General features: G+C 38.0%; 6 protein-coding genes across 8 annotated transcripts in view; 1 reads left to right on the top strand and 5 right to left on the bottom strand.

Annotated features, from left to right (window-relative positions):
- The first annotated feature begins 12,577 nt into the window (after positions 1–12,577).
- On the top strand, positions 12,578–27,792 carry LOC125788929 (zinc transporter Slc39a7-like). Its single transcript, XM_049472876.1, has 8 exons — positions 12,578–12,712; positions 15,530–16,005; positions 18,241–18,409; positions 18,750–18,824; positions 19,054–19,176; positions 21,440–21,550; positions 22,680–22,876; positions 25,429–27,792. Exons 2-8 carry the CDS (start codon positions 15,535–15,537, stop codon positions 25,681–25,683), a joined length of 1,401 nt encoding a protein of 466 aa, XP_049328833.1. The 5' UTR covers positions 12,578–12,712; positions 15,530–15,534; the 3' UTR covers positions 25,684–27,792.
- Positions 27,793–27,799: 7 nt separating this feature from the next.
- Positions 27,800–40,628, bottom strand: LOC103031887 (NACHT, LRR and PYD domains-containing protein 12). The gene is made up of 10 exons (XM_049472875.1): positions 40,328–40,628; positions 36,593–36,862; positions 33,513–35,576; positions 32,530–32,703; positions 32,096–32,269; positions 31,701–31,874; positions 31,348–31,521; positions 30,559–30,732; positions 29,931–29,977; positions 27,800–29,436 (listed from the first exon to the last, which is right to left on the bottom strand). Exons 1-10 carry the CDS (start codon positions 40,381–40,383, stop codon positions 28,889–28,891), a joined length of 3,855 nt encoding a protein of 1,284 aa, XP_049328832.1. The 5' UTR covers positions 40,384–40,628; the 3' UTR covers positions 27,800–28,888.
- A 2,483-nt stretch (positions 40,629–43,111) lies between these two features.
- LOC111188257 (zinc finger protein OZF-like) lies at positions 43,112–63,791 on the bottom strand. Of its 3 annotated transcripts, none has more exons than XM_049472865.1 (2): positions 63,754–63,791; positions 43,112–45,103 (listed from the first exon to the last, which is right to left on the bottom strand). In XM_049472865.1, exon 2 carries the CDS (start codon positions 45,061–45,063, stop codon positions 43,786–43,788), a length of 1,278 nt encoding a protein of 425 aa, XP_049328822.1. In that variant the 5' UTR covers positions 45,064–45,103; positions 63,754–63,791; the 3' UTR covers positions 43,112–43,785. The 3 variants fall into 3 exon arrangements, with proteins under 3 accessions (XP_049328822.1, XP_049328820.1, XP_049328821.1); XM_049472863.1 differs by lacking the exon at positions 63,754–63,791 and adding an exon at positions 54,202–54,249; XM_049472864.1 differs by lacking the exon at positions 63,754–63,791 and adding an exon at positions 46,534–46,591.
- Positions 49,306–52,552, bottom strand: LOC125780451 (zinc finger protein 501-like). Its single transcript, XM_049472868.1, has one exon. The coding sequence runs from the start codon at positions 51,836–51,838 to the stop codon at positions 50,645–50,647; it is 1,194 nt and encodes a 397-aa protein (XP_049328825.1). The 5' UTR covers positions 51,839–52,552; the 3' UTR covers positions 49,306–50,644.
- On the bottom strand, positions 56,312–58,219 carry LOC103032208 (zinc finger protein 501-like). Its single transcript, XM_049472855.1, has one exon. It carries the CDS (start codon positions 58,161–58,163, stop codon positions 56,808–56,810), a length of 1,356 nt encoding a protein of 451 aa, XP_049328812.1. The 5' UTR covers positions 58,164–58,219; the 3' UTR covers positions 56,312–56,807.
- A 4,023-nt stretch (positions 63,792–67,814) lies between the features above and the next one.
- LOC111197530 (NLR family CARD domain-containing protein 3-like) overlaps positions 67,815–71,754 on the bottom strand; it is a 141,681-nt gene continuing 137,741 nt past the window's right edge. Inside the window, exons 23-28 of the mRNA XM_049472838.1 lie at positions 71,687–71,754; positions 71,223–71,396; positions 70,771–70,944; positions 69,387–69,560; positions 69,064–69,237; positions 67,815–68,511 (exon numbers count right to left, since the gene is read on the bottom strand). The exon at positions 71,687–71,754 is cut by the window's right edge and continues 106 nt beyond it. Coding sequence (XP_049328795.1) covers positions 68,505–68,511; positions 69,064–69,237; positions 69,387–69,560; positions 70,771–70,944; positions 71,223–71,396; positions 71,687–71,754 — 771 coding nt within the window. The 3' untranslated portion in view covers positions 67,815–68,504. The remainder of the gene's footprint in view (positions 68,512–69,063; positions 69,238–69,386; positions 69,561–70,770; positions 70,945–71,222; positions 71,397–71,686) is intronic.

Genomic DNA, 71,754 nt, shown 5'->3' with positions numbered 1-71,754 from the left:
TTAGAGTAGTAAAGTAGAGTAATTGGGAGTAGAGCAATGAAGTAGAGTAGAAGTACAGGTGTAAATCATGTGAAGAGCAGGGTTGTTGAGAATGTGATGGAGTGAAGTGGACGGTGTTAAACACTCTCTCCTCCCAGAGTGCACTGCACTGGGCTGAATGGGGAGAGTGTGTGTTTACTGGTTGATTCACTGTAAGGGTCAGAGGTCAGGGTGTGTGTTTGGACAGTGTGAGTGGTCCTACATCAACAGTCGTAAACCCTACAGTTTAACACTCCACCACCCGCACCTACACACCACCCCCCAACACACCACCTACCACCACCCGTACCCACACACCACCCCAACACACCACCTACCACCACCCGTACCCACACACCACCCCAACACACCACCTACCACCACCCATACCCACCAACCACCCCCCAACACACCGCCTACCACCACTGTACCCATACACCACCACCCATACCCACCAACTACCACCCCAACACACAACCAACCACCACCTGCACCTACACACCACCCCCCAACACACCACCTACCACCACCCGCACCTACACACCACCCCCATACCCACCAACTACCACCCCAACACACAACCAACCACCACCTGCACCTACACACCACCCCCCAACACACCACCTACCACCACCCGTACCCACACACCCCCACCCACCACTACCCATACCCACCAACCACCACCTACCACCACCCATACCTACACACCACCAAGAGCTCCTCAGTCAGTGTAAAAACACTAAATTTTAGACAATTGATAAACCCAACTGATAAATGGTAGAGTGATTTTCCTCTTTTGGTCAGACCAAATTTCTATGGTTTGGTCGAGACTGTGGTTTGGGGCACTTGTTATTTTGGTTTGCATCAAAAGTTCATAAGCTTGAATCTAGGCTTGATTTGCACCAGAATGTGCTATATGGGAATTAGCCTGAATAAGCCAGCACCCCGGCTGCTGAGTATAAACCACATTCAGCCCAGACAAGTCTAACCAAAACATCAGATACCAAATACAGTCCAATAGGGATTAAAGGGGAGACCAAAAATAAGGGTCAAAACCAGAAAAAAACACCAAGAGAAACAAGCAAAGAGACAAACAAACACTCAGTCTGTAATTGAAACAAACAGACCGGTGTTATACCTGGGAAAACAGCTGAATAGAATCAAAACTCAGGTGATGCTGATCTACTAATCAGGTGCTAATTGTCCGGCCAAGTCTTTAGAGGAATTGGAAGGTGTGATAAACATCCTTAGTTTTTATTAGTCTTTCAAAGGTTTCACAGTCACATGTCGATAAAATGTATATTACAAACGTGAGTTTTAATATTAATCAGAAGATTCGATCAGTAATATTAATAATAATATTAATTATTGGTTTAGAATCGATGGTTCTGGAGTGCAGGTTTATGTGTCAAGGTGAATCAGAGAGAGTGGTGGTAATGACTTTATCGCCGGGGGTGACCACAGCCCTGCACTGGAATGACTGCCCGGGTGTGTGTGTATAAGTGTGTGTGTGTATAAGTGTGTGTGTTAAAGGGGGGGGGGTCTTGGGGGCAGATTGTCCGCACTTCGGTTGAATGAAGTTATTTCCAGGGCCCTGTCCATCTGTTACCGTGGCAGCGGTGGCCGAGCCGTTGCCATGGCGAGGTCCACACAAAAGGGCGTGGCGTGGGAACGAGTGCGGGGGTCAGGAGTGAGGGTCGAAAGGTCAGGGGTCACAACCAGCTGGACAGCACAAGAGGAGACGAGGGTGAGAAAAGGGGGCGGGGCTTGAGCCAGGCTGGACGCCGCTGGACGGAGTGTGGGGATGAAAGAGGCTCTATGGGAGGCAGGCGGATCGGTCAGCGCTGCATTTGACAGGCAATTGACTTCGGTCAATGTCCTCCCCGACGCTCCTATTGAACCATCAGGAAAACCGTGTGTGTGTGTGAGCGCCGGCGATATGGACGGACCAGTGATACTCGCCCAGGACAATAACCAGCAAACGCTCCAGTTTAAGAAGGAAAAATCCCCCCCAGTTCAGACAAAAGACCCTGGAGCTTCCCGCCTTTTTCTCTGAGATACTAAAAGACTGTGTGTTTTAATCCCAGCAATAAAAACATCTCATAACTTAGATAAGAACTAATGATCCAATAAATATGTTTGAAACAGTTAATGCTCAAAACAAATAACATTCCAAACAGCTAATGCTAGAAACTGTTCATGCTCAAACTAACTAAAGCTCCAAAAAGTTAATGCTCAAATTAACCAATGCAACAAACCGTTCATTCTACAAACTGCTAACTTTAAAAACAGCTAAGACTTCAAATAGCTAATGCTCTTACGTGCTAATGCTCTAAACAGCTAACGTTCCAAATGGCTAATGCTCTAAACTGTTAGCAATCCAAACAGTTAGTACTCCAATTAACTCTATTAATATTTAAACCAACTTAAAATAGCTTAAAAAAGCATTTAGAAGAACCGCCAAAGGACAAAGGAAACACAGGGCTATAAATACAGACACAAGGCAGGAAAGGAAACAGGGAACACCTGGGGGAAAGTAACGAGGGGTGGAGCTACAGATAAAACCTGGGTGAAGGTACTAGATGTGGACGGTTGTTCTTTGCAGGGAGAAATAGTTATTTTTTGTTTTATTTAGAAACTATATTCAGTTTAAATATGAACATAAGCTCATAAAACCCTGGTGGTCAAACTGTGTCCAGAAAGATCCAGATTTTCAGACACTAATAAATGTGTTTAATCCAGTTCCTGGTGTCTTGCTTGTCTGCCTGTCTGAACGCAGAATGAATCAGATGTGATGAGTCTATTTCTCTATTCATATGAACTGGATTCACAGCAGAAATCCCAGCAGGCCGAGCTGTGAGAACAACGGATCAGGGCGGCGAGAGGGGGTGGGCAATAACAGGATTAAAGTGGGCAGCAGGATGGTCTGAACTTCTGGACAGGTGGGCGATCAATAACTCTTAAGTCAACATGGTAGAGAGATGGAATTAGTTCTGATTGGGTTTATAGAGAAGAGAGAATGTGATTAGATTATCAGAGTGTGATTATCTAATGACTCCGGCAGATCTGAATACTGTATAACAGCCTAACTAAAGAAAGAGAGCCAGAAGGTAACATAGACACACGGGCACCCCTTGAGAGAAAGTAGGAATGTATTTTTTGTACTTTGTACTTAATTACTACTTGTTTGTAATTAAAATGATATAAATCTGCACAACATATTTGCTGAGTATAATTTATACTATGTTATTTCCGCCACTAATTAATATAATTTAAGTATATTTTGTGTAAGCTGTCCAACTGAACATTAAAAACATATTAAAGGTGTGAACTGCTTGATTTTTTGAACCAGGAGTAAAGCAGCAAGTTATCCAAAAGCAGTGTGTAAGACTGGTGGAGGAGAACATGATGCATTTCAAGATGCATGAAATTAAAACTGTGATTAAAATCCAGGGTTATTCCACCAAATATTGATTATTTCTGAACTCTTAAAACTTTATGAATATGAACTTGTTTTCTTTGCATTATTTGAGGTCTGAAAGCTCTGCATCTTTTTTGTTATTTCAGTCATTTCTCATTTTCTGTAAATAAATGCTCTAAATGAGAATATTTTTATTTGTAATTTGGGAGAAATGTTGTCTGTAGTTTATAGAATAAAACAACAATGTTCATTTTACTCAAACATAAACCTAAAAATAGCAAAATCAGAGAAACTGATTCAGAAACTGGAGTGATTTCTTCATTTTTTACAGAGCTGTATATGATATTTACCTTTATAAGGCTTATAAATAGGGCTCAGTATAGTAATGAAGAGTTTTAGAATCCTTGTAGGATCTTGAAAAAATCCTTTGCATCAGTATTTTGTTTTTTTTATATATTTAAAATCAGTTTTTATTTAAAATTATATTTAAAATTAATAATCAGTTATAACACATACATAGAAAGTGTAACAATGACCTGTTGTTTGCCAAATAGTGAACCCACAGCCATCTATATTGTTGCCCTTTCTATGTATGTTATGATGTAAGGCATTTACAACCTACTTAGCAACCCTTAATAAACTAGTTGTAAATCATTTATAAACCCTTTATAAAGGTAGTCTTATTTTAAAGTGGTAGCGACACTTTTTACCAGGCAAATAATCATTTAAGCATTTTCACTATTTGGATTGTCTTGGTTCTGCTGTGTTTAGAACCACTGGCTTTACTGAAGAACCTCTGAGGAACCATAATCCATTTTTTGACTTTCCTTGGTGACTTTGTGGTGAGGAACCTTCCACTTCACTCCTGATCTTCAGCCACTCTGAGTTTCTTTAACCTCTAACCCTGAGGGAATCCAACAATCAGGACTGCGATGGGAAGCGGGAAAACGTTTAGAGAACCAAAAGACAAAAGTGAGGAACCCTCAACGCCATTTCCAGCCTCGCCCTTTATATTTGTGTGTGTGTATATATATATGTGTGTGTGTGTGTGTGTGTGAGTATGAGTGAGTGTGTATGGGGGGCCCGGTGGACAGCGGTTCTGAAAGCGAGTGTAGGAGTTGTGAATGTTGTGAATGTGATTAGGGCGGGTCAGGCGGAAAGAGAAAGGGAGGGACCTTTACCTTGAACTCTGTCCACTGCGTCTCCAGCACAGGGTCAGGGGGGCGTGGCCCACCGAGTGAAGGGGTCTGGGGGGGAAAGGGGGGAGCATTTGTATTTAATGGCCCTGGATAGTATTTATACTTTACTTTAATACTATATCTGCACAGGGTTATATTCAGTATATTGAGTATTGTCGTATCTGCTGATACCTGCTTTCTCATTTATCTTATTTATTCTGTATAACTGCACTCCTACCTCCTGTCTACAGTTAGTGAGAATAATAATTTTGTATTGTTCTGTATTTATATATTATTTTATATATTCTTGGAACATTGTAGAAGGTGAGATACTTATCTTATATCTTATAACATATATAGTACATATAATATAGTATGTAACAAATAGTAAGGCAGTGATTTTCAACCTTTTTTGAGCCACAGCACATTTTTTACATTGCAAAAATCCAACAGCACACAACCAACCAAAAATGTGCTCTGTATATCTGTCTTACATGAGAACTGTTTTCAGATTGAAGAACATGAACAAAGTAGGGAGGAGAGAGATTTTGCCATTAGAGTGCTAAGCAATGGCATTGTTTATTTGAATCATTAACACCCCTAACTTAATTTCATCCAGCACAAAATTACTTCCTGCCTCATGTACTTTCATATAAGTCACTGTCTAATACTTTTGCTCATTTTTCGTAGTAAAATGATAGATTTTTCCTTTCTTCTTGTGTCTTGCATCTCAGGGAGTGACCTCTGGTCTACGCGACAATTGAGTCACTTTTTTATCATTGTTTATTTAACAGTCATTATCATTATCAGCCCCTAAATTAATTTTATCCAGCACAGTTACTGTTAAATGGTGTTTTTTTAAGTGGCATCTTTTTTTGCAGATGCTCTTATCCAGAGCGACTTACACGGTTATTCCTATTACAGAGTTGGACCAATGTAACTCCTGCATCCGGACTGCAATTCAAAAAACAGGAGGACCAGTGAGTTTTTAGGCTTTTTTCTCAGGCACATGACATCATCACGGCGTTCAGTAGCTCCTCCATTTCCACTTGCTGTTGTGTTTTTTTAACGTGGATCTCCGTGGAAACACCCGTCCAACGAAACTCAAAGATGTGCGTCCGGACGACACTAAAATTACCGTTTCAGAGAAAAACAGTAGATAATTCAGCCTGTAATTTTCTCAGAGGACGTCTAAGAAAAACACCTACATGATCGTTCTGGACAGGAATAAAATCACAGAGGATAAAAACTACCCTTAAAAGAGAAAATTACCCCAGAACCCATCTTACAGTTTTTCCGGACTGGTCATTGATTGCAATGTGTGCATTGTCTGATTTTGCTTAAAACATATATAAAATGTATTTTAAATAAAATAAATTAATAAACTGGAACTAAGATAAAACTTGTGAAGTTTTCCAAGTTCTGAAATTAACAGCTTTCCTTTTTTTCTAAAAGCACAAACTCTGAAATCTGAAAAATAAAATATGTGATGCCCGGCGGCGCAGAGGGCCACGGTCGTTGGGGGGGGGGGGTGGGGGGGTTGGCGATGGTGGTCCCGGGTCGAGGGCGGTCCCGGGGTCACCGGGGGCCGTCTGAGGAGGGTGTTGGGGGGCAGACGGCTGTGTTGGATAGATTTGGGAGCAGATGCCCAATATGCAGCTGTCTGTAATGGAATCGAGTGATATTGAATCGGCCGGGCGATTAGCATCGGGACAAAGGCCCGGTTTCCCGCCCGCGGCGCCGGGGTCATGGGAGGTGGGCTGAACTTGAAGAAGGGAGTCTGAGAGAGAGAGAGCGAGGGAGACGGGGGGGTCAGCAACAGCCACAGTGGACACTGCAGATGGGATTATGTCAGATTACAGCCGCGATGGGGTCGGGTTTATTAGGGTTTTAATACGGCGTACACAGAAAGCCTGTGATCAGAGAGACTCAGTGTGTACAAATTGGATTACTGTCAATATCTGTATGTAAACGACTGGATTGGACTAAATTCAGTGTGCAGGTGTAACATCTATAACTGGGAAAATTAAAGTGATTGGTAGCTTGGTAGAAGTTTACTTTTATTAGTATTTTACCTTTCTTTCTGTCGGCTTCTGGCATTGTTTATTCGAACCATTAAACGTCTCAATGTCAAGAACCTGGATTCGTTGCTAAAGACGATACTGTTTCAGTTCAAAGCATTCAAAGTTTCTCATGTTCACAGAAACACTCTCAAACTCTTAATGTCTTTCAATATGTAGTAGTAGAGGCGTATCTAGCAATTAACGATCTCTCACCAGGAGGTACACTATCCAAACTATTCTATCAATGAACAAAATACTGAGTAACTTCTTTTCTTAATTTAATTTGCAGTAAAAAAAAGTAACTACACACACAGATAGAGCAGATACCTACCTTTACTATCTCTCTTTCTCTACCTCTTTTCTCTCTTCTTTCTCTATCTATTCCCACATAGAATCAAACCAAAAAGGGGAAAAAACGACTTGCTTACTTTTTTCTGCATTCTTTTTCTGTAAATGTTCAGATTTATTTGTTGTGGTTTCCTAATATTTGTCTCATTTTGGCTATAAACTGTTTTTTCTCTTCCCCTCCCCTTTTTCTCTCATTGTTTACAAATTAGTTTGTTTGCTTCAATTATTATTATTTATTTCTTTCTTTATTTTTTCTTTCCCCTTTTTTCCCCACAGTCCCCCACTTTTTCCTTCCTGTTATACTTTGTTTTTTTTTTTTGTTTTTTTTTTTTTAATATGTTTTTTGTCACAATGCCCACAGTACCTAAAACTCTGTATGAACACTAACAAATAAAGCTAAATTGGTCCTCCGAAGAGGAGGGGTGGTGGCGGGCAAAAAAAAGAAAAGTAACTAGCTCTTACAGCCTACAACGCTGTGACCAGGCTGTCAACCATTACAACAATATAACTGAGTTCCAAAGGGAAGGTAGCCTTTGTGGGAAAAACTACACACTGACAGTAAGTGAGGGCTAAGTTGGGCACGCCCATTATGCAAATAAATAATGCTAGGAGCATTCTGAATGGTTGCAATGTTTTAGGAAAAATAGCTTTTTTTTAAATATATGTAAAATCTTCAAGGCTATCTCTTCATAAACAAAAATAACAGAAAGTGCAAAAAGTAAAGTTTGTATGGTCACAAAAAACCTGGAAAAGACATGAAATATGAAAATAGCAATTTCCAGGTCTGAATAAGTTTTGGAAAAATTAAAATACTCAAATATTTTGGGAAAATCATGGAAATTTGTTCTACAGATCTTTGAGTTTCAGTTTATCGACGGAGAAAACCCTAAACAATGAGGCTCTCAGCATCTGACACACATTTTATTCTTAAAAATGATGCCAACACTTCTATCTGATTTATTTTAAGCAATTTTTAGTTTAGTTTTTTAGACGTTTTAGTTGATTTTTGGTTTTATTGTCCTTGTCTGCCCTGATGTTTTAAAAATCGTATGGTCATGAAAATGTGTCTTAAAGGCATGGAAAAAGTCATTAAAAAAATCATAGAAATTTATCGGTTAAAAAGTGTATGAACCCTGTAAACAGCTGATCTCCCAGCATTTATTGATATTTTCAGTTAGTTACGGTAATTAAAAGTGATCACATGGCGGTGTTGTATTTACAAGAATGTTCTGTATTTGATTGAAATAGTCCTTTTAATATAGAAAAAAGGCATTTTTTATTAAAATTTAACAAAACTAGATACATTAAGATTATCATCTTGTAAAAAGTCCTATATAGGGTGCTATATCAGGGAGCCTCCATGTCTATGTTACCTTCTGGCTCTCTCCCTTCAGTTAGGCTGTTTTATTCAGTTCTGCCGGAGTCATTAGATAATCACACTCTGATAATGTTTTAATATTCTCAGTTTTGCATAAATCCAGTCAAAACTAATTCCATCTCTCTGCCTTCCTCCGAGTTACTGACTGCCCACCTGTCTGACCCCCGATACTGATGGATGTTGGACCCTCAGGCTCTCACGTCTCCTGTCCGGCCAGACTGATGGAGTTTCTGAAGTCAGCTCTTCTCCATCCACCACCACAGATCAGCTGCTCATCATCCATCTTACTCTCCACTACAGATTACATCCAAGCCATTAGTGGCGCTATTACACTCCTGAATATATAAAACCTATATGGATGTATAAAAGACTTTTTAAAATTAATTTAAAAGCCATTTGACCAGTGGTAGGATGGTCCCCCCTTTAATGTGAGTCTTGGTCCTCCCAAGGTTTCTTCCTCCTCCTGCAGCTCTGAGGGAGTTTTTCACTGGGGGTTCTGTATTCTGTATTTTCTATGTTTAATGTTTTGCCTGATTCTTTGTCCTGTAATCATGTTTCTGTAAAGCTGCTTTGTGCCAACACCAGTTGTAAAAAGCGCTATACAAATAAATTAGATTTGATTTGATGTTTATTGTGTCTTGTTGTATTGTACATATAGTGTCTCCCACTCTTTTATATTATATATCTATTTCTTTTTACTATATTTATATATCTATTCCTCCCCCACACTACTGCACCTTGTTTTTGTCTCATGTATGTCTATTTGTGTCCCTGCTGTATTGTACACATAGTGTCTCCCATTCTCCTTTATTATATCTATTATCTGTACCTGCTGTAAAATTGGGAAGGAGAGTAATGTAATTTCAATTCTCTGTATGTCCTGTACATATGCAGTACTGACAATAAAACTACTTGACTTGACTTGACTAACATTTTAATAGTTCCAAAAATAGTCTCAATCTTTAAAGATCTCATTTCATTGTTTTTTCAATTATTTTAAAATGTCTAGTTGTGTCTCTAATATGAATAAATGCCATGTGAGCTGTTTTTTGTGTAAAAAAAAAGTAGTCAGGTGTTTCTATTTAGCCCTGCTTTAGATCACTGTATTAGAGGTCTCTGAAGAAAGACAGGTTTAGGCTCTTGCTTATGAATAATCTTACATGCAAATATATCGCCTCTGATTGGCTAACAGCACTGCAGCAAAGAACGCCTACCTGCTGCCTTCCCCCACAGTCAATTTTACAGCTCTAAAACTCAAAGGAGATCAATTCACCGGAGATCCTATTTAAACCTATAGTTACTTACACAAGATAGCTAATGCTAACTACCTGTGTAAACAGAGCTCCTAATGCTGTAGCCCTGGTTTAGCTCTGCCTGTGGGCGGTCCTGAGCCGAGGTGGGCGGGCCATGAATATTAATTGACGGGTTGATGTAGACACGGTGCTTTTCCTGATTGACTCGTTTTTCTGAATATTTTCTTTTACTAGCTGCTGCAGAGAATGAGGAAGAGTTTCATTATGTGCAGCATCATAAACAACTCAGAGAGACCTGCTGTATTTCACAAACAACAAGAACAAGAGGATTTTAGCGGAAGGAGACCCTTTAAGTCTAGAATAAAATCTTACTTGTTTAGTTTAGCTTTTGGTAATTAATGTTATTTCCTTTAGATAAGGCTGCAGATTCAGGGGTTCATGGACACATTAGATAATCACACTTTGATAATGTTTTATATTCTCTGTTCCCAATAAATCCAGTCTTTTTTTTATAAATTTATTTCAAATTTTTCCCATTTTCTCCCCAATACACGGCCAATTACCCAACCCACTCATTAGGACTCCTCCCCCTATCATTAGTGATGCCCCAACACACCAGGAGGGTGAAGACCAGCACACGCCTCCTCCGATACATGTGAAGTCAGACTCCGCCTCTTTTTGAGCTGCTGCTGATGCAGCATTACCGAGTAGCATCACAACGCTAACGCTCGCAGGAAAGCACAGCAACTCGGTTCTAATACATCAGCTCACAGACGCTCTGTGCTGCAGACATCACCCTAGGATTCAGTTCATTTTAAATTCATTTTAAAATATAGTTTTTTAATACATTGACAAATTAACACAAAGCTTTAACAGCGTGTAAAATGGAAACAAATTAAAATGAAAGCAAAATGCAATGGTTTGCAAATCTCATATATATAACTGGGTATATAAAAAGACTATTTTTGGGAGGCAAAAATTGTGCGGAGCTTCAGCAATCTGCAAAATACTGCATCAAAAATTTGTGAAACAAATTCAAAAAATGCTCCTCAATGTAAATTGTGAAGACCTTAGATATCCTTTTATCTACAGCCCTTGATATCTTATAAAATATAAAGAAAATCTGTAGAAATCTCTGAATCTATTGGCAAATTGGGCTATAGAAGGGTCTAAACCCCCAGTATTGAGCTATAGAGCAGTGAAACTGTGTTCTCTGGAATGATGGAGCTCCATCCAATACTTTAGGATGATCAACATGTTGCTGCAGGCAATTAAATCCCCACAGCAATGTAAGTCCAGAATCAAAGGCGTGAAGTAATAAAGTACAAATACTTTAATACGTTACATAAATAAAACATGTAGCTTCATCTATACTTCACTGCGGTAATTATTTTACATTTTCACACAATTATCTGAACTTTCTCCTTCTTATATAATTTCATTTCAGCTGGTTTTCATTCCGGCTTCTCATCGTTCAATAAAACCCCTTTCCAGATAAATCTCTCCATCCAGATAAATCTTACAGTCAGCATATATGCAACTGAAACACTAGAGAACAGTCTAGTGCAAAATAGCTAATTATATTATCAACATTTTAATATTTTAATATTATAGTCATTATGGCTTTTATAAAATGTGTTTTGGGGAGGGGGTAATGCACTATAGGACTCTGTGGGCGTGGCCTAAGCTTTTGTTCCTAATGGCTTTATCTTTTCCCCTTATATTACTTTCACTTTTATACTTTAAGTAGTTTTGAATCCAGTACTTTTTAAAAGCACTTTTACTTAAAGAGTAAAAAGCTTGAGTTGCTTCTTCAACTTCTACAGAAGTAATTTAAACTCTAGTATCTAAACTTCTACCTTTTTGATATACTTGAATCTTACTTCAAGGTTTTAAAATTTGAGATTGAGTTTATTTTAAGAAATCTTACTATAAAAATGGCAGATTAATTGTTTTCAGTGCATCTTTTTTTTTATTGTGTCCTCTGGCGCCCCCTCCCTGAGAGAAGAATTAAGATCCTGCAAAGAAGAATAAACAGAGTCAAAGTGGTAAAATAAATGCTCTGAATTACAATATTTTCATTCATAATTTGGGAGAAATTTTGGTATATATTTACAGCTCTGGGAAAAATAAGAGAGCACTTAAAAATTATGAGTTTCTTTGATTTTACCAAATTGAAAACCTCAGGAATATAATCAAGAGGAAGATGGATGATCACAAACCATCAAACCACCAAACTGAACTGCTTGAATTTTTGCACCAGGAGTAAAGCAGCATAAAGTTATCCAAAAGCAGTGTGTAAGACTGGTGGAGGAGAACATGATGCCAAGATGCATGAAAAAAAAACTGTGATTAAAAACAAACCAGGGTTATTCCACCAAATATTGATTATTTCTGAACTCTTAAAACTTTATGAATATGAAGCATTATTGAGCATTATTTGAGGTCTGAAAGTTCTGCATCTTTTTTATTATTTCAGTCATTTCTCATTTTCTGTAAATAAATGCTCTAAATGAGAATATTTTTATTTGGACTTTGGGAGAAATGTTGTCTGTAGTTTATAGTTATATTTTATAGTTAATTTCACTCAAGCCTATACCTATAAATAGTAAAATCAGAGAAACTGATTCAGAAACTGATATATTTTATCATATTAATTTGCATTATTATAATTCGAGCGTTACAACACGTGCGTTATGATTATGTCCACGTGATGACAAAATAAAAAAAACAAGGGAAAATGTTTAAAAAGAGGCAAAAAAAGAGAAAAAAAAAAAAAAACGAACAAGAAATCCGAACGTTTAAATTCAGTAACACGTGACCACGGCGCCAATAAACACTGAACACTAAGATATCGCGAGATTTGAACAGAAAGCGGCGCTTTACGTGTTCGCAGGATATCTCGCGAGATTTCCCCAGCTTGACTAAACGCCACGTCGGTTTTCAGGGAGAGGAGCATCAGATCTGCAGCGCTTTCTGAGCGAAAACTGCAGATTTTACCCCATTTATTCCTTAAATACAGCGCTACAGCCCGGAGCCCGACCTGCACACAGGTGAGTTCATACCTGTACAGCTCAGAAACAGCAGATTAACCAATGAAATCAGCTCAGATCTCCTGCTGCAGCTCTTTAATCAGGAGGCCATTGTGATCAGATCTGTTATTATCTCTATAAAACACTTTATTCTGCTCTACATCCACTTATACACACAACTCTCACTGTATATATACATTTACTATACACTCTGACCTGCCTGGAGATACAGGAAATGAGAAATGGCTGAAATAACAAAAATATGCAGAACTTTCAGACCTCAAATAATGCAAAGAAAACAAGTTCATATTCATAAAGTTTTAAGAGTTCAGAAATCAATATTTGGTGGAATAACCCTGGTTTTTAATCACAGTTTTTTTTCATGCATCTTGGCATCATGTTCTCCTCCACCAGTCTTACACACTGCTTTTGGATAACTTTATGCTGCTTTACTCCTGGTGTAAAAATTCAAGCAGTTCAGTTTGGTGGTTTGATGGTTTGTGATCATCCATCTTCCTCTTGATTATATTCCAGAGGTTTTTAATTTGGTAAAATCAAAGAAACTCATAATTTTAGGTGTTTTCTAAGCTTATTATCTGCGCTGTTTGAATGGAACCAGTGGAGACTTTGATTTTAATGAGCTGCAGCTGAATTAAACTGGACTAAATCTGTACAATTATCAAAGTTTAAACCTGGATTTACCTCTGTAAAGCCTGTGTAGCTTAGCCTAAAGACGCATTTACTTTTCAAAGGAGAAATAACGCTGGATTACAGCATGTTTTTTTTTTTTTAGTTAAATAGTTCAGCTGGTCACCAAACTTGCTCAGTATATCCAAGCTAGTTTAGATATCCAATCTGAGAAAATTTAATCATGCTGGTAGACCAATAAGACCAAGTTGGTGCACCAGCATGACTTGCATTACCTAGAACTGAGCCTATTCTTTCCATTTCAATGTAAAATCTCCTCTATATCTAATGCTGTGTAGATCATCACTATTATAAAAACAAAGAAGGATTAAGGCGGTTGATCAGTGTAGATTTTGGCCAATTAGCTGGTCATCAATCATGGTAAACCTTACCAACAAGATAGCAAACCAATCTGAGAAAGTTGGATCATTCTGGTAGACCTACAAGACCAAGGTGGTCAACCAGCATGACTTGCATTACCTAGAACTGAGAACTAGTCCTATTGTTGTGTAGCTCATCACTGTTGGGGAAATAAACAAAGCTGGTTAAGATGGTTGACTAGTTTAACATTTTTTCCAATTTACAGTATGTTTTCTTTTTAAGTTTGAGAGTTCTGGATACCAAGCTTAATCAATATATCCAAAGGTTAGGTATCCAATCTGAGAAAGTTTGATCATTGGTAGACCAATAAGACCAAGTTGGTCAACCAGCATTACTGGCATTACCTAGATCTAAGCCTAGTCCTTTTCATTTTAATGGAAAATCTCCTCCATCCAGTGCTGTGTAGATTATAACTATTATAAAAATCAAAGATGGATTAAGGTGGTTAACTGGTTTAAAATTTTACCAATTTACAGTGTGTTTTCTTTTTGAGTTTGAGAGTTTATCTGGTCATCAAGCTAGGTTAATTAACCAATCTGAGAAAGTTTGACTGTGCTGGTAGACCAGCTTGGTCTTATTGGTCTACTTGCATGTTCAAATTTTTCAGATTGGTTAACTATCTCTCTTGGATTTCCTAGAACCAAGCCTAGTCCTTTCCATTCATCTGTCCTTATTTCTACTGAATAATCAAGCTGGTTTAAGGTGGTTGACTAGTTTGGATTTTGGCCAGTTTACAGTATGAAGGGTTTATCTGCTCATCGGTCATGTTCAACCCATCCAGTGAAGGTTGAATATCCAATCAGAGAAAGTTTGACCATGCTGAAAGACCATCAATACCAAGTTGGTCAACCTGCATGACTTGCCTTACCATAACCATCATAACACCACTGTTATTAAAAAAAACAACAACGCTGGTTTAGGTGGTAGAGTTTGGCCAGTTTACAGTATGTGGGGTTTAGCTAGTCACCAAGTTAGATAAATCTATCCAGTTAAATCTATGTTTCTATAGGAAATATATTGTAATAGAAAGCACAACATTTTTTTGTTACTCTAATGTTAAATAAAACATGTATAAGCAAATAAGAAAAAGAATTGATTAAACTAAATTGTTGAGAAAAAAGATAACAGTATAAAGATGCACAATTGTGTAACACCAGAGCTGGACAATATGTATTTTCAAATATATTTTCACGATGCACAGTATTTATTGCAATGTTTGGCAATAAATGCATGTAATATCCCCAATGTTTATTAACAATGTACTTTAACAAGCATACTGTTTACATGTTATGGTGCTAGGTTGCCAGGTATACCCTATAAACCACCCAGTGGTTCTTAGTTTTCGTTACAGGTGTCAGGTGTTGTTTTTTGTTTAGTAACTTGTGATAATGTTTGAAAATATATGTTTTTCTGAGCGTATGGTGGATCGAGTCAGTGTTTAAGGAACATTACAGTGTGCAGTGTTATTTACAGTGTAATCATTTGTCTTTTCAAAATAAAAGTCCCTGTGCTCAGTGTGGTTGAGTGTTTGGGTGGCAGTGTTTAAGGTCTGGGTGTAATTTGCTGTAACAGAGTTTTATTTTTGTATAGTTTTGTTCCTGTAGTCTGTACTCGCTGCAGCTGGGTGGTCTGTTTGCAGACCCTGGCGTCCCCGGTTGGGCGTGGCAGTGTTTGCCCGCTGTGTGTTGGCGCAGGGCGTCCGCTGGGATGTTCCTGGCACAGTTTCAGCTGTAAAAAATTACAGACCTGGTTCTTCTTCTTCCTCTGCAGGTGAGATGAGGGCTTTTCCCCTGGCTGCGCTGCTGCTGGTGGTTGGTTTAGTGGTGCTGGCAACCCATCTGAGCCACGCCCACTCTCACTCCCATGACCATGGCCACGCCCACTCCCATGGACACCACGGGCACTCTCACGGTGAGGGTGGTTGCCATGGACACTCCCACGGTGGCGTAAAGATGCACCACGGGGCGAGCAAGTGGAGCCCCGAGGCAAACCTGCAGCATCCGGAGGAGGAGGAGCTTCATCATGGCCACACCCATGAACACGACGATGGCCACGCCCATGACCACGGGCACGACCACGGGCACGACCACGGGCACCACCACAACCACGGGCACCACCACGATCATGGCCACTCTCACGACCACGCCCATGATCATGGACACGCCCACAGCCACGGTACAGGTGAAGAGAGGGTGAAGCGAGACCTGGAGGCCGAGGGGAGGACCACCCTGGAGCTCTGGATGCAGGTAAAGAGATCATTCATACTGGATACTGAATAGTATTTACTGAATAGTTTACTGAAAACTCTTAGTGAATACTCTATAATTATTTACTTAAATTCAGTAGAGACTGAACCGTTCATAGTGAGTACTCATTTGTAAAGTTTATACTGGATGCTGAACAATTCATAGTAGGTACACAATAGTAATTTATAGAGTATATGCTGAAAAATACATAGTAAATACTGAATTTAAACAGTTAATTTTAGAGTAGATGCTAAAAACATTCATAGTGAATACTGATTCTGATTAGTAATTTATAGAATAGACGCTGAATGATTCATAGTGGGCACTGAATAGTAATTTATAGAGTAGATGCTGAAAAAATCATATTGAGTACTCAGTACTAATTCATAGAGTAGATGCTTAAAAATTCATAGTGAATACTGATTCTGAATAGATAATTATAGAGCAGCTACTAAACAATTTATAGTGGGAACTCATTAGTAAAATTTTGTACTTGATGCAAAACAATTCATAGTGGACACTGAATTTTAATAGTTAATTATAGAGTAGATGCTGAAAAATTCATAGTGGGGACTTTAGTAATTTATAGAGTAGATGCTAAAAAATGAATAGTGAATACTGAATTTAAATAGTTAATTATAGAGTAGATGTTGAACAATTCATAGTGGATCTTCTCTAGTAATTTATGGAATACATGCTGAACAATTCATAGTGGGTACTCAATAGTAAAAAGTTAATTATAGAGTAGAAACTTCACAATTTTTAGTGGTAACTCAAAAGTAAAAGTCATACTGGATGCTGGGTACACAATAGTACTTTTTAGAGTAGATGCTGAAAAAATCATAATGGGTACTCAAAAGTAATTTATAAAGTAGATGTTGAAAAATAGAGAATGATTATGAGAATATCACTATTATAGAATATGGATTTTCTGTCTGAAACCTTCCTCACCCTGTTCTTCAGAATGCTGAATTCAGCTACTTTAATATTGCACCCTCTGCTGCTGACACAGACGTGTAAATAATGCACACTCACGTTCACAGCTTCATTTAGTCCCTGTAGAGAATTACTGCCAATAGAATAGGACCCTCCTGAGCAGAAATGACCTTTTTTAAACTTTTGATTTATGAATTATAATAGTTTCTGAAGAAACGGTGAATGAGAAGGGGTCCCGATCAGGGGCGTTGCTTGAGTATGTATAGATCTTGTGCTCAGCCCAGTTAATTTTATATATATATATATATATATATATATATATATATATATATATATATATATATATATATATATATATATATATATATATATATATATTAACAATAAGTATTCAGATATATAATGTTTAACACTATAATTTGTAGTTATATATAATTTTTTTTATTTATTGGATTTAAAATTGAACAAAGGGTGCACAAATTTTGCAAAATGACTGTGACCAAAAAACAGTATTATGGGTTAAGAAACTGCTTTAAACTAGCAACACAAAGTATTCAAGTATTAAATTCTGGCTATCCACAACATCCAGGTTCTAGATAACTAGTTAGCTAAATTAATTTTCCTTCATTATATCTTACACTAAGTCATGTAATCCTAAATTAATAAACACAACTTAAAGAAGTAATAGTGATCAGCTGATCAGGTACATCAGGGCAAGTTAAACTTTTACATTTATATATTTGTTTTTCTCAAACCTTCATTACCCATTTAGCTAATTCCAAGTTACGCTAACTGACTAGACACAAACTGCATTTTATTAATCACAATTGAGTCTTTTTAACCATCAGAAAGAGTCATCACAATTTACATGGTTAGCTACATTACCTTTCTCTTAGAAAAATCACAGTATATCCATATTTGTTTTAATATCAGCTAGTTGCATCTCAATAATGCAAAAAAAATATATATATATATATATATTTTAGTTTTTTTTAATGAATGCAGCACATGTGCACTTCTCCACAGCATACCGCAAAACCAGCAAGCTGATTGGCTTTTTATCTTTCTCCTGAAAGTCGAAACTTTATCCTTGAAACGGCACCATGATTGATCATTATTAATAATACAGCTGAGCTGAGTGAAACAGTTTGGGGCTACTGGATAATCATTCGGGACTGTAGCCCTGGAAGCCGAGGCCAGGCGACTCTTGTCCATACAGTATATTGAGTATATATTAGCTCTGTAGTTTACGTGTTTATGTCCATATGTTTATTAACTGGGGTGTTGTGTCTGGTTCAGGCGATCGGAGCCACTCTGCTGATCAGCGCCGCGCCCTTCCTCATCCTCTTCCTCATCCCCGTCCAATCAAACACGGATCAGCACCAGAACCTGCTGAAGGTTCTGCTCAGCTTCGCCTCCGGAGGCCTGCTGGGGGACGCCTTCCTGCACCTCATCCCACACGCCCTGGGTATGTATATACACACACTATACACTAATGAGGGACTGCTCATCACCCTGAACACACCATCCCCACTGTGAAACATGGTGGCGGCAGCATCATGCTGTGCGGATGCAGGGAAGCTGGTCCACTTCACAATTATACGCTAGTTTGTATTGATCCATCACTCAAAATCTCAATAAACCACATTTAAGTATGTTTTTAAAAGGTGACAGAATGTGAAAAGGTTGAAGGGGTATGAATACTTTTGCAAGCCACTGTAAATACAAACAAAGATGCTGCAGGAATCTGAACAAATGTAATCATAAAATAAGATCAAATTAAAATAAAAGTCTTTTTCTCTTTACAGAACCGCACTCTCACCATGGAAACGAGGACCACGGCCACTCACATGCCAGCGAGGAGTCACATGGTCACTCTCATGGTATGGCATTGGTTAGGAGGTGCAGTATTGGTGTAAATGATTGTTGGTCCATCAGCAGCCAGAGAGAGAGAGAGAGAGAGAGAGACACACACACACACACACACTCCGGCTGCTGATGGAGCATTTAACTTGCAAAATTAGAAAGATAAATGGGTAAAAAATGGATAAATGTATCTTTTTATTAGTTGAATATTTATTCACATTAACTTTATTTTTTCTGTCTCTACAGGAGCGGCTCATGGTCACATGATGTCGGTGGGTCTTTGGGTTCTGGGGGGAATTGTTGCGTTTCTGGTGGTTGAGAAGTTTGTTCGTCTGCTGAAGGGAGGGCACTCTCATTCACACTCTCACGGTAAAACCTCTTATCGTCCATCACACACCTTTTTATATCTCTCTTTTTTATTTTTATGGGGATAAATTATGGCGTCAAAATGGGGTCAAAAGTTTTGCGAACCAAAAGTATAATCCATAATCAAGAAATTTAAATTTGAAAATGAGAGGACTATTATTGATATTAAGATTTTTTTAAATGATGTTAATAACAGTTATATAATAGTTATATTAATTGTTACCGTTCCGCCTTAAATGCTGCAGCCGCTGCTGTCTGTTAGACCACTTAAGGTACAACAGGAAAGTTAGCCAGCTAGCTACTGAGACAAACTACTAGCAGTTTTTTTTATGCTTGTTTTGAAGAATTCAGCCACAAAACATTGAAAATACACATTAAACTATGGTAATATAGGGACCAACAATTTGTCCTGTTTTGAACTCTGGTATGTCACCCATAATGTTTCCGTTTCATTGTCCAACCCTTGTAACATGTGGCTGGCTGTGTGTTTCGGGTCATTGTCATGCTGGAAGACCCAGCCGCGACCCATTTTCAATGCTCTTATTTGCAGGAAAGTCCCCCTAAAGTTTGTATGTTTGTATGTTTCCACCCCTATGCTTCACAGTTGGGATGCAATCTCATATGGTGCTCCATTAATATTTTTTTTAATAATTGGGCCAACAATTGTTGTTTTTTTCCGAGCTGCTTCCTGTTTTCCTGTAGCTCATCCCAGTCTTCTGCAGGTCTACAGTTTAGTTCCTGGTGTTTTTAGAGGTTTCAGATCTTTGGTCTTGGTCATGGTGGAGAGGTTGAAGTGTGATTGGTTAATTGATTGATTGTGAGGACAGGTGTGTTTTATACAGGTAACGAGTTCAAACAGGTGTAATTATTACAGGTAATGAATGCAAAATAAATATTTACTTCATGCAGTTAAATGCAAATTAATTTGCTAGTTATTTTTTGGATATTGTTTTTAGATTGTCTCACCAGTTTAAGTGTATCTGCGATAAAAAAATGACAGAACTCAACATTCTTTGTTGTAGTGCTGGGCGGTATGGCCAAAATCATATCAATGCATATCACGGTATTTTTCAAGATTCTGGCGGTTTTACAGTATATCACAGTATTTTTATTAGGTTTTTTTTTTTTTGCAAAACTGAGCTTTTATAAAGGTTTGTGACTTACTGTACTGTTAGAAGTACATATAATATAAAACACAAAGGCTTTAAATTAAGGCTTTGGTTAGTATAGGGTTTACTTTGTCCCACAAAATATATACACAATATATGAAGAAATCAGACTTTATTAGCTGAAAAAAAAAAAACAGCTAAATAATAAATAAGACACTTTACCAAAACAACTGGTAAACCACAGTAATATAAAATAAACTGGATTAGAAAAAAAACATTATTTTAACTCTTCTTTAGTCCCTCCAGGTTTGAGTGAGTCACAATAACCATTCAAAACCAGGAGGGAGGAGCAGATATATGTATTATAAATGTCTGTTTAATTAAGTCAGATGACATTATATCTGCACAAATAAATATATACAACAATATATACAATTTTTTTACTTTTTATTTTTTGCATGACTGGGCTTTAATATAGATTTGTGAGTTACTGTACTGTTAGTACATATAATATAAAAAAAACAATACTTTAATTTAAGGCTTTGCTTAGTATAGGGTTTACTTTGTCCCACAAAATATGAAGAAATCAGTCTTTATTATCAGAAAAACGGATAAAGAATGTAAATGTAAACGTATTCCGGTTCTAGTTTCGCCTTTGATATACCGTATGAACCGTTATACCGCCCAGCACTACTTTGTAGTTATGGAAACTCGTAAAATCAGCAGAATTAAATCCTTATTTTTCCTGCTGTATGCGGAAGTTGTAAAAGACAAAATCTGTATAAAGGAAGCGGAGGACAGTAGCTGCTCATCCACAGCTTCACACAGGATTTGTGCTTCAGCCATTGCAGCACCAAGAGAGTGAGAGTAGAGTGAAAACCGAAGAGGACCGAGTGCAGAGCCTTGTGGGACACCAGTGCAGACTCTGCCTGGGGAAAATGGTAATTTAATGAGGTCATTCTGCATGAGAGTGCAGGGACTCATAAGGTCGTACAGTAACACTGCTGTTAATGATGGTTATCGTTTCAGAATTAAATCAGATTTAGAGCTAAATAACCAGGGAAGCATCACTTACTGAATATTTTATACAATTATGATAATTACGATAATCTCATTGTTTTATATTTTTAAACATTGTATTATTTTTACGTTTTCAGCTCCAACAAAAGCGAAAGATAGTGATGGAGAGGAGAAAAAAGAAGACGTGAAAAAAGGAGAGAAAGACAAAAAAGAGAAGAAATCGAAGAAAGCAAAGGAGGAGAACTCTGGTAGGAGATTGACTAATTTTATCATAAATTGTTAAACCAGCTGTTTTAGTTTCCAGAGTTTGCTGTGTTTTTAATGTAAGAGAAGGTTTGTTCCTTCAGTACTGCTGTCAGTCTCTGCGATTAGTTAATCAAATTTAATCATATATCACTTTTTAGTATGAAAGAATTTAAAATGGTTTAAATTAAAATTCGAATTCAAAGGAATTATTATAAATAAAAGGTATAATCTTATAATTCCACGTCTTTTTTGTTCAGATGCATAACAGACAAGACATCATTAGGTCACTAATATAACCTACTGTATATGAAACAATTCATTAACAGTCCCTTACAATTGCAACTAAAATTTCTTCATGTACTTCTGAGTTGTACTGTAATTGAACGATGAAATTAATTCAGAAAAAAAGCTTGTCTACATTATGAGTTTAGCACCGCCTTTTCTTTCTCTTCTTCTCTTCGTTTTTGCACGATAAGGCACACCAGATTATAAAGTGCATTTTGTGTGATAATAGTAGCTAGTAGTAGGAACAGGGGTGTCGAGACCTATAAAGCTAAGCTAAGTCAACAAAACTATAATTCTTCAAAAGAGGGCTGGATGTAAATCTACACAGATTTCTCTGTTTATTTGGGTGGTATTTGTTCTGGTAAGCCAGGGCGATATTAGCTAGCTAGACGTAGACTACAGTCTGATATACTCACCTCTGAACGGAAAAAGTGTTAGCGCTGTGGTTAGCGGCTAATGCTAATGCTCCTCCAGCAGTGCTATCTGGGTTTAGCAGCAGGCTACAGGCAAATAAAACTCCCCTCTGGACGGCCAAAGAGCTAGCCTTTAGCACGGTTAGCATCTAATGCTAATGCTAGTGCTGGAGAAACTTCACTGAAACTCCTGTATAACTCTGTACTTCAGCAGAGTGTCTTTACTGCTCCTTAATACCTGACTGATAGAATTCATACATAAGGAGCACCGGATTATAAGGAGCTGTGATGATTTCGGGGAAAATTTAAAGGATTTTAGTGAACCTTATAATGCAAAAAATACAGTATGTTACCTGCATGTGGGAAAACACGACATTAGGTATAATCTCTCAGTAATCTGGTCTCTGATTGGTTCCCTCTCTCTCTGGATCAGATATTAAGGTGTCTGGCTACCTGAACCTGGCGGCTGATTTCACTCATAACTTCACGGACGGTCTGGCTATCGGAGCTTCCTTCCTGGTCGGGCCGACGGTCGGCGTGGTAACCACCATCACCATCCTGCTGCACGAGGTTCCTCACGAGATCGGAGACTTCGCCATTCTCGTCCAATCAGGATGCACCAAGAGGAAGGTGAGTGTGATGACCTGCGTTTTTACTGGTCAGTTTTTATTAGCCGTAATCTAATAAATAGTTTAATAAAAAATGGGTACCACTTTTAAAATAAGGCTCTTTTATAAAGGGTCTTTCAATATTTTTTTATCTAATAAAGTAATATAAACACTGGGCAGTTAAATAGTAGACATGAAATAGTCTGTAGTAGTTTTTAAATATTTCATAATGTTCACTTAATTTACTACATCATTTAAACACACAAACTGTCCCTTACACCGTGTCAAAATTTCCTGAAGAATTGACTAATAGAAATTCTCAAAATTTACCTGAAAAAAAACTCTTCATATATTAATTTAATATGCACATACCTAGTTTTTAAAGTAGTTCATAGTAACTCAAATAGGCACATATTTCATTTGTTTGAAATAGTTTATTGTAACTTAAATATGCGCATAATTATTTTTTTATAATTAGTTTATTGTAATTCAAATTTACACTTACTTATTTTGTTAAATTTAGTTTATTGTAAGTTAAATATACACATACTTAGTTTGTTTAAAATAGTTTATTGTAACTCAATTATGCACATATTTTGTTTATTTGAATTAGTTTCTTAAAACTTAAATATGCACATACTTGTTTTAAATATACACATACAGATATACACATACTTAGTTTTTAAGTAGTTTATTGCGTACCACTTTAAAATAAGAGTACCTTTATAAAGGGTTTATAAATGGTTTACAATTAGTTTATTAATGGTTACTAATTAGGTTGTAAATACCTTAAAAATCCTTAATAATCAGTTATAACACATACGTAGAAAGGGCAACAATATAGATGGCTGTGATTCACTATTTGGCACTAATTGTAAACCATTTATAAACCCTTTATAAAGGTACTCTTATTTTAAAGTGATACCGTTTATTGTAACTCAGAGTTACAAGAAAAATGCACATACTTGATTTGTTTAAATTAGTTAATCATACATATTTACACAGTTTGTTTAAATTTGTTTATTGTAATTAAATAGGCATATACCGTATTTTTCGGACTATAAGGCGCACTTAAAAACTTTTAATTTTCACAAAAATTGACAGTGCGTCTTATAATACGGTGCGCCTTTTGTATGGATTTTACTCGTCAGGTTGTAAGGAGCAGTAAACACACACTCCGTGCAGCGTTATAGAGAGTTTCAGTGCTATACAGAGTCCAGAGCCGTGCAGCTCCGAGGCTGGAGCAGCAATAGCATTAGCTAGATGCTAACCGCTAAGCTAGCTAGCTTATTCACTGAGATCAGTATTATCTAAATTTTACTCGTCAGGTTGTAAGGAGCAGTAAACACACACTCCGTGCAGCGTTATACAGAGTTTCAGTGCTATACAGAGTCCAGAGCCGTGCAGCTCCGAGGCTGGAGCAGCAAATAGCATTAGCTAGCTTATTCACTGTTCAGAGATCAGTATTATCTAAATTTTACCCGTCAGGTGTAAGGAGCAGTAAACACACACTCCGTGCAGAGCAGCAATAGCATTAGCTAGATGCTAACCGCTTAGCTAGCTAGCTTTTTCACTGTTCAGAGATCAGTATTTTCTAAATTTAGCACTTTTAATACTGCTGGAGCAGTATTATTAGAGTTAGATGCTAATCGGTAAGCGTTCACTGTTCAGAGGTGAGTTAATATCTCACTGTCTTACCAGAACACGCAGGATTACTCAGTGTAACGCTGTCGTTTAAGTTTGGGTTAACTTTACTAGTTTAGGTGACTAGCTAGCGTGCTAGCGGATAGCTATGCTAACGCTGGTGCAGCAAGCCTTAGTGGACATCTGGAAATCTAAGCTTACTGTAAATAAACTGAAGCACGTAACTCACCCAAATAAACAGTTTTCAGGAGAGGAATCTGTGTAGATTAATATCCAGCACTCGTTTGACTTTGAAATAGCTAGATTTGTATACTGAGACGCTCCACCGGCAAGCGACCACCCCCGGTGGGGGAAGGGAAACATGGCGCCACCCCTGTTCACTTTGATATAGGCACCCTTTCTAGTGTCACTTAACGCGCCTTATAATGCGATGCGCCCTATGTATGGAAAAATAGCAGAAAATAGGCGTTCTTTGATAGTGCGTCTTATAATACGGTGCGCCTTATAGTCCGAAAAATACGGTAGTTATTTAGTTTAAAATAGTTTATTGTATCTCAAATTTGCGCATACATGCTTTGTTTGCATTTTCTGCTGCAGTGCTGTTTGCCAATCAGAGGCGATATATTTGCATGTATGCATATTCATGAGCAAGAGCATGAAATCTCGTCTTTCTTCAGAGACCAGTAATCCAATGAACTAAAGCAGGGCTAAAAGGAAACACCGGAACACTTATTTTCACAAAAAAAAAAAAAAAACGTCTCACATGGTTTCATTTATTTATACGAGAGACACAACTAGACATTATAAAATTAATGAAAAATGATGGAATGAGGCGTTTAAATTAGTTTATTGTAAAAAAAAAAAAAAAAAAATACACATACTTTGTTGTTTTTTTTTTTTAAGTAGTTTCTGCTCTCTGTTTCTGTTCAGGCCATGTGTCTACAGCTCCTCACTGCTATTGGTGCGTTGGCGGGTACAGCCTGCTCCTTATTGGCTGAGGGAGTGGGTGCTGCCGCCACGGCCTGGATCCTCCCCTTCACCGCCGGCGGATTCGTCTACATCGCCACGGTAACCGTCCTCCCGGAGCTGCTGGCGGGGCGGTCGAGCGTGGGCCAATCGCTGATGGAGATCATGGCTCTGCTGTTCGGGGTGGGGATGATGGTGCTGATCGCCGAGTACGAGTGAGGGAAGACGGAGGATAAAGGAGAGATAAACCGAGGGGGGGAGGAACGGGGAAGAGAGAGAGAGAACCGGCTGAAGAACGACGGCGTTTGGCTTTTTGAATTTTTCAGAGACTCAGGTTATTTAAGAGCTGAAGATGATGGTTATTAGTAAAGCGAGTGATTGGACGAATGAGTGAATGAACGATTGAATAAACGAGTAAATAGGTGAGGGGAGTGACCATGTGGGGCAGGGGGAGGGGCTTTAAAAGAGAACTGCACTAAAAGATCCAAAGACTCGACACTCTGCCTCATCCAGCATCTCCAGGGACCAGCAGAGTGGGGCTTGTGGGTCAGATACTCAATCAAAATTCCTAATACGTCCTGGATACGGGACTGAATTACTGTTAGCCGAGACGCGCACATGTTAACTGAGGTTCTGCTTTTGCTTAATTGCTTAATTGATTGATTGATTGATTGATTTCTTCGCGTAAAAGTTGTCTTGTCAAAATGATGTCCAATTAAAACCTTTTTTTTTTAACAAATGATTTATTGAGTTTTGACCCGTTTAGGTAACTATAACTGTTGGTTATTTTGTTTTTTTTGATTATTGGTTTACACTGTTTATGTTGTAAGCTTGTTTTCATTGGTTTCTTAGCCGAGATCAGAGCTTTTAGGCTACGTTCACATTTACAAGCCAATTTATGCTCCCTAGTTCACTCTCATATTTGAGTCATGAAACTATGGATTCCACTAGGGGTCTATCGCCAACATATTTGAATATGGTGAACTATATTATACCCTGATATATTGTTCCATATCACCCACCCCTAATTATCACATCAGGGTTCTAATTTTTTTTAATGTTTTTATCAAAAGAAAAAATCACACTGTTCTCATTATTTCCCATTATATATCTACTAGAGACAGATTATCTCTGTCCAGTATCATTTATTTTACTTTAATCCTGGATATATGGAGATATTTGGAGTGCATTATTATTATTATCATGACATTCTAATTCATTGACTTCTGTTACAAATCTGATAAAATTCTTGTAATTTTTTATATCTCTGATAGGAATGCATCATATCATACTGTATGCAATAGTAACATTTGACGTTTTCATTTTGTTGCAGTAGTGTATTCTTAAAATGAAATATATATTATTTTTATTTAATGTTTTGTTATATCACTTATCATTATTATATCATTATCGCAAAAATAACATGAAACCCCATATTTTCACAACCTGTGTAGTTATTTAAAAACATATTCGACTAGTCATCATTTCCATTATTTGCCATTTGCTCCACTTTTAAGTTGTAATGTGAATGTAGCCTTAAGCCCTGTCTGAACGGGATTAGTTTTACACTTAAACTCCTGCATTTGGACTGCAATTGAAAAAACAGGAGGATCAGTTATTTTTTAGGCTTTTTTTCTCGGTCACCTGACATCACGGCGTTCAGTAGCTCCTCCATTTCCATGTAGGTGTTTTTCTCAGACGTCCTCCGAGGTAAAATAAATTACAGGCTGAATTATCTACTGTTTTTCTCTGAACTCCATGCTCCTCCGGTAATTTTAGTCCCGTCCGGACGCACATCTCTGAGTTTTTTGATCGTTCTGGAAGGAAATAAAATCACAGCATAAAAAAACAACATAAAAGCGAAAATGATCCCGTCAGATAGGGCTTTAGTCTGTTCTGAACACTCCGCCTTTTTTTTTTTTTCAAAAATGTTTCACTGTTGTGATTCTGAAACTGACATAAACCACTGTCCAGATCACTTTCTGTTCTCCTGTTTAGAAGCTCTTTTATATTTATAGTTACTAAACTATCCCTGTCTACATGTCTTATCCATGTATTTTTTATTTTGTTTCGTTTTGTTTGTGCTTGAATTCGCTTGAAATGTCTCCATCTACCATCATTCCTTACCATCTGTTTTCTGAATGTTCTCTATGGTTTTTACGGGCTTAGAATTGTGCAGTTCCTGGACCAATGAAGGTGGTGAGATCGGGACGATGATTTGTGTCTGAAGCTCTACGTTTGACCAAATCTGTTACTGCTGGGATTTTGTTTGCTGACCTGTTTATAAAATGCTGGGAATGTGGATGAAATATAATAATAGGTTTCCAATCCTGCAGACTTGTTTTATTTGAGTTGTGAACATCTGGAGTGCCCAATTCAGTGCCCTGTTACTACCACTGTGGGTTTTGAAAACATCTGTTTTTGTCTTTCATGGTAAATATAAAAAATATATAAAAAAGACAAAGAAGAAAGAAAGAAACAGCTGGATTCTTCCAAAAAGGTTGAAATACGGTTATTAGTTGGAAGTGATCTTTTAGTAAGGAAGCTGTTTAATTATTACCACCACTTTAATAATAACAACAATATTAATACTTATCATTAGCATTATTGTTTACTATACACATGGCTCCAAAACAATTTACATTGTAAATTTAATATTAAAGTCTATATTAAAGCTATACAGGAACACATGTATAATTATTTGTAATAATAAACCAGAATATGTTTTATATTTTAGATTATTCTAAGGAAGTATCAAATTATTCTTGAGTTCAGATCTACAGACTGTTGGTATTTTAATCTCAGTGTCTTCATGAGGTTAAGTCACCTGGAATAGTTTTCTCAGGATCTTGAAGGACCTTTTTAAGGATTCCCTGAGGCTGTAACTGGATTGTGGAGTCCAGTTTAAAACACATTTTCAGATGTAATTGCATTCAAACATGCACCAGGGCCTAAACTTTTAACTGATCAGTTATAAGCCTAGCCCAAAAACTCTGCACAGAGGCATTTCCGTAGGGCACTCAATAGGTGGAGTCCAGTCTGGGTCTGATCCTAAATTAATTTCATTGTAAATTGTAAAAAAAAAAACTAAATGCTTTTCGCAATCCATTTAAACTTCACATACTTTTATTTCTTGCATCCAATATTCATTATTTATATTAATTATGTTTTAGGAGTTAGAAATCAATATTTGGTGGAATAATCCTGGTTTTTAATCACAGTTTTTCTTTATGCATCTTGGCATCATGTTCTCCTCCACCAGTCTTACACACTGCTTTTGGATAACTTTATGCTGCTTTACTCCTGGCGCAAAAATTCAAGCAGTTCAGTTTGGTTTAATGGCTTGTGATCATCCATCTTTCTCTTGATTATATTGCAGAAGAAACTCATCATTTTTAAGTGCTCTCTTATTTTTAACGTTGGTCTATTCAATGTCACAGATCCAGACTGAAGATCCATAATCGACTCTAAATCCAGCATGGAGAGGCTCGCTGAAGGTGGTGTAGAGTGTGTGTAGGTGGGTCAGGGTGTGTGTGTTGGGTGAGATGCTGTAGAAGGACAGAGTTCCAGCAGGCCAGTCCAGATACACTCCTACTCTACGGCAGCGAGAGCGAGACCGTAACGGCAGTGCAACGCTTTCCTTTCCGCTGTGTCTGAAGGTGAACTTCTTATCAGAGCAGTAAAGACTCCAGGACTGATTATTGAGTCCAAACCCACTGATCCCACTGTCTCCATCCCTGCTGATCCCTCTGTAGGACACGGCTACGTACACTCCACCCTCGCTCCACTCCACCTCCCAGTAACAGCGTCCAGTCAGGCTCTCCACACTCAGAACCTGCTCCCAGTGTTTAAACCTCTCAGAATTATCCAGATACCAGATCTGCTCTTCCACACGATGCACTTTACGATTCTCCTCAGACAGAGAGAGGCGAGGGTGTGCTGTGTTCGGGTCAAGAGTGAGTCTACAGGAATCTGTTCGCACAAACATACACACAACGTTTAGAGGAGAACACTCAGTACATTTATACGGTCATAAAAAACTGGAAAAGGTATGGAATTTGAAAATAGCAATTTCCAGGCCTGGATAAGTTTGGGAAAAATTTAAATACCCAGAAAGTTTTGGAAAAGTCTTTGGACATGTGCTCTACAATCTTAGTGTTTCCATTTATCGATATTTTATTTTGAGGTAACAAATACGTCAGCTCAGAGTTAATTCAGTAATTTAGCCCAACACAATCAAGCTCTTAGGATCTCACACACAATTTTGATTATACTTTTAGTTGATTTTTGGTTTTTATTGTGCATGTCTGCACTGATGTTTAAAAATTGTATGGTCCTGGAAATTTGCCTTGAAGAGATGGAAAAGTCATAAAAAAGTCATGGAAATATTTCGGTTAAAGTGTGTATGAACCCTAACATTGACGCATTTAACGGAAAATGTGTATCTTCATGAGTGTATATCTTACATTTCTTCAATCCATGTATTATTCTCATCCTTCCACTGTGCTCCACACTAAAAAAGAAACATAGATGTTGGTCAATTTAGCTGTCTTTCTATATTTTTGAAAATACAAAGTTAAAGTCATAAATTCTGCATTGTAGTTTAGATAGATAGATAGATAGATAGATAGATAGATAGATAGATAGATAGATAGATAGATAGATAGATAGATAGATAGATAGATAGATCGAGTCTACTGGCACAAGGATTAGTACCAACCACAACAGAGATCTCTGAACTAATTACACTGTAGCACCATCACAAAGCCTTGGAGGCAGTTCTCAGCAATTTAAAGGACAAAACTGATATATTATGCTGGCCTTGGCTATCCACAATTATTTCTGAAAATATCACTGTGAAAATAGTACAAAAAGTTGGCTGTATTTAGCAGTGGTTTGGTGGTAAATGCAAGAGCTGTGACTTTTCTGCTGACATGGCCTTGAAGTTTCATTAAACCGTTCAATACGTGTAAACAAAATGATTCTAAAGAGTTTATAGAGCAGTCCTACCAAAAACCTCAACTACCTCAACTGCAGCCAAGGCTTTGGAATGCCGATGCTAGTGATTACTTTCAGATTAACTCAGAAACTCACTGTAGTTTCTCCAGTTCACATTGAGGATCCTCCAGTAGCTCAGACAGAAGCTTCACTCCAGACTCTCCTGGGTGATTGTAGGTCAGGTCCAGTTCTCTCAGGTAGGAAGAGTTTGATTTCAGAGCTGAAGCCAGAGAAGAACATCCTTCATATGTGGCCATACAACCAGACAATCTGCAGAAAGAAAGGGAAGGGATAGGAGGCTTTTGTCAATTGTCTTTTTACTGAATGGTTGCAATATTGACAGTGGAAGAAGATTGTAGCTTAACACAGCAGTGTAAAATGGGTCAATTGGAATAAAATTTGGACGACATCTTTGGGATCATTTATTAATTAACATTATAAACACGGACATTTCAAAACAAAGTCCTGTCTGCCAATAATATTATGTCTACCTGCTCACAAAGCCTTCTGGCCTTTAATATTTTGTTACATTTCCTTTCAATGTAGATTCCACTTAACTGCATAAATGTTTATTTAATAATATAATATTCCAAATTAACTATCACAAAGGTTAGATTGATGGCAAGTTAAACTGTAGAATTGCTTGTAGCAACAAATGAGAACTTGCATCCTGTTTGTTATCATTCATTCTTTCATAATCTTGATTGTAAAATAAAGCAACAACTGTGATTTGTTAATAAACACTGGCTGAGGTGCAACTTTACAGAATTCACTTGATTGGCAATTGTATCACTCAAATTTTAAATTTGTCAAATATTAATATATGACTGTTTTCTTTGAATATCACTAATTATCAGAACTTAAATAGCTTGAAAGGAGGTTCACCTGAGTATCTCCAGTGTAAAAAGTGAACTCCTTAGTCCAGCAGAGATCAGCTCCACTCCTGAATCCTGCAGGTCATTGTTACTGAGGTCCAGTTCTTTCAAGGTACAGTTTACTGACTGTATAGTTAATGCCAGAATTTCGCAAGCTTTGTCCCCAAGATTACAGAAACACAATCTGCAGAGGAAATAAATTACATCAGATATTTAAAAATACTTAAAGTCCTTCTCTGCTGGTGCGACACTGCCACTATCAATTTAGAACATCATAAAATACTTAAAGTCCTTCTCTGCTGGTGCGACACTGCCACTATCAATTTAGAACATCATAAATAGTAGATATCACAATCACCTAACCTGAGTGTCTCTAGTTTACAGTGTGAACTCTTCAGTCCAGTAGAGAGCAGCTCCACTCCTGGGTCCTTCAGGTCATTGTTGCTGAGGTCCAGCATCTTCAGAGATGATGTTACTGATTGTAGAGCTGATCCCAGATGTTTACAAGCTTTCCCACCAAGATTACAGAGAGCTAGTCTTCAGGAGAATTACAGTAGACAGCATACTTAAATGGAATACATTTGAAGGCAATCTAAAATGATGTTTTTAGACATAATTTCTCTATTATTGGCAAAATTAGAGTGAAATATCAATGTTTTTCTAAAACTGGACAAATATACTAAATTGTTAGTATTGTTTAGTATAGTTTGTTCTTAATGTTTTTGTTTAAGTAGCAACAAAATAACATTAAACCTCACCTGAGTGTCTGCAGTTTACAGTGTGAACTCTTCAGTCCAGCAGAGAGCAGCTCCACTCCTGAATCCTGCAGGTCATTATTACTGAGATCCAGATCTTTCAGTGGAGAGTTTACTGACTGAAGAGCTGATCCCAGATTTTCACAAGCTTTCCCCCCAAGTTTACAATGAGCAAGTCTGCAAAACAAGTCATTACAAATATTATATATTCAAACATACTAATACACATGTACTTATTTAGTATTGTCTGGATGGAATAAAAGCATAACCACAAGAATACAGCTGAGGCAAAGCTTATACTTATTTGTTTTCTTTTATAAATTATTTTATTTTAAAGTCATACTGATGCCACCAGCACCTCAGCACCCTACTTTTCACATTTATGAATAAGATAAATAAAACCAAACAAATTGATTAACTTGATTTGAATTGTTTACCTGAGAGTCTCCAGTTTACAGTGTGAATTCTTTAGTTCAGTGGAGATCAGCTCCACTCCTGAATCCTGTAGATCACTGTTACTGAGGTCCAGCTCTTTCAGGGAGGAGTTTGCATTTTGTAGGGCAGAGCAGAGAACTTTCAAGGAGTCTTCAGTGAGACCACAGCTACCTAGTCTGCAACACAGAAAATCGTGTATTATGTACATAATTATGTTATTCACAATCATGTGGTTTACCACATAAAATCACTAATTAACATCTTACAAAGCAGAAATAACCATGCTCATCATTGTGTTTTAAATCATAAAGCCCCTGAACCAGAATTAAGCTTTTTGCAGCCCAGTAGTGTGTTTTGACAGCTATAGTTGGTTTGCTTTGCATTTTAAATTACCTGAATGCACCTAAATTTCATGATAACAACTAATTTTCTTCACGTCTTGTTTATATTTCAGTACAGTTTAACATGCAAGCAATGGCAGATATTGCATCAACTGGACGGAGAACCCTTCTTCTTAAGAATCTCTGTCTGGTTGTTTTTTATTTACAACCAAGTGTTATTACTTTATTCCTCAAACTAATCTAATTGAACCATGAATAAAACTAAACCAAAATCCATTGCTTATATCAAATCCAAAGTCAGTGCAGTGTTTTACCGGAAAAACTGCTGACAAATTTTATGGAGAGTCAGATTTCATTTTACAGCAGGAATTGGCACACTGCCAAAAGTACCAATTAGTCTTAATAATATTCTAGTTCTAATAATATTATAATTTTCTGAGATACTGACTCTTGACTTTTCAGTGTCTGTAAGTCATAATCATCAATGATAAAAGAAATAAACGCTTAAAATAGATCGCCCTGTGTGTAATACATCTATATAATATATAAATTTTACATTTTGTACTGAATTACTGAAATAAAGTAACTTTTCAAATTTGAGATTTGAGATGCACTTGTGTACATAATATGGGTGCAACACTCACAGGGCTTTTCTGCAGACGGTCACAGCTGGGATCAGTCTCCTGTAATTCTCCACTGATGTGTTGTACTTCTTCAGATCTAGCTCATCCAGAACCTCATCTGAGATCAGGATCTCAAAGGCTAGTGCAGAACACTGTCCAGCGGAGAGCTTTTCTTCCGAGTGTCCCTCTGATCTTATACACTCCTGAATCTTTCTGGCGAGAGACTCGTCCTTCATTTCAGACAGACAGAGAAAAAGACAGATGGATTTCTCAGTGGAGAGAGAATGATTAGCATCTCCTTTGATGAGTTTCTTGATGTACTCTGTGGTTTCTTCTGAGCTGCTGTGTATGAGGGTCAGGAGATCCTTTAGAAGAATCTGATTTGACTCCAGTGAGATTCCCAGCAGGAAACGGAGGAAAAGATCCAGATGTCCATTTGGACTCACTACAGCTTTATCCACTGCTCTCTTCAGTAGCCCATCCAATGAGACGATCCCTAAATGATCTCTTTGCTGATAATTTTCAGAACCCTCACTGTCGGGTCTCTCATATATATGACAATCAGCATCAAGGAAAGGCTGCAGAACATCGATGTTCTTGTTCTCATAGCAGTGAAACACATAAACTGCAGCCAGAAACTCCTGAAAGCTCAGATGAATGAAGCTGTAGACCTTGCTCTGGTGAATACCACACTCCTCTCTAAATATCTCCCAGAACATGCCAGAATACACTGAGGCCTCAGTAAGGTCAATGCCGCTCTCTCTTAGGTCCTCTTCATAAAAAATCACGTTTCCCTTCATCAGTTGTTTGAAAGCCAGTTCAGCCAGTTTCAGAAGCATGGTTCTGTTGCTTTCCAGTTCCGGTTTCTCTGGATCTTCCTCATCTTTGTCCTCAATTGTCTCCTTCTTCCTGTTGATCTGAGTAAGCAGGAAGTGGGAGTACATTTCAGTCAGAGTTTTAGGGATTTCTGTATCACTGTCTTGTTCCATGATTCTCTGGAGCACAGTGGATGAGATCCAGCAGAAGACGGGAATGTGGCACATGATTTTGAGGTTCCTCGCCGTCTTAATGTGGAAGATGACTTTCTGTACTTGGTCTTGGTCACTGATTCTCTTCCTGAAGTACTCCTCCTTCTGTAGGTCACTGAATCCCTGAATTTCTGTCAAGCGATTGATGTACTGAGGAGGGATCTGATTGGCTGCTGATGGTCGGGATGTAATCCAGAGTAGAGCAGAAGGAAGCAACTCTCCTTTAATGAGGCTTGTAATCAACACACCCAATGATGATGTTGTGGTTATGTCAGAAACTTTCTCACATTGTGAAAAGTTCAGTGGAATTCTGCTTTCATCCAGACCATCAAGTATGAACACGGATTTGAAAACATCGTAGATCTTCGGGTCCAGATCTTTGAGTTCAGGGTGGATGGCACAGAGAAGTTTGTGAAGACTGTACTGATTATCTTTAATCAGGTTCAGCTCCTGGAAAGAGAGAACAAATATGAAATCTACATCATGATTGGCTTTTCCTTCAGCCCAGTCCAGAACGAACTTCTGCACAGAGACAGTTTTTCCAATTCCAGCGATGCCTTTCGTCAGTGCAGTTTTGAGCTTTGGCAGTGATGCTCCTTTACCTTCTTTTCTTTCTTTGTGCCTTTCTTTCAGTTTAAATACAGCTTTCATATTCTCTTTCAGCCTCAATCTTCTCTTTCTCTGATCTTTGACGTCCTCGATCATTTCGGCTTTAAGACCTTGCTCATGTTTAAAGATATCTGAACAGTTCATTTGAGTGTCTTGTTCATGTTTTCTGAAAGCATTCCCCATCTGTAAAACTTCAAGCTCTTCATGTACCGCTCCATTCCTGCCTTCTATGATGTAGAGTTGTGTAGAAGTCACATTTAGAAGGGTTTTATCGTTTTTTGTTTTTAATCGTTCAAAAAAGCCCTCACACTTTTCCTTCAAGCTGGTTTTGTGTCTGTCTAATATTCTGTACAGAACATCATCTTCTGGTTGGTAGGATTCTGGCAAATGGTCTTCAGTTCCTTCCACCTCAGTGTTTATCGGTTTATCTATCTTCGTGGAGCACTGCCTGATGGGATCAAACACAGTAACACAACCATTAGTAAAGCATCTTTATAGCACTTTACTTAATAGCGCTTATTTATTGTTTCTTCTGATTCTTCGCAGTTAAATGTTGAATTCTGGAACCCAACCTCATCCCTATTCCCCAACTCATCACCAAGTCATCCCATCCAAATGTATTGGATGGAGCTCCATGATTACAGAGAACACAATTTCACTTCTTTACAGCTCAATATTGCTCAATCCTCTAGCTCAGACATCACATAAAAAGAGATAAAAAAAAGAGATAGTAAGTCATTATTTTGAGACAATCTCGTAATTTTGATTTAGTAAGTCGTTATTTTGAGATAGCAAGTTTTCTTTTTGAAAAAGAAAAAATCTTTCTTTCTCCAGTGAAGCCTTGCATACATAATGACTCTAGTCTCTAGTGTCTCAAGATAATGAATTACTATCTCAAAATAATGAGATATTGTCTCAAAATAATGAGACAGCATCTCAAAAAAATTAATTTGTATCTCAAAATAATGAGATAGCAGTTTATTTAATAATGGATCATTTTTAGGTGGCAGGAATGGGCTTCCATAATTAGGCATGGTGCAAACAGGTTAATGGTTACCTGTTTAGATCTGCATGTGTAGCAAACTATAGTACTGTAGACACGCATTATATAAAGTTACCATAATTATAGATAGATAGATAGATAGATACTTTATTATATAGTGTTTAGGGTAATTTACTCTACAACATGGGTGCATTTAATATATGTGCACCTGTAGACTGTAGCCCAATTACATTGTATATTCGAGAAAGGGACATCAATTTCCTCTTATATTTTCCTAACCATGTGTTACTAAAGAAACTTGTGTTCCAAAAAAAAAACTCATTACCCCACTACCCCTGTACCTTACTGTAGACAGATTAGCTATAGCTATTAGCTGTAGTAGTTTGGCTATTGCCTGGAAATGTAGACGTGGAAAATTCTCCTGAATAGTATGTGATGCTTTCTTCACCCGTTAAACTCACCCATTATCGGTTGGTTTAGCTCCACAGCTGAAACCTGAAAAGATCTTCATGACCTGGTCACTCTTCTCAGACACACAGCTGGGTTCCACAACTTCACTGCAGAAACCTGGAGGTTCCACGATGATCTGGTCATTGTTTTCAGATGGAAAACTGGGTTCCTCTCCTTCAGTGCTGAAACCAGGAGACTCAGGTAAGGACTGGTCACTCGTCACAGATAAACAGCTGTGTTCTTCTCTCCCACTGCTGAATACAGGATGTTCCTCCATGATCCTGCAGGATCATCACAAATAACATTTCATCCAGAAACATATTTAGTGCAACAGCCAATAAATACAGCAGTTTTTTATCTATGGTTAACTGAAATTAATTAAGACATTGGCAGTATAATCAAAAAGACTATATTGTGATTGTGTGATTGTTCTGACTTCTCGAGTCGTCAGTCTCGTCACACTACATGATTGGTCGTGCTGTAATCGTGAGTCCTTCAGTTGTTGAGACTTTCACACTACATGACTGATTACACTGTGGAAAATTGCTCTTCAGAAACATGTTTATCACAAGAACACACCAGAACTAAACACACATGAGAACTATCGATGCCATGCAGAAAATCTCTATAGAGGAGAATACCCACCTGAAGTGAGTCCAGAATTAATGCGTTTATATGAAGCACATGAGCAAAATCAAAGTTTATAAACGTCTGATCAATTTTATACTAAAATATATATTTATTTCCTCAACACAGAACTAGTACCTGAATGTTTTAAGGTATTAAACTCAGTTATAAACATTTTAAATGTAGTGCTCTGGATGTAACTCCACAATCAGACTTGTGGACTTGGACTTGTGGCTCTTTCTTTCTATGGAATCCCATTGGCTCAGGGTAACTGCTGCTTCTGACTCCCAGTCGTAGACTGGATGAGATATCTAGCATGCGATCAGTCGGCGAGCGTCTTTCAGAAGTTCTGTAGTTCAGTAATAATCCCCAATTTGCCTCCGAACAGAGTTTTTGTCAGCGATCATCAAATAACTGATGCAGACTAAAAAAACTGGGCTACAATTGTGTAATGAGAACCTAGCATTAGGGTGCACCTCATAATTATTGTTAAATATAACTATCACTAGGACTTTGATATTTCCCATGCTGTGGAGGAAAATATGGTTCCTAAAATTCATGTTTAAAGGTTAATTAGTCAAAGTAATAGCATATGACAAAGTTGGTTAACAATTTTCAAATTGACCCCAAGAATTAAAGATTTTAGTAAATTTGAAACTAGAATACCCATTGGACATTTTTTATCACAGAATCGTAAGATTTTTGACTACACATAGGCTTTACTCACTAGTATGCATTACATTAGCTTACAAATCTATACTATTGCATTTTTATCTGCAATAATCACTCTCAAAATATATATATTTTTTAGGATTTCCACTGTACATACAAATTTGGGTGATCAAGCTTTTAGTAGCTACACTGTTGGACTGGAAGTTGTTAACATGATGTTTTAAAACTGTTAAAACATGCGTCGCAGAATAGCTTTAAAAACATTCTTCAGCAAGTGGATACGGGTAAAAAGATTAACCAACGAGCTGCTGTCCCTTGTAGCATTGTGGCTTCCACCATGCTGAGCCCTACTATTAAAATCATGTTTTTTCCTTAACATTTAACATTTGTGTTCTGCCATCTTGCATGCACAGATCTCTGTGGGAAAGGCCTAACTTTCCACAGGGTGGGAATAACATGCACTGGGTATGGAAACAAGGAACAGAGAACACACATAACAAAGGGGATGTGGTTAATTTACATTAAATTAACTGTTTTCTGTGTAATAATGTTTAAAATGTGAGATTTAGAACCATTAAAATTCATTCTGAACTGTGCTGAATCATATCACTACATACATGCCAACTGTTCAACCACACTTTAAACTGTAATTGTTATATTCTATTGTATCTCTTTATTTCATACATTTTGCTGCAACACGTGTCTCTTTGTATATTCAAGGTAATCTGTCTATAAGTCTATTTTATGTCATATCAGTCACTTTCGTAATCGATGTCATTGCACTTTACTCTGTTAATTATTTAATTATTTATGACCATTAGCAACATCTACTGCACTGCTCTGTTTACAGATAGATACCTTGTATAGTTAGGTTTTTTTTATAGCCTTATATATTTTGTATTCTTCTGTTTTAATTTATGTTTGAATATGTTTCTTATTGTATTTTGTTGTTGCTGCTGGATGCCTAAATGTCCGTCGACCGACCGACCGACCTACCTTATGCTAATACTGTACTGTACACTCCTCATACTGTACTGTGTATTTTTTATCATTCAACTTAATACATGTATCTGTTCATTCATCCAAACAAACATCCTGTTTATTGCTTTACACTAAAGATTATCAAATCTCTAACATAGGCCTGGACAATAATTCGATATCGGTATTTATCGCGATAAGAAATGTTTCAATAACGGTGATATCAGTTTTGTGGTATATCGATATGTATTAGAATCACGGACAGGCGTTTTTTACTGGCGTCAGCTCGCCGCAGAGCTCAACACATTCAGCCCCCGTAGCTGGGCTACGTCAGTGCGTGATGACGTAACCACACAGGCACGTAGCCAAATAGGCTAGGCTAGGCAAGGCTAGGTTAAAATGGCTAGGCTCGGGCCCGCTTCGCTACGCAGCACATATGGCTCGCGCTGGATCCAAACGGAGCCGGGACGAGCGGATCCAAGGCTAAGGTAGACTCGATTCGGTCGGCCCCGGATCCTCGAGGCCGGCCTCGGGTCCGCTCGCGGGTCCTCGAGGCCGGCCGCGTGAACGCTCGCGGGTCCGCTCGCTCGCCCGCGGGTCCGCTCCCTTGCCGCTTTGCTGCAAATTGTGCCGGAGAGTGCAGCCGACCAGCAGCGGTAATGTTAATACATCTAATCTGTTCCACCACTTCAAGCAACTCCACTACATACAGTATTTTTCTTATACTGACTGAAGCACTTTTATAGCTTATGTTGTAACTAAGTTATTCATAGTTGATAAAGCCTGTAGGTTTGTTTATTTGACGGGAAAATCTTGTTGCTTTTATGTATATAAAGGCTTATTGTATTCTATATCCTAGTTGAAACACTTGTTTTAATCTGTTAAATTTGTTCACAAAGAATAAAAAGCTCTGCCTCTGTTGTAATTTAAAGTTATTTTTATTGGTAATAGTTTTATAGGCTTATGTTTGACAGGGATGTCATGTTATTATTTTGCTATATGCAAATAATATTGAGCATTCATTTATTTTGACTACTTTTATTTCTAAAGTATTAAAGTTTTTGTGAAAGGAGGTTTCAATGTCTTAAATTAAATTTTCAGACAGTAGTAGGTAAAGATTTCCATTAGATAGATAGATAGATAGATAGATAGATAGATAGATAGATAGATGTGCATATAATGAGGGTATCTGATGCCAGCCATACAAAAAGTGCAAATACACAGTTATATAATAATTTAAATCCGCAGTGCTGCAGGGATTGCAGGGCTTCTTAGCAGTTTTCTGAGGCCTTCAAAGTATTTATATCAATATCGAAATTATATCGTATCGACCGAAATGTAAGGAATATATCGTGATATAAATTTTGGCCATATCGTCCAGCACTACTCTAACATAGAGAGAATATCAAGAAATGCACTTAAATCTAAGAGAAATTAAGAGAATCTGAGAGAAATGAGAACACTGCTACCTTTTCTGAGGTTTCCGTCTAGAAATCTTCAGCAAATCTTCCAAATCAGTCTTCATTCACGTTCATCTACAGCAGAGTTACAGGATTACTCTTCCAGCACTCTCTCTGCTTTAGTCCAGACTGAACCTCAGAACAGCGGAAATGTGTTTTCTTTACAACTGAAGAAAAACAGGTTAGGGCTCATTTCAGTCTCATTACATCACAGGTTCTTCTAAAGGGAGTGGGAGTGTCTGTCGCAGTAATAATACTGGCTTTATCTGATTTTCTTTAATCCTGGTTTTGAAAGCATTGATGTTTTCACTTCTTCACATTGACTTTTCACCCCCAAACTGGTTTTACTACTTTAAACCCAAAGAAAGAAAACCTTCCAGCTGAAAACACCAACAAGAACATCTGAGACAAATTTGGAGGGTTTGATAAAACTTTCTTTAAACAGATTTACAGCTCATTCTTGATTGGAAAAAAAAAATGAAAGTGTGGACTAACATACAAGCAGCTTTTACTTAATGAATTGTGGAGTTAAATCCCAATAATTGAATTTAAACATCTAAAAAAAAAAAAGTATGCACATAACTGTTATTAAAAAAACAATGTCTTAACACGCCCAAAAATGAAACACAGCACAGAAACCAATGTTGTTGATGTAATATTTATAATTTTGTCACAAAGAAAAATATATCATATTTCTAAAAAATATATAATTATATTGTAGTATCTTTTATATATTTCCTGTAATAGTTTTTTGTACATGTATTTTTTCCTGACCTGTTTCTCTGTCCTTTCCTTTGCACTGCTATAACATTGTAAATTTCCCCATTGTGGGATTAATAAAGGATTATCTTATCTTATCTTACTATTGTATCAATAAGATAATAAGAACATAAGATTATGTTTTTTTTTCTATTATATTATATCATGGAAACCTATTTTGCTCAAAAATGATATACAGCACAGTACCCAATGGAATATTATATTATGATTCTGATTATATTATGATTTTAATTATGATTATATAAGATTCTGTGTTGAGTTTCAAGCACTGATTACTTTTTTCAATTTGATGTAATGTTTTGTCTTCACAAAAAATAAATATATATTAGTGTTTCAACATAAGATCATGCTTTTCCTTTATATTAATGTTACATCAGGGAAATTGTTTATGAATATATATTTCTATGGCTGCATATTGGCAAGATACAATATGTATTGCAATACAGCAGTTTGATTCAGTATATTGCGATACTGTAACCAAGTATTTTTTTTTTGAGGAAATTCATAGTATTCAAATTCTCCATCATATGCATTAAAAATTGCAAAAACTGTGGAGGATAATCTAATAAATATGTTATCGTTTATCAAAGAAAAAATAAAATAAAAGTGTGCATTTAACATAGTCAAAAACGTAATTAAATAAACAATAAACAAAAAAATAGTATTTTAACTTAGAATAATATACTTTTTTTTACAATGTTGAGAATTTGTGTTAGATTAAAGATTTGCTTTATTACTTTTACTAATTGATTTTTTGCAATTTTGTCTGATAATAAGACACTTAATTTCTGATCTATTGTGTAGAACGGTTTCAATCAAAATGATTAAATCCCCATTGAAAATTACTGTAGGTTTATAAGCACAATTTACAAACGTTTTGCAATAAAGCTGTCAAACATGAACAAAGTTCAGCACAACTAAAATTACAAGTATAAAACGCATAAAAAAAGAACTTTTATAAATATAAAGTCAGTAGGTCAAGGCACAAACATTAATAATTGTTAGAGTTGGTATAATAGATCAGTTTGGAGAGCATTTAAAGGTTTCTGCAGCAAAACAAAATCATGCCTCTTCTCAAAATGGTCTAAATTCTTCACTTTTGATTCCCTGCAATAAAATTTAATGACCACACTTACACATTGGCAAATTGAAAAGTTTACAGTACTTTTTTATTTGTTTCCAAGTTTTAAGCATTATTAAAAATTGTTTAATGTCTTAGCACTGTCTAGATTAATTACTACATAATGTGCTGTTTGTTGTATTTGATGTCAGTTAATTTAATATGAAAAAAATAAATAATATAAAAACCAAGGGTATATGGAACCCTGTGCATTTTGATGATAGAATTAACAGTTTTTAGTGGTAACACTGCAACGAAATATAGGCCAATGTGAGATGTCCATTTTAATCAAGCCCATTTGCCCAAGTACTGATCTTTTGTAACACACCACACATAAAAAATATTACTTACATTTTTACATTTACAAATGTTATATATGCATATTTATGCACATATACAGTATACTAGTGCATCTCAAGAAAATCAATATCATCTAAATATCATTGAAAAGTTGCATTATTTCTGCAATTCATTTCCAAATGTGAAACTCATAAATTACGTAGTTGTATTAAACACAAAGTGATCTATTTTACGAGTTTATTTTATTGTTGATGATTATGAAGCTTACAGCCAATTAAAACCTAAAAATCATTATATCAGAAAATTAGAATATTATATAAGACCAACTGGTACTTTTGGTACGCAGTGTGGGCAGTTTGCAAAGTCCTGCTGGAAAATGAAATCCTCATCTCTATAAAAGTTGTCAGTAGCAGAGGGAAGCTGTAAGATATGAAGTGCTGTAAGATTTTGTGGGAAAACTAAACTGCACTGACTTTAGACTTGATAATAAAACACAGTGGATCAACACCAGCAGATGACAGACATGACTCTCCAAACCCCCTCCCCCCCGCTACCCCCCCATGCCTCTTATCTGCTATCCCTGCCCCCCACCAAAACCAAAACTCTGGACCCCTGCTTTGTTAACCCTCCCCCATTAACAGCCCTTAGTATTGGTACAAAAGCAGATGTTACTGCAGACACTTTAACATTAAGAATCATTTAATACCACAGCATTGCATTACAATATGGCGGCACAGTGGCTAAGTGGTTAGCCGCCCGTTCGCCTACTAGCACTGGGTTGTTGGGTTCAAGTCCCTAACTGGGTGGAGGAGTTTCCATGTTCTTCTCGTGTCTGAATACTCCAAATTGATCTGCGTGTATGTGTAAAGTGTGTGATATGTATGTAAGTATGTATGTATGCCTGTTTGCCCAGGTATTGATTGGCCCTCTGTCCTGGGTAAATGCTAAATGCTGGGTAAGTGCTGAATGCAGTGCTCCAGGTGGACGGTGGTTGTTTCCGGTTGAGAGTACGCTGTGCGCTATTGGCTGCCGCTTCTCACCGGTTGTGTGGATGAGGGCTGAGTATAAATGGTTGTGTGCAAATAGTATACATTTTAAAGCGTCCTTGGGTCTCTAAAAAGGTGCTATATAAGTGTAGCTTCATTCATTGATTTATTTACTAGAAAATATTATTATTTTATATTGTATGTTAAATATTAGAGTGTGACCTTTAAGTTTGGCTGACTTTTTTTGCTTATAACCATAGAAATCAGAATCCTTTATGATTTTAAGGTTTTGCCTCTTTCTTTACGCATTTGTGCGTCTTCAGTTTGGACAGTCGGAAGCTGTTCCCACACTCTGAACAGTGATGTGGTTTATCTCCTGTGTGAATGCGTAAGTGTCTCTGGAAAATACTTGGTGCAGTAAAACTCTTCCCACACTCGGAGCAGTGATACGGTTTCTCTCCGGTGTGAACGCGCTGGTGGAGTTGGAGGTCAGTCCGTCGAATAAAACTCTTCCCGCATTCGGAGCAGTGATGTGGTCTTTCTCCGGTGTGAACGCGGAGGTGGAGTTGGAGATCGTTCTGCCGAACGAAACCCTTCCAACACTCTGAGCAGTGATACGGTTTATCTCCAGTGTGAACGTGCTGGTGGAGCTGGAGGTGACCCTGTTGGTTGAAACTCTTGCCACAATCTGGGCATTGAAACGGTTTCTCTCCAGTGTGAACGCGTAGATGTCTCTGGAGAAGACTCGGTGCGGTAAAACTCTTTCCGCACACTAAGCACTGATACGGTTTCTCTCCAGTGTGACTGCGTTGGTGCGTTTTCAGGGCACCACTTTCTCGAAAACTCTTACCGCATACCAAACACTGAAAGGGTTTCTCTCCAGAGTGAATGAGCTGGTGAGTTTTTAGGGCGCCGTTTTCTCTGAAGCGTTTGCCGCAGTCTGAACAATAAAACGGTTTCTCTCCAGTGTGAATGAGCTGGTGTCTTTTGAGAGTACTATGCCGATTAAAACTCATTTCACACTCTTGGCATTGAAACGGTTTCTCTCCGGTATGAATTCGCTGGTGTGCTGATAAAGTATCGCACTTTCTAAAGCTCTTCCCACAATCTAAGCACTGATACGGTTTCTCTCCAGTGTGAACGCGTTGGTGCGTTTTGAGGGCACCACTCTGTCGAAAACTCTTCCCGCAGTCTAAACACCGATACGGTTTCTCTCCAGTGTGAAGCAGCTGGTGTTTTTTAAGAGTTCCCATTCGATTAAAACACATCTCGCAGTCCGAGCACTGATACGGTTTCTCTCCGGTGTGAACACGCTGGTGTCTCTGGAGAAGACTCGGGGACGTGAAAGTCTTTCCACAATCTGGGCAGAGATGGATTTTCATTTTCCCCATACGGTTTTGCTTTTGTCCACCAGGTACATTATTACTGTTGAGAGGTAAAGAGGGTGTTCGCTGGGAACCGGAGCTTTCAGAAACCACACTCTCGCACTGCATCTCTTCTGATGAAAGCATTGCAAGATGTTCTTCTTGGTGACGTTCGTTTGGGTGTTCGCCATTCATTTTTCATTGCTTTGTGAACACTAGGAGCACTATTGCAAATCTGTAAAAGAAGAAATGAAAAATACATTAAGTGATGCACCAAAAAAATTCCAACAACACAGTCTTAAAATAAATCAACACTTATATTGTTGCTAATTTCTGGAACTTTATGAAATATCATAAAATATCATAATATCGAGTGCTTCTTAATTTAAACAAAGGTTCCAAAAAGTGGAGACCTGTTATCCTGCCTAAACCAGAGATGATATATTATGTCAGCTGAAGTTTATGTATTGGCAAGACAAGAAGTATCTCAATACAGCAGTTACCTTTTTAGTTCTCTTTTTATTTTATGTTACATTATTAATGTAAAATCGTTACAACTTTAAGAAACAGACAAAAGTTAGAGGACATCTCAAATCAAATAATGATACAGCGTCACACAACAATGAGATAGCATCTCAAAACAATGAGACATTATCTTAAAAGAAACAATGAGACAGCATCTCAAAATGAAGAAACAGCATCTTGAAACACCAAGAAACCATCTAATATCAAAACTAAGAGACAGCATCTCAAAAACTATGACAAATTATCTCAAAACTTAGCATGAGAAACCATCTCACAACAATGAGCATTTCAAAACAAAGAACGAGTCATAATTGAAAAACAAAGAGAAAGCATCTCAAAAAGTATGACAAATAATCTCAAAACTAAGAATGAGACAGCATCTTAGAACAAACCTTTGAAAAACAATGAGACATCATCACAAATCAAACAATGAGACATTTTCTCAAAAGAAACAACGAGACAGCATATTAAAACACTGAGACATCATCTCAGAACAATGATAGCATCTCAAAACAACAAGACAGCTTTTCAAATCAATTCAAATCAATGAGACAACATCTGAAAATAATGACGAATTATCTCAAAAGAAACAATAAGACAACATCTTAAATAAATTAAACATCTCAATCAAACGAGACATTACTGTAAAACAATGAGACAGTATCTCAAAAACTGACAAATAATCTCAAAATATAATCATCAACAATTATCAAAAAACAAACTATGAGACATGGTTTAATTTATTTTAGATGCAGTAATTGATTGATTGATTTATTTGTAAATACAGTGTATGCTGATACCTGTATATAATTAGCTCTATCTTCATGTCTTGTTGTCCTGCTTACCTAAGCCGCGTGCATGTTTACTGGGGGTTGAGAGGTTTGTACTGGAACTCTACTGGTGTTGTTTGTTTCATGTTATCTCGTGAAGTTCAGTGAAAAATCACTGCCTACGTTTTTTACCACAATCAGTAAATGCTAAGTAAGTGCTAAGTGCTAACAACACCATCCTCCTCAGATCTTATATTTGGAATATTTCACACCTTACTGTTTAAATCTACCGCATTTCTCCTCCATCAGAGAGAGAGAGAGGAGTAAAGTGAGAGTAAACAGTGAGTAAAAGTGTAGTAGAGTTCTTTACCTGCAGCAGATCAGATCCTGTTTCTCTGTAAAACACTGAGGATCTTCTTCTTCTGTAGAGTTTTATGGCCAAAGTGTTGCAATGCTGCCCCCTTCAGGATCATTTCTCCTAAATTCTAAATTCTCTTTAAAAATAGTCCAGATGGAAACGGGCCACGAGCACATAGTGTATTTTTTTCACCACCTGTTTTTTCTTAATCTTTGAAGTGTCTATTTTTAAGATTCTGACAGGTAACAGGATTAAACAATGTCCCATGACATTTATTTTTAACCCTTTAATGCATCTATGCTAATTCAGAACCGGAAAAAAAATATGAAGAAAATGCCATATCTCCTTGAGTTAACAACCTATAGAGACAAATGAACACACTTTTCCATACAATCTAAGATTTTTACGTATTTTACACATTTTGACTCAATTCTGGGACAAAAATATGAAAAAAAAAATAGCAGAAAATGTTAATTTTAATGTTAATGTTTTTACATTATACTAAAATTCTGTGCATTATATATAAAAACATCTTTGGATTTTTCTTGACCTTTAAAGAGTCTACTTTAAGATTATGACAAGTAACAAGACAAAAAATGTCCTGTGGGGCTTATTTTTAACCTTTTACTACATCTATTCCAATTCCGAACCTGAAAAAATATGAAGAAATTGGCTTAGCTCCTTCAGTTAAAACACATACAGACAAATGAGCACACTTTTCCATACAATTTTGGACGAAGGAATTTAATAGAATAGTTATTTTTAAGTTTTTGACACATTTGACTTAATTCTAGGAGAAAAATATCAAAAATTAGCAGAAAATGTTAAGTTTGCATGTATGTTTTCACATTATACTAACATTCTGTGCATTAAATAAAAACATCTTGAGATTTTTCTTAATCTTTAAAGTGTCTCTTTTAAGATACTGACAGGTAACAGGACAAAAAATGTCCTGTGGTGCTTATTTTTAACCTTTTACTACATCTATACCAATTCCGAACTTGAAAAAAATAGGAAGAAATTGGCATAGCTCCTTCAGTTAAAGCCCTATACAGACAAATGAGCACACTTTTCCATACAATTCTGGGCCAAGGAATTTAACGGAATGGTTATTTTTAAGTTTTTGACACATTTTGACTTAATTCTGGGACAAAAATATCAAAAGCCTGTTATACGTTCAATATCTTTTAGATATTAAAAAAACTGTTTCTTAAACTCTAAAGAGAGCTCTTGTTTTTCGTTATCAAATTTAAAACAGTCCACGAGAACATGCTGCACTGTCTCTGGATGTGGACATACTAAACACAGTCCATCTTGATGTTTTACCATAAGAAAGAGACACTATTAAAGTAAGTATAAACAATTCCCAATGTAGAGATAAGTGAATCCACACTCTAAAAAGTGATTTTTAGTGTTTTAGTCAGAAGAAGTAATTTTATAAAGTTGAGTGAACTTACCAGCCAGAACAACTTAATAAAATAAACTCAGAGAACTTAAAAAAAATAGAAATGCTTGTTAAGCCAATGAAAAAATGTGATTTAAACCAACTTTTAGTTATACTACATGTGTCAAAACTCTTTTTATAGTGTTGGTTCATAAAGCTTTCCCATAGGCTCCTTTTTTTCATAAACTAATTTCCTTAAGCCCACAATACTTAAAAAACAGTTGAGTTAATTAAACTATTGTCGTGTAAAGTGGAACAAACTTAACTGATTCAGGTAATCATGTAGCTTTGACTCAGTTAAGTTCAATAAACTTAAAATATTTTACTGAATATATCTTAATTCCACTGTCCAATATGTCTAAGGCAATATTTATTCTGTGTACATATATACAAAATCTAAATTGATTTCAGTTTTACAGTGTTAGTACTTAATTACTTGATTTAAGGATAATATTGCAAAATATTGCTCTTTAATGCCAGAGAATATTGCCCGCGGCTTATCTGGATCAGATCAATTCCATTCATTTTCAAACTAAAACATAACAGTGATTGCAGTGTTCTAGCTACCACTAAAATGGTATGAAAATATGTTTTAAAAGTCATAGCATATAATAAGCAATGAAAGCTTATCATTATTCATTAAGCTGAACACAGAATCTCTGTCTATTTGGCCGAACCACGACTGGTTGTATTTGAAGCACAAGCCAGCTAAAGCTACTGAAAGATTACTGCTTGAACATTTTGTAGTGTTTGACTTAATTCAAGAAAAAAATCTGCTTGTTACAGCTACCTTCACATCTGGATAGAAGGGGATGCTTTACCTGTTGTAGTGAATTATCTCTCTAACTAACTCCACTCTCGGCACAACCAGCAAACTGGATTGGTTCTTTTTATTGAATGTTCAAATTTGACCTGTAAACAGGTGCCATGATAAGCATTACCAGAAATCCTGTTTAAAGCATACAGCTGCCAGTTGCAAAGCCTAATTAGCCTAATTATTAATAATGTATCTGTTTCTACCAATACAATAAAACCTACTTTAGTAATGAAATATTCTAGTGTATTTGTTTTTATAGCGTATGTGTTGCACTAACATATAGTGCAGAATAATACTAAAGAAACCTTAAAATAATAAGAAAAAAAAAACCCAAAGTGCTCAAGTAGCTATTATTACAATAGTACCGCTGAGATAAATGTCCAAGTGAACTTGAAAATGCTAAAGTTCTACCAACCTTCATTCAACAACAACGAAGCTTAAAACATATCAATTTTAAATGGTTAACATTCTTTTATTTGTTTGTTGTTAAGGCAATATTTAAATTATTATTTAATAGGGGTGTGACGAGACACTAATATCACGAGAACGAGACAAGATTTAATTTTTTTTTTAAAGAAAACTTCATAAATGAAAAATGGCTTGAAAACTAGAGTTTTATTTGACAAAATCATATAACACAAACGTAACAGACTGGTTTCTCTCACACATTGATTCTTTAAGAAAAAGAAATAAGAAAAAAAAAAAAAAAACTTTTTTAGGTCTTATATAGTGCAAACAATAAGTGCAAACCACAACCAGTCATATTAAGACTATGGTTTGTGTTTTTTTTCTCCCCAAATCTCTATGGTTGAAGTGAAACAGAGACAGAACATGTTTTTAAATACAGTACAGAGTTAAGTGATTAGTACAGCTGTCTATGAAACAGTCACGTGTAGGATTTACTTACAGTATTTATATATGGTTTGTGTCTTGTTGGTCACTCTGTTACCGTTTATTGTTTCCACTGGAGCCAAAATGCAGCCAGACATACAACTTAAAAGTAGCAGAAGCATCTTCTATACAAATACCTGAATTTTCCTCTTCTGCTGAGAGCTGCTCTCACTGCTCAGCCACCACACTCACTGCTATCACTACTGGGTTGCCAGATCCCTCTTAAAAAGTCCACACTTACCTGTTTTTTGCCCCGCGAGACAGGTTTAAGCCTAACGAGAAATATCGTCCGTGCCACAAGATCTCGTCACACCCCTATTATTTAATATCTACATATATCTAACATTTTCAGAAGAATAACAAAGCATAATCCATCAAATACAAAAATAAATAAATGCAAAAAGTAAGTGAAACAAATTGTTTTTCCAGATAAAACCTTCTCCAACAGTACTTTCCTTCAGACTCCTAAATACTGCAAGTGGCGTGCATGGTGGCGCATGTGGTCAGGAGTCTGGTGGTGTAGTGCATCGTGTCCTGTTGTATATTGTGTGCTGAATTTTAGTTTTTAGACAAAAAGCAGTCGTGTAACGTAGGATGTCCAGTATGTTTATAATCTGCTTCCATTTCCTGTAGTGCATCCAAGGCTTAAGTTCATACGTTTGCAGTGTTACGTCCCGTAATTCAAGTTTTATCCTCACTCTTAGTGCATTTGTGTCTTTTAACTTGATTGTGCAAACAGTGATACTGTTTCTCTCTAGTGTGAATGTGCTGGTGAGTTCGGAGGTTACTGAGTGCATTAAAACTCTATCCACAGTCTGAACACTGATAGGGTTTCTCTCCAGTGTGAACGAGCTGGTGAGTTCGGAGGTTACCCTTTGTATTAAAACTCTTTCCACATTCTGAACACTGATATGGTTTCTCTCCAGTGTGAATGCGCTGGTGAGTTTTGAGCTTGCACCTTTCTTTAAAACTCATTCCACACTCTGAGCACAGGTAGGGTTTCTCACTAGTGTGAACAAGTTAGTGTGTTTGGAGGTTCCTACTTTCTCTAAAACCCCTTCCACATTCTGAGCAGTAATACGGTTTCTCTCCAGTGTGAACGAGCTGGTATCTTCTGAGCTTGCCTCTCTCTTTAAAACTCTTTCCACAGTCTGATACGGTTTCTCTCCGGTGTGAACGCGCTGGTGAGTTCGAAGGATGCTACCTTCTCTAAAACTCATCCCACAATCTGAGCATTGATAGGGTTTTTCTCCAGTGTGAATGCGTTGGTGGATTTGAAGGCTCCTACATTCTCTAAATCTCGTTCCGCACTCTGAGCACTGATACGGTTTCTCCCCAGTGTGAATTAGCTTGTGGGTACGGAGGTTACTCAGTTTATTAAAACTCTTTCCGCACTCTGAGCAGTGATGAGGTTTCACTCCAGTGTGAACGCTCTGGTGTGTTCGTAGGTTTCTTCTTTCTCTAAAACTCATCCCACACTCTGAGCAGTGAAAGGGTTCTTCTCCAGTGTGAATGCGCTGATGTGTTTGGAGGCTCCTACTTTCTCTAAAACTCTTTCCACAATCTGAGCAGTGATACGGTTTCTCCACAGTGTGAATAGGCTGGTGGTTAAAGAGGTTATTAAAACTCTTCCCACTCTCTGAGCATTCATAAGGTTTCTCTCCAGTGTGAACGCTCTGGTGTCTTTTGAGGGAACTACTTCTGTTAAAACTCACCCCACACTCTGAGCAGTGATACGGTTTCTCTCCAGTGTGAATGCGTTGGTGATTTCGTAGATTATTCTGTCGATTGAAACTCTTTCCACACTGTGAGCATTGATACGGTTTTTCATCAGTGTAAATGAACTGGTGCATTTGGAGGTTAATTTGTTTACTAAAACTCTTCCCAGACTCTGAGCAATGGTGGAGTATCTCTTCTTCTATGTTGCTAGAAGTTTGTTCTTTTGGAGAGGAATCAGAATTAATAGCGGTTTTATTAGTAGAGGAGCTTTTGGAAAATTCATTCTCATGTTTTATCTCTTGGGATTGAAACCTTGTGGCATATCCATTCTCATATTTGATCTCTTCTGGTGACATCTCTGCATGAAATCCATCTTCACATTTTATTTCTTCTGGTGACATCATTGCATGATATCCAATCTCACATTTGATCTCTTCTAATGACATGTTGAGACATCCCACTTTCTGGTGTATCCTGAGGTGATTGTTTAAGGAACTTTTAATTTAAATAAGTAGAAACGGACCTTAGAAACAGCAGAATTGACTTGCACGACTTCTTCTCATTCTGGAAAAGAAAGAAATGTAACTCAATATAAAATGAACAAACATAAATAGACCTGTCACAGTAATTGCAATATCTATTTATCGTACAATAATTGATCATTGTGCTCATTTGTATGTTTGTTTTAGTACTGGGCAATTATGGCCTAAAATATATATATATTTTTTTTGTTTTTCACAAAAAATCTGATTTTTGATTCTAGAGTGATGATGCTGTTTTTATAAGCTTATAAGCGGTAGGATTTATTTTTTAGCTAAATATCTGCTTTATCCCACCGGCTGTTTGTGTCGAAAGTGGACTGAGCGGAATGAAAATATGTGCAGGTTGGGTAAGACGGAGAAACACTTCAGAAATGAGGAGCATTTTTGGATATTTTAGATTAAAAAGATGAAATGTCTGTATGTAAAATTGCGATTACTCCATTTTGAAAATGGTATTCAAATTAATTTCATTTAATCGTGAAAATTGCCCACCACTAGTTTGTTTACCCATATAACAGTGAATAGTATTTTAGCCATTCATGCTTCTATAACTGTGACTTCATACACACAGAGTGGACTAAAGTAGGTGAAAAAATAAGTATATCATTCCCCAACTAATTAAAAAAAATGTTTTATTAAAATTATGCTGTTTTTATTTTTATTAAAATTATTTGCTTTTTTATGCTATTTTGTTATAATTATATCAGTGGCATTTAATAGTTTTAAAATTACAAAAATATCGCGTATCGCAATAATTTCTAGGACAATATATCGTCCACAAAAAAAAAATCCTATTGTGACAGGCCTAAATATAAACGTTTTTGTCAACATTGACGCAAAACGCTCATATAAGGGGTTTGGAGGTGTCAACCTTTTTTTATACAGTGATACCATGGTCAAGACATTATACGGTTATATGGTTACTTAAATTGCTTAAATTTGGTAAATGACGCAATTCCTGTGTTTACAAGGCTACGATTCCATCATCTAAAAATGATATCTTAATACAAACATCAGTTTGTTTACAGACTAGCCGGCTAAACGAGGCTCAAATCACCACTTTTAAAAAATAAAGCTCCAAACCTGCACACAGTGGAGTGAATGTTCTCTATAGGGTTTTAAGGCACATCTTGCTTGGTTTTCTTTGCCTAAATTTACAACCAAGGGTACAACCTGTGTTTTTTCCCACCTGTTTTCAGAGAGCCAAACCTTAAATAAATCTTAACTGAATCTTATGTTACAGGTCAAATTGACCCATTTTAAAGTTTGATGATCTACGAAAAATAGTTAAAAGTAAATTTTCACTATGAAACTTCTTCTGCTTGCCTTAATTAGTTTAATCAATATATAATATGAAAATGGTTCATCTCACATATTTGCAATCAACCACCCCCTTCAAAAACTAAAACTAAATTGCAATGTTACGTTTTAATGTTATGTAAAACCATTGTTTTATATGTTGGTCTTTCAAAAATAATAAAAGAGTGAACATAAAAAAAGTTTCCATAAAAAAATACATGAGTGAATTATCCTAATTAAACCACTACCTGTTAGAGGTAAGGAACACAATTGCACTAAATATTGATAGAATAATTAGTAATGGAGTTAATAACCAGATATTTACACTGCTTGTTAGGATTTTCAGATGGTTTCAGATCATCTTTTGTATAATTAAATATGCACCAGGTCAAATTAACCCAAGAACACCATTACTGTTCCTGACAAAAAAAAAAAAACACACACACAGGAGGGTTAAATAAACATGAATGAAAGAGCTATTTTGGCCTGTATTATTGAGACTCAGAACATAAATTAGACATGTGATAATTATGTAATACTGTCCTCCTTTGGAAATACCTGTAAATATTTTAATACCACAGTATAAGGTATATTCCAATATTGCTTCCTGCTTAAAATAAATATATATTTTTAGTTAATTCATGTAAATGTATCATTTTTGCTTTTTCCACAAAAAGTAATCTGCCAAATGGATAGAAGTTATACATTTTGTAAAGTTTTAGACTATGTTTTTCATTTAATAATCTCTGTAGTTCAAGACTAGGGTGAATTCTGCCCCTTTAAGTTCAAATACATCATTATTTTATTAAACTGTGTTATTTTGCCATCACGTGTATTTTGTAACAACTACATTCTGATCCCCTCCACAACTAAACGTTTCATTAATACAGAGTTTCTCCTCCATCAGAGAGAGAGTGAGGAGTAAAGTGAGAGTAAACAGTGAGTAGAAGTGTAGTAGAGTTCTTTACCTGCAGCAGATCAGATCCTGTTTCTCTATAAAACACTGCGGACTCAGATCTTCTAGTAAAAGCATTCTGAGCTGAAGCACTTTTCACAGCACTATATTCCACTTTGATTTACATTATTATTATTTATTCAGATTATTTTAGATTAAAATGTATTTAACAAATAAATAAATAATTTCCTCCCATAAAAATACCATGTATATTACAAAATTAGGATGATGAGATGAGAATATATTTCACCATCTATTACTATGTACCTTAAACTATATGTATTAGTGCATTATGTTGTAATGTTAAATCAGTATAGTAAATACATGCATACATTAATAGTCTAAGCTTAGCTAAAGTCAGTATCTCAGGGCTTCTCTCCTCTTTTCACAGTGTTGATATTAGTGAAGATCGTCTCATGGTCAGTCTCTTTTCTTAAATGGATTTTTAAATATACGTTGGAAACCATAAATATATATCCGGACAGACTGTTCTATTAAATAGTTAAAAGTTCATGTGTCTTACTGCAGTAGTAAAATAAATTGAGGTTTGTTAAAATGTTTAAGAACATGTGTAAAAAATGAATTAGATTTCATAAAAAGGTCAAGATTATTTTGGGGAAACTTTAAATAAAAATAGATGCTTTACATTGAACAAAAATGTATTAATAATAATAATAATAATAATAATAACCAGTAGTAACCAGCCATGGAAAAATGCAGTTTGGTGCTGTTAATGCGACAGGTACCAAATGCAGTATTTAGCGGCAAATGCTAGTTTAGTGTAGCGGTCACTATTTTGTTTCCACCATAAGAATCTAAAAACTTGCTTGTATAAACACATTACTTCAAACTTTGTTCAACAATAACGAAATTAAAACTTGAAAGTTTTAGTGTACTTTATTTTTTTGTTTATATATTTAGTTAGTGTTATCTAAATTAACCATTATATAATACACAAGTAATTACATTTATAATACACATTAATATACATTTTAATTTACTGATAAAAAAGTATAAATATGGTATACTAAGAAAACAACTGAAAAAATCATGCATTGTTTTTTCAGGCAATACCTTTCCATCAATATTTTTACTTCAGCACGCTGTTAAGAAGTCAGGTAAAGGCATCCTCTAGAATGTTTACATTTCTGGTTTAATATCACAATTTCTAAAACATTTAAGTAGAAATTTAAGTAAGAAATAAAAGTACATGCTGTAAAATATTTCTTTATACAAAGAAATGGGTTAATGTCCTTTTTTGTCCCTATATTTCCTAAGACTGAAATGTTCTTGTGACAGCACAGAAGGACGTGACACTCTGTGCAACATGGGTGGGCTGCAGGTACTGCCTCATTTAACCAGTAGTAAAAATGCAAAACTAAAGAGGAATCAGTCAAAAAAGATAAGGAGAGTGTGTTTGGCCCAATCCCATTTCACCCCTTGGTTCTACCACTTACCCCTTCCCCTTCTTTTTGAGTGTAACACTGGTGAAGGGGTGAAAAGAATTATTGTTGACCATTCCTTAATTCCTCTGTTAATTAGCTTTTATTTTATTTTTACATTCCTGCAAAACATAGGGGTAGGGGTAAGTGGTAGGGCCAGTGGTTTGATCATTTTTATTTGCACCAAAGCAGGTAAACTTAAATTATTATTGTTTATGCTTCCTACCACGGCAGATTAATATCCTTGAAATTTAACTGACTTTGTGTTTAACTGATGTAAAAGATTCTGGAGACGCCGTGCTGCCAGCAACTAAATTTAAGCTTGCTTGGTTTGGTGGAAGATCAGGGATTTAGAAGATCACACAAACCTTTATGATAGCTAACGGTAAACTGAATGCTGGTGGTGTATCGAGATCAGAGTCAGACTTTAGACTAGTGCAATGGGCATTGGGTATGGAGTGAATTTTGTGCCAACAGTATCTTGCAAATTCAAAAGAGAAAAAATATATAGTAAATACATAAAATTAAATAAACTTGGTTTCTTTATTATTCTTTGCAGCTATTTAAAAATATTTCTGTTTGTATTTTGCCAGTCTTTGCTTTTATTTTTGTGTTTTTGTGGATTTTCAGTGGATTTTCTTGGACTTTGCTGCTAAAGACTTTTGCTTCTGGAATCTCTCATTTGCTTCAGAGTTTTGACACATTTTTCACAGGTGGACGGGGCTCAGAAGAATAGAAATTCCCCTTGAATCTCCATTGGTCACCTGATTTTGGAGTGACGGGTACCCTGAACCCTCACCTGAGACCTACCACGCCCTACCGAGTGTTCAAAATAGGTGACAAATGGAGATTCAAGGGGAACGCCTTCTTCTAAGCCCCGCCCACCTGTGAAAACTGTGCCAAATCTCAGAAGCAAACCAGAAATTCCAAAAGCAAAAGTCTTTAGCTGCAAAATCCACAAATATTCACAGAAAATGCAAAATTCACCAACTGCAAAGAATAATGAATTTGCAACACACACTTTTTCCCTTTTGATTCTTAAAATTTCGATTGTGAATTAAATTTTTTTTGCGTAAAACTTTTGGAACAAAATTCACTCCATACTTGGGAGTCTGCCTATACTTCACAAACTTCACAAAGACTGTGTACTGTGAGCAATTTAAATCAGACAACAGAGTCAATCTAAACTCAGCTCTGCTTGTTCTTCCTCATGAACCAAATCTTTCGCAGATTGAACTTGTTTGTGAATGTGCTGGTGTCTTCTGAGGTTACCGCTTGCTCTAAAACTCATCCCGCACTCTGAGCAGTGATACAGTTTCTCTCCAGTGTGAATGCGCTGGTGTTTTCTGAGGGTACCACTCTCTCTAAAACTCATCCCGCACTCCATGCAATAATACGGTTTCTCTCCAGTGTGAGTCCTCTGATGTGATTTGAGAGTGCTACTCTCTCTAAAACTCTTTCCGCACTCTGAGCAGTGATACGGTTTCTCTCCGGTGTGAATGCGAAGATGTGTTTGTAGGTTAGCGCTCTCTCTGAAACTCATCCCACACTCTGAGCAGTGATACGGTTTTTCTCCAGTGTGAAGACGCTGGTGAATACGAAGGCGTGTCTGTTGACTGAAACTCACACCACAATCCGAACAACGATACGGTTTCTCTCCAGTGTGAATGCGCCGGTGTATTCGGAGGTGAGCCTGGCGAATAAAACTCTTTCCACAGTCTGAGCAGTGATACGGTTTCTCGCCCGTATGAAGGCGCTGGTGTATCTGAAGGTTAGCATTTTCTCTAAAACTCATCCCACACTCCAAGCAGTGATACGGTTTTTCACCAGTGTGAAGGCGCTGGTGAATTCGGAGACGAGTCTGTTGGTTAAAACTCATCCCACATTCGGAGCAGTGATACGGTTTCTCTCCAGTGTGAAGGCGCTGGTGAATTCGGAGGTGAGTTTTTCGATTGAAACTCTTTCCGCAGTCTGAGCAGTGATGCATTTTTTCACCAGTGTGAATGCGCTGGTGTCTTTTCAGACTAATACTACAACTGAACTTCTGTCCACACTCTGGACAGTAAACAGGTTTATTTCCGGTGTGAACGTGCTGATGCATTTTGAGGTTAGCACTGTTTCTAAAACTCATCCCGCACTCTGAGCAGTGATACGGTTTTTCACCAGTGTGAATGCGCTGGTGCCTTTTGAGGTCACTCTGTTGATTAAAACTCTTTCCACAGTCTGGGCACTGATACGGTTTCTCTCCGGTGTGAATGCGCTGGTGTCTTTTCAGGTTTCCACCGTCTCTAAAACTCTTGCCACACTCTGAGCAGTGATACAGTTTCTCTCCAGTGTGAATGCACTTGTGAGTTTTAAGAGCACTCTCTTTTATAAAACTCTTTAAGCAGTTTTTGCAGTGGTGAGATTTTCCATATCCTGTATTATTTGAGGTTTGTTCTTGTGGAGAAGAAAAACAATCAAAAGCGTCTTTCTTAATAGTGGAGATTTGGGAAAATCCACTCTCAGACTGTATGTCTTCTGAGTGGAACATTTTGCAATATATCTCTTCGTGGCATGAAGACACTAGAAGAAGCCGAAAACTTGGGAGGTCATTCCATTCTAGAGAAGAAAAAGAGGGAAAGTTAGGGATTGTCATGGGGTTGACCCAGGCAGAGAGACGAGGAGGCGGACGTAAACACAGGTAGGGCGAATTTATTAAATAAATATAAACAAATAAACAAAGAACAGCGAAACAAAGAAATAAACAAGAAACGGAGGCAAGATAAAACTAAAACAAATAGGGAGGCTACTAAACCAGAAACTAAACAGAGCTAAGAACATAAACAGGGAATAACTAAAGACTAAACACTAAGCAGGTGAATAGGGAACACGGAAACAAACAAGAGATACTAAAGATAAACAAACGGGGAGACTATAAAACTAGGCGGGATAAACTAAAACAGGGCAAGGGAATAAACTAGGGAAAACACAGGGAACTAGAAAATAACAGAATAAACAGGAAGATAAATATATACTACAAACAAAGAACAAGGGACTCGGGCTAAGGCTATGAAAACACTGAAGACAGAGAAACGCAGAGGGACAGACAACGGGGGACAGTGCAAAGACCGACAGAGGACAAGTAACAGAGGAAGTCTTTTTAACATAACAGGAAACACACTGGGAGTGGAAACACCTGGGGAAGGGGTGGAGCTACAAATGAGACATGAGGTAATGGAAAATCACAGGCAGAACACAGGGGCACGGGTCACGTGGGACAACACAGGCACGAGGACAGACAGGAAACAGGGCCAGGCGTGACAGAAACCTCCCCCTAAACGCGCAGCTCCCGAGGCGCGTAAAAACAAACCCCGGGGGCTGGCGGCAGGGAGAGGCCGGGGAAAACAGGAGACCGAACGGGAGACTGGACAGGAGATGGAGACAGGACAGGGAACGGACACTGGACGGGAGACAGGACAGGGAACGGACACTGGACGGGGAACTGGACAGGTGACGGAGACTGGACGGGGAACCGGACAGGTGACGGAGACTGGACGGGGAACCGGACAGGTGACGGAGACTGGACGGGGAACTGGACAGGTGACGGAGACTGGACGGGGAACTGGACAGGTGACGGAGACTGGACGGGGAACCGGACAGGTGACGGAGACTGGACGGGGAACCGGACAGGTGACGGAGACTGGACGGGGAACCGGACAGGTGACGGAGACTGGACATGAGACAGAGACTGGACGGGACCGGACATGGGAACAGGGACAAGAACATTGACGGGGACGGAAACAAACACAGTAACAGGGACAGGAACAGAGAAACCACCGGGGACAGGAACTGGAACACTCACAGATACAGGGACCAGGACAGGGAGAGACAGGGGTACCAAAAACACAGGTGGGTGCCCAGGACTGGCAAAAGTCTGTGGGGACAGCCTGGGCACATAACTAGGGGCATAGTCAGGAGGCCTAGGAGCAGGCCTGGAAATACGGGGCCTGGGCCCAAACATAGTTCTGGGAGCTGCAGGTGCTTGAGCTGGAGCTGGAGCAGCTGGGACTGCTGGTGCTGGAGCTGGAGCAGCTGGGACTGCTGGTGCTGGAGCTGGAGCAGCTGGGACTGCTGGTGCCGGAGCTGGAGCAGCTGGGACTGCTGGTGCCGGAGCTGGAGCAGCTGGGACTGCTGGTGCCGGAGCTGGAGCAGCTGGGACTGCTGGTGCCGGAGCTGGAGCAGCTGGGACTGCTGGGGCTTGAGCTGGAGCAGCTGGGACTGCTGGGGCTTGAGCTGGAGCAGCTGGGACTGCTGGGGCTTGAGCTGGAGCAGCTGGGACTGCTGGGGCTTGAGCTGGAGCAGCTGGGACTGCTGGTGCCGGAGCTGGAGCAGCTGGGACTGCTGGGGCTTGAGCTGGAGCAGCTGGGACTGCTGGGGCTTGAGCTGGAGCAGCTGGGACTGCTGGGGCTTGAGCTGGAGCAGCTGGGACTGCTGGGGCTTGGGAGAGCGGCGCGGCCGCCGCTGAAGTCTCGGAGAGCGGCGCGGCCGCCGCTGAAATCTCGGAGAGCGGCGCTGCCGCCGCTGCAGTCTGTGAGCGCGGCGCGGCCGCCGCTGAAGTCTCGGGGAGCGGCGCGGCCGCCGCTGAAATCTCGGAGAGCGGCGCGGCCGCCGCTGAAATCTCGGAGAGCGGCGCGGCCGCCGCTGAAATCTCGGAGAGCGGCGCGGCCGCCGCTGCAGTCTGTGAGCGCGGCGCGGCCGCCGCTGAAGTCTCGGGGAGCGGCGCGGCCGCCGCTAAAGTCTCGAAGAGCGGCGCGGCCGCCGCTGAAATCTCGGAGAGCGGCGCGGCCGCCGCTGAAATCTCGGAGAGCGGCGCGGCCGCCGCTTGTATCATGGGATGCAGCGCCTCAGACGCGTGCTTCACGGGGCGTGGCATGAAGAGATCCGCTGCAGCACTGGAGCCCGAAGCTGCGGGTGAAGTAAAAACCCGGACTGGATTCCTACTCTCTCGTGCAGAGTCCGGCGTGAGGAGCGCGGGGAAAGTCTTTGACCGCGGCTGGCTCGCCGCGCAGGGGGTCTCGGAGCGCGATTCCACTGCCACCGCGGGAATCACGGGCTGCGGTTCGGCTGCCACCGCGAAAGACACAGAGCGCGGATCGGCAGCTACCGCGGGAGGAAGGAGCGGCTGGCGGGCTGGTGCAGGAGGGCAGTCCTCAAACTCCTCTTCACTGGACGCAGGTGTGAGGAGATCGGAGTAGTCCCAGGAATAGGACTCCTCACAGCCTGCATCCATGCCACCCCCGTCCTCGTCGGGGCGAGGATCGAGGCTGACCGCACACAGCCCAAGCGCCCCCCCAAGAAAATCCTCCCCGGAAACGGGCTTCTCCTCCGGCTGGCGGGACCCCTTAAAACGTCTACCCCGAGGCCTGCGGCGTCCTTGAGGCCTCGGGGATTCCAACGCCGGGGTCCCGAATGGAGCATGGCGGATCGCCATCCTGGAGCCAGTCCACGGGATCCCCTTGTGGGTCTCGGTGGGCGCCACTGAAGCTGGGCTGACGGGCTCCAACCCGAGGAAAGGCGCTGGGAGCGGTTCATCTCCTCGGATTTGCTCGGCGAGGAGGCGGAGAAACTCCAGGTCCGCCTTCCGAGCAGCGTGCCAGTCTGCTACATCCATTGCGGTCGGTCTTTTTGTCATGGGGTTGACCCAGGCAGAGAGACGAGGAGGCGGACGTAAACACAGGTAGGGCGAATTTATTAAATAAATATAAACAAATAAACAAAGAACAGCGAAACAAAGAAATAAACAAGAAACGGAGGCAAGATAAAACTAAAACAAATAGGGAGGCTACTAAACCAGAAACTAAACAGAGCTATGAACATAAACAGGGAATAACTAAAGACTAAACACTAAGCAGGTGAATAGGGAACACGGAAACAAACAAGAGATACTAAAGATAAACAAACGGGGAGACTATAAAACTAGGCGGGATAAACTAAAACAGGGCAAGGGAATAAACTAGGGAAAACACAGGGAACTAGAAAATAACAGAATAAACAGGAAGATAAATATATACTACAAACAAAGAACAAGGGACTCGGGCTAAGGCTATGAAAACACTGAAGACAGAGAAACGCAGAGGGACAGACAACGGGGGACAGTGCAAAGACCGACAGAGGACAAGTAACAGAGGAAGTCTTTTTAACATAACAGGAAACACACTGGGAGTGGAAACACCTGGGGAAGGGGTGGAGCTACAAATGAGACATGAGGTAATGGAAAATCACAGGCAGAACACAGGGGCACGGGTCACGTGGGACAACACAGGCACGAGGACAGACAGGAAACAGGGCCAGGCGTGACAGGGATGCACTAAATATTTGCAACCTAAATTATTTAGCCAAAAAATGCAAAAATAACATTGGTGTTCAGCTGAATTACTGAAAATATAATTTATCATTTATATCAATCAATTAGTTATTTACTTATTAAGTCTTATTTCACTGTTTTCTCTAACATAGGAAAGGAGTTTAATTTTTAGTGTTAGTGGTGGCAGCCACGTACTCTACCCCAAAGCAATGTATAAAGTGCAGGGAGTGAAGGGAAAACATTAAAGTGAGGTGTGCCTTATCTGATTTGGGTACATCTTTAAAAGTAGTGCCTGAAACATAAAAAAACACAAAAACAAATTATTAAAGCTTGCTGATTTTGGTTTGTACTCCTGGTAGGGTGGAAGGCTCCAGTGGCACAAAGAGGGTCTCCAACTGAAACGTTCCAAAACCACAGTTGTAAAATGCAGCCTAAAATTATTTATTATAGTCTCAGTCCAGACTTATTTAGACCTTCCGGTTAGCTAACTCACCGCTAATGTTTGTATGTCAGCTAGCTAGCTCTCCCCTAACCTTAGTTCTCTTCTGGGTAGCTTAGCTAACTCACTGGTAACGTCAGTATGTCAGCTAACTCGCCGGTAAGGTATGTTAGCTAGCTCGCCGCTAAACTTAGTTCTCTCCTCTGTAGCATTAGCTAGCTCGCCGCTAAAGTTGGTGTGTTACCTAGCTCTCTGCTAACCTTACTTCTCTTCCCGAGGCTTAGCTAACTCACTGGTAAGGTCAGTATGTTAGCTAGCTTGCTACTAACCTTAGTTCTCTTCTCTGTAACGTAGCTAGCTTGCTGCTAACGATAGTATGCTAGCTAATTTGCGCTAACAGCAGGTTTAAGTTCATTTTTACCCATTACTTTAATAAATTACACAAAATAAAGCATCACTTCTTATGCTTGGTATTTGTTTACTCAGTTTACTACCCTTTTACAAAGTGCCTGTGTGTTTGCCATCTGAAAGATATACGCCGTACAGGGCTAGTAGTGTTAATTGACGTGCATTAACCTAACCTTTAACAGAAGGCTGACTGCATTTTTTTTTATTTCACTTGTATGTGACTTCAGTAGCACTGCTGAGGTATATGTATAACTTGTATATTGCTATGTAATGCAAATCTGCAAAAAACATGTTAATTACAATGTATTTTGTGTAGTAACTATTCAAGACATAATGTAGGTTACATAACAGTTTTGGGGGTGTAATTTGTCCATTTTCAAGTTATGTTCTTATAAATATTGTTTGACAAACCAGGGCTCTTATAAGAAATGGCATTGCTTGACAATCATTCTGCAATTCGGTTTTCCACACATAGGCTTTACATAGGTAGTTTATTCAGATATACTGATGGCTGCCAAATATATTTAGATATATATTTAATAACCCAATTACATAATTTGTGTTTCACTATCTAATGGACAATCCTCACTAAAACTAATACTGTTAAAAAATGTCCATTATCAATTTCACATGCTCTGCAGAGGAACCCAGATAGACTTTACCTAATGCTACATTTACACATAAATGCATTTTACATGCATTTAGCAGTACTGAAAACTCATGAGAATATAGTTTAAAAATGCAAAAGATGCACTAATATTACTATGTATTTCAGATGAGTTTATCTGTTTTAAATCCAATAAAATATTAAATTCTAACACTACTTTCAACAAAACGTTTTAAAATTCAGCATTTCTCCTCCATCAGAGAGAGTGAGAGAGGAGTAAAGTGAGAGTAAACAGTGAGTAAAAGTGTAGTAGAGTTCTTTACCTGCAGCAGATCAGATCCTGTTTCTCTATAAAACACTGTGGACTGAGATCTTCTTCTTTTTCTTCTTTCGGGTTGCAATGGCGGTTGCAGACCAACTTTAGGTGCATTACCACCCCCTTCTGATCTGGAGTGTGAAGCAAAATCTCAGGATAGTGATTTCAATTAAATAAATAATATTTCAATTTTAAAAAGAATTAAATACCCAAGATACAATAATACTATAATAAAAAATAAAAAAAAGAAATTTCTTTTTTGGGGGGGCTTGTTTGCGGAGTGCCTTATTATTTCTGCTTTGCTTCTACACAGAAATGTATTAGTTTCACTTGTTTTGTACAAACAGTTGTGCAGCATTAAACATTAATCCTCTTTTTGGTAGGAGCATTTCGGCTGAGTCACAGAATTTCACCTGCAAGGTTTCATGGCTATGAAGGTGATAAAACCAAAGTAGTCACCTGAGATAAAAAAAAAACAATCACACAACCTGTAACACCAAACACTCCTGTATCTGAGAGAAAAACACAGATTCTGTGTTCATTATGAATAATAAAAATAGTAGAAGATAAACAGTTTAATGAGTCCAGAAAGTTCCACACTCACAGGACTCTGCTGGAAGGGTCTGAGGTGGGTTGTGGCGCCCCTGCCTGCAGTAGGTGCAGCTGCAGCAGTGCAGTGTGTGACTGAGGGGGGTTTTGTACAGCTCTGTAACACTGTGTGTATGGACCCAGGCTATTCATCTGATGAACACAATGACAATGATAATCTGCTGCATCTTCAGGCTGGATGTTACTGATGATCAGAGTGAAGTCAGATCCAGATCCACTACCACTGAAACGAGCTGGAGCACCTGATGGTTTCCTGTTGCCATCAAAGATCAGGAGTTCAGGAGCTTCTCCTGGTTTGTTCTGGTACCGGGCTTGACAATCCATCCAATTAGACTGTTGGTGGGTGTAAGATAGCAGTGAGCCTGTGTTTCTCCAGGCCTTAGCATAAAGACCATCAGTGGAAACTCTGATTACTGAACAAAGAAATACAGTCATTTACATCAAAGGCTTTACATTAGATCTACTGTCCAAGTTACTTTGGTAATGAGATCGGGGTCAAGGTCTAGACTGGTTCAGGCTTTCAAAACGTATACAGGTGTGCTCAGACTGTCCACACAGGTAACATTTCATAATCAATTTACATTCTGCTGTCCCATTACTTTTGGCATATCATTATTGTTGTGAAAATGTTAATAAAGACATCAAACTGCTGAGATTTGGATGATCTTGCGATGCTTCTCCATTCAGTTCAAGCTTTATAATACATTATAATGATGACAATGATAAATATAATTCAAAAAATCAAATCAAAACCTCATAGTCATTCGTTAGTAGCATTCCATTAACTGATTTTTGGTTTAAAATCTAAAAGAGTCTTGAATTTCCTTGTTCAGACAACAAATTATATTGCAATGCTATGAGCTCCTCCCTTATTGTGATGTCACAATAACAGGGTGTCTACAGGTTTGACCAAGTGAAAATTAAGACATTTTAAGACGTTTTAATACCCTTTCCTAAATAAAATTAAGACCAACTTGCAAGATCATACACGTTAAAATAAAAAACAATTGATTATTTACGTTTAATCTAGCTGCTTGAAAACTTCAAATGTAAATGCACAAGACAGACAATACGAGACACAAACATTAAAATTTTCTCACTGTACAGTATACACAATAAAACTTTATACAAAACAAAATTCAAACACTGACCACAGCATAATACAATACGCGCTCACACGCACACACACACACAAACACTAGGCCATTTTCCTACGTTTTTTTGATTCACACTCCAGCTCACGCTCAGCCCCTTTCAGTTCTGATACTTCTTTCTCTGAAACGCTTTCTAAGGATGTTTGTTTGATTTTGTGATCAGGCACCCTAGAACAGCTCTGTGATGCGTTTGTTTTCACGGTCCAGTAAACATTTTTATTGTAATTAAATACAACATTTTTGTATTTTTGTAAGTTTTAATAAGCACAATTTTTAAATACCTTATACAAATAAGGGTGAATAATATACATAATAATAATAACGATAATAATAAAAAAATATTATTATCGTTTTATATATATATATATATATATATAATTATTATTATATATTTAAATATATATATATATATATATATATTGTATATTTATATATTTATTGTATATTATATTTAATATATATGTATTATTTATTTGTTCAAAGAAAGAAATATTATTAAATTTAATTAAAAATTGTGCTCATTAAAACAGACAAATAATATCTTGCATTTTGTATTTAATTACAATAAAAATGTTTACTGGACCGTGAACACAAACGCATCACAGAGCTGTTCTAGGGTGCCTCTCTTCTAGGGCCCTACATCTGTTACATCCTTGCTTTATGACAGATCCGGAAACAGAAACATAGCATGATTTTCACTCCACCAGGTGAGTGAGCCTGAGTGGACACCTGCATAAGTTGAAGTTGTTTAATCACTGTTTAATTCATCTCTCACTTGCTATGTTACAGGCGCGCTCTCTCTCTCTCTCTCTCGCGCGCACACGCACGTTATGTTTCAGTCTCTCTTGCTCGCTGTGTCCTATTCTCTCTCTCTCGCGCATGTACGTTATGTTTCAGTCTGTCTCTCTCGCTTGTAACATATACTTAATAGCAGTGTAGCATGTGTACGCAGACCTGTGCGTGTGTAGTACTCATGCCGGTGTTTAGTTTTGCGTACCATTTCGTACGCATGGGAAATGAGACTGGGTTGGCACTGCATGGCTAACTACCGATTTCCACCCCCGAAGTTCAACACATGGCTGACTGAATTATTCCCCCCTAAATTTAGCTCCACTAATTTAAGACATTTTGGTTGAAAATTTAAGACAAAATAAGACTTTTTAAGGCCTTATTTGACAAAAATGAAATTTAATACCATTTAAGACTTTTTAAGGACCCGCGGCCACCCTGCAATAAGGAAACCTGCATAGAACCGCCCTGGCTCCACCCATCACCCGTGAACCCCCATTAGATCAGTTCAAGAAACACCATTTCAGTCTTCTGGTTGTGAACCACAGAGGCAGTACACTGCAGGATTAGCCAGCAGACTCCTTCTGACGGAGGGATCTGTACCTACTGTCTGTGGCAAGTCAGCAAATGAGGGAGATGCAAGAACTTTCAAATAATTAGTTTTGTGTTTCTTCCGCAGTTAACAATAAACTTGCCCGTTCGTGTTTTGCCATTTACCACAAGCTAAAACTAACAAGGTGAACACTCCGCATAAACATGGGGTGTGGCCGACAACAGCTTATTTGCAAAAAAGGTGACAAAGCTTGATTGAAACTGGTAAGAATAGAGCTGGTGAGATCTCTTTATGTGAGAGTAATTTAATTTAATTTAATTTCCATCCATCCATTCTGCTTATCTCTATACTGTAAAAGACACTGTGTGAATAAACTGCATCAGATGAAGTGTCAGGGTGTGCAGAAAAGGGGAGACAAGGAGGTATATTTATTTTATTTATTAATAAAAGAAGAAATAAGCAATAAACCAAAACTAAACTACAGAGAAACATGGGAAAATGCTAAAACAGAAAACAAAGAAAAAACAACAAACTAACAGACATGTAACATGTACAAGAACCGATGAGGAACACTTAAACAAAGAGGCTGTAAATACACGGTGGAAAACAGGAACAGGAAACAGGAAACACCTGAGGATAGGTAACAAGGAGGGAAACACAGTTAAGAAACACTAAAGACTAAAGATGGGACATGGGAGGAACACTCGGGGTCATGTGTAGGGAAGCATGTGGGGAAAGAAGGCATAAGAGAGACTGAAAACCACAGAGACAGATGGGAGAGACACTGAACAGGATGGGACCGTGACGTGAAGTCTGTTCATCCTACTGTGTTTAATAAACACACCATCACATCAATCAACCTCTCAGTTACTAAACCCAACAGAACTTTACACTTAGTGTTACATCCATATAAATAATAAAATACATATAAAACAATTGAATAAGAACAACCATTTAGTAAAAAAAATATTTTTAAGAGAAATATGATTGCATTTCCTCTAATAAATCCTCATCTCACTTTATTCTTATATGTAAGAAACAGATTAGCCCAAATTGACTCTAAATGAACTCCAAATGTGTGGACGATAAAAAAATATTTTAGGCATTACGTTGCTGGATTGGTTTAGTATAAAAAGACAAACATTCACCTAATGTAACAAACATTTTCTGTACTAATACAATCAAAATAAAGTTTAGCATCATTCATTGAGGTTTATTAGACTCAGTGAAGACTTGGACATTGTAGTTTACAAAAATATATGTATAATGTTGAAATTATACTGTACATGTACTTGTTTTGAATACACTAACGTGGTACAATAACACTAAAACGTAAAGTCATGGTTCATTGGAAAATGTAATTAATATTGTGTGTGACTGGTCTGGCCAATCCTGGAGCACCTTGGTCTTCTTCGCTTTCAGGAACTTGGATGTGGAAGCTGATGTTTGAGAAGGACCAGACTTAGAGAAGCTTCAGCATAAGTTCATAACTGAACATAAACAGAATTAACAAAGCAGATCTTTATAAATATTAAAACATTTTGTAGGAGTCCTGTACATTTTTAAAGCAGGAGATTGGACGTTTCTAGAGGCTACAGAAGTGGGATGGGAGGAGTTTGAGAAAGGGTATGCAGGTAACAGCAGGTCAGGTGTTCAGATTCTGTAAAATAGAAAACAGGACATCAACACATACTTATCACACACATACACTTACTCCACACATACCACACACTCCTCACCTACCACACACTCCTCACCTCACATACAATCCTCACCTCACACACACTACTCATCTCACACACACTAACAAACAATTTTTATCCCACAAACACTCTCACATATCACACACACTCCACCTACAACACATTCCTCACCTTCCACACACTTCTCGCCTCACAAACACTGGAGAGAAAGACCATAAACCACACACAGGTCTGTTTTCACTGCTGCACTGTTTCAACAATCAGCTGCCCTTAAACACCACTAAAACTCCTCCTTCCTTTAAACCCGTGAGCGCCTGATCATGCTGTGATACAGACCACCTGACTCTCAGATACAAGCTATGGTGAATTACCAGCACCGCCTTACCAATGACTCACTAATAACTCCACTATACTGCTATTATTAGATCAAACACAAAACTAGATTCATTAGTGAATTCTGAACAGTGTTGTCTTAGTCTAATAATTCAATATTTAAGTCAGTAACTTACTTTAGTTTCTCCAGTTTAAAGTGGGGATCCTTCAGTAGATCAGAGAGCAGCTTCACTCCTGAATCTCCTGGATTATTGAAGTTCAGATCCAGTTCTCTCAGGTGGGAGGGGTTTAATTTCAGAGCTGAAACCAGAGCAGCACAGCCTTCTCCTGTAATCCTGCAGCTCACCAGCCTGCAGAGAGAAGAAGCAAAAAAAGAGTTAAACAGTTAAACCTACACACTAGGAGTGTACACATCCATCCATTCAATAAAACACAGGTGAAAAGAAATTAATGTGTAAAGGTGAGATTTTCTGTTCAGCTGCATTTCTGATGATCTTACTCCAGTTCCTGCAGTTTACAGTGTGAACTCTTCAGTCCAGCACAGAGCAGCTTCACTCCTGAATCCTGCAGTTTATTAAAACCCAGGTTCAGTTCTCTTAGACTTGAGGAATTTGAGCTGAGAGCTGAAGCCAGAGTTGCACAGTTGTTATCTGATAGATCACACCTCCACAGCCTGGAGAGGGAAAAGATAATACATTAAAAACACTGACACACATACATTAATTATTTGTATTTATACTGGGTCAAAAAGTATTTAGTCAGCCACTGATTGAGCAAGTTCTCCTACACCGCCATTTAGATAACTGCCATCAATATCGACCAATATCTGATCGCCCTAGGCTGATAAATAATCCGCTCCGGGCAGCCTTGTGAGCTGTGCTGCTGTGGAGTACCGTTAGTTCTTCCTGTAGTGTTCATTCTGCCATTTTACCAGCAGATGTGCTAAAGAGTCTGGACTGCAGACACAAACAAACTGCCAGACACAGAGGAGCTTTGAGACACTGCTAACGACACTCTGCAGCAAATTAACCCATCTGCATGTTTTGAAGTCAGTATTAATGTCGATGTTGTACTGAATCAGGTGTAAATGATGGAAATATCATTAAATGTGTGTCGTGACTGAAATATGTGAAATGGTGTGCAAATGACAATTCCATGATGCATGGAAACATCAGGATTTTGTGACGTAATACTGTGTAGCAGTGGAAAATAGACAGTTCATATACTAGCATTGTTTGAACCAGTTAATCATAGATGCTGTACTGTAATCAGCTGATTACATTAGTGTGGACTGTTGTAATGCACGTCAGGTGTGCCTGCTGTAATCAAGTTTAACATGGTGATAAAATAATGTCTCACATTTTTATTCTAATATTTATCATCAAAGATGACAGCCGCACTTCCCTGGGCATCATCAAGGTGTACTTTTAGGAGGATGCTGTTTAAGCCGTCTCGAGGAATAGATAGACACAGGAAATAACTATTTTCCCACAGTCTAGGGTGTCTATTATATTATATACTATATTAGGTAATGTAATATTGTTGTACTATTTGTGTGTCAGTATTTAACCTATGTTCTGTATTTGTTAAAAAAACAGTAAAATAAAAGTCAGCAGTTTTGTGTCTATTATTATTACTAACAGCTGATATATGTTTTATGTTTTATTATGAATTAAATATAGATCTATAAGATGTGCAAATCATTACATTCTGTATGTATTTATATTTAACACAGCATCTCCCACATTCTCTATAGAATAATTCTGCTGAGATCATTTTCACACTGGTACACTGTTTGCTGTAGTGAGGCCCTCTTCCTCCTTCCCTATCTCACAATCATAGCTTTATTGATTAAGGGTAAGGGTTATTGATCAGTAACTTACTTTAGTTTCTGCAGTTTGAAATGAGGATCCTTCAGTAGATCAGAGAGCAGCTTCACTCCTGAATCTCCTGGTTTACTGTTGCTCAGATTCAGCTCTCTCAGGTATGAGGGGTTTAATTTCAGAGCTGAAAGCAGAGCAGCACAGCCTTCTTCTGTAATACTGCAGTACTCCAGCCTGCAGAGAGAAGGAGAGAAAAGTACAACAGACGAGTTACACAGTTAAATTTACCCACTAGGAGTGTAAAAACTCACCTAATCAATAAAACACACATAAGATCTGGATTCAGCAGTGAAACAGTGATACAATACCCCAAATCATTACATATGAATATTATCGCAATGTCCTTTGTGTGTATGTGTGTGAGAAAGTGTGTGTGTGTGTGTGTGTGTGTGTGTTAGTGTGTATGTGTATGAGTTTGAGTGTGTTTGTCTGTGTGTAAGTCAGTAACTCACTGTAGGTTCTCGAGTTTAAAGTGAGGATCCTTCAGTAGATCAGAGAGCAGCTTCACTCCTGAATCTCCTGGTTTATTGTGGTTCAGATACAGTTCTCTCAGGTGGGAGGGGTTTAATTTCAGAGCTGAAACCAGAGCAGCACAGCCTTCTCCTGTAATACTACAGCCCATCAGTCTGCAGAGAGAAGGAGCAAAAAGTACAACAGACGAGTTACACTCACACACTAGGAGTGAGGATTTTAGCTCTTGTCAACACTGCATTCATTTGTAGGATATCAGCAGTAACCCCACACTGCTGGATTTATATATTTTAGGGGTTAGAGATTGGTCATTGGCTCACTCTCTCAAGGTCTCTGATGCAAATGGTATGTGTGACAGCAAGTGTGAACATATGTGTGTGTTTGAGCATGTTAGTGTGTGTAATGCCAGCTGTTTTCCATTCTGCTGCATTTCTGATGCTCTTACTCCAGTTTCTGCAGTTTACAGTGTGAACTCTTCAGTCCAGCAGAGAGCAGCTTCACTCCTGAATCTTG

This window comes from Astyanax mexicanus, unplaced genomic scaffold (genome assembly GCF_023375975.1).
Source record: "Astyanax mexicanus isolate ESR-SI-001 unplaced genomic scaffold, AstMex3_surface scaffold_31, whole genome shotgun sequence".
In the NCBI taxonomy this organism is placed as follows: Eukaryota; Metazoa; Chordata; class Actinopteri; order Characiformes; family Acestrorhamphidae; genus Astyanax; species Astyanax mexicanus.
The sequence above is the reverse complement of the archived record's forward strand: the minus strand, read 5'-3'. Positions and strand labels throughout refer to the sequence as shown.

Excerpts from the sequence above, each read along its gene's own strand:
- LOC125788929 (XM_049472876.1), top strand. The coding sequence starts at position 15,535 with ATGAGGGCTTTTCCCCTGGCTGCGCTGCTGCTGGTGGTTGGTTTAGTG. Across the intron at positions 18,410-18,749 it reads CCTCATCCCACACGCCCTGG|AACCGCACTCTCACCATGGA; the intron begins GTATGTATATAC and ends TTCTCTTTACAG. Across the intron at positions 18,825-19,053 it reads GTCACATGGTCACTCTCATG|GAGCGGCTCATGGTCACATG; the intron begins GTATGGCATTGG and ends CTGTCTCTACAG.
- LOC103031887 (XM_049472875.1), bottom strand. The coding sequence starts at position 40,383 with ATGAAGACTGATTTGGAAGATTTGCTGAAGATTTCTAGACGGAAACCT. Across the intron at positions 32,270-32,529 it reads TGTAAACTGGAGACTCTCAG|ACTTGCTCATTGTAAACTTG; the intron begins GTAAACAATTCA and ends CTTGTTTTGCAG. Across the intron at positions 31,522-31,700 it reads TGTAAACTAGAGACACTCAG|ATTGTGTTTCTGTAATCTTG; the intron begins GTTAGGTGATTG and ends TTTCCTCTGCAG.
- LOC111188257 (XM_049472865.1), bottom strand. The coding sequence starts at position 45,063 with ATGAATGGCGAACACCCAAACGAACGTCACCAAGAAGAACATCTTGCA.
- LOC125780451 (XM_049472868.1), bottom strand. The coding sequence starts at position 51,838 with ATGTCATTAGAAGAGATCAAATGTGAGATTGGATATCATGCAATGATG.
- LOC103032208 (XM_049472855.1), bottom strand. The coding sequence starts at position 58,163 with ATGTTCCACTCAGAAGACATACAGTCTGAGAGTGGATTTTCCCAAATC.